Source organism: Bombina bombina, chromosome 4, assembly GCF_027579735.1.
Source record: "Bombina bombina isolate aBomBom1 chromosome 4, aBomBom1.pri, whole genome shotgun sequence".
NCBI lineage: Eukaryota > Metazoa > Chordata > Amphibia > Anura > Bombinatoridae > Bombina > Bombina bombina.
In genome coordinates this window covers 912,059,181-912,131,269 of record NC_069502.1, presented here as the reverse complement: position 1 = coordinate 912,131,269, position 72,089 = coordinate 912,059,181, and positions in this window count along the sequence as shown.

Below are 72,089 nucleotides of genomic sequence, written 5' to 3'. Positions count from 1 at the left end.
CATGTATCCAGTTCAATATAACAATGTTTAAATATACATTATGGATTCCGAAAGAGCATAAGAAAAAAGAAAAAAAGAAAAAAAGAAAAGGGAAGGGAGTTAACTTTACTCAACAAGGTAGCATGGGTGACCATTATTTTGCTTCTTAATATGGATTGATAGTTTCAAAGAAAACCAGTTGACAAAGAAAGGAAAAAAAAAAAAAGAGAGAGAGAGTTTCCATACATCTCCTCCCCCCCCCACCTACCCCCTCCTCTCCACCCCCCATCCACTCCGAGCTGGTGAAATCTCCCACTCAGGGCCCTTCACTATAACTGAATGTTAATAATTTGTTCTATATTTGCAATAAAGTCTTTACCCTGACTTAAGACAAGATCTTTCCATTCCTTTAAATATGAATTGTCTTTCTTCCTTTCTAGCCTATAATCATGGGCTGCTATTATTGCCGTATCAATAAGAAGCTTTTTTGCTTCCTTAATCGTAGGTGCCCGGGGTTTAGACCAATTGCTAAAAAGAAGCTTTCTGAGATTCAGTATCGCTAATAGAATAAATCTCTTCTTATTCCCCCATAAGGGACAGGGAGACAATAAAATTATAGAGTTTATTGAAAACGCTATTTTAATACTTGTCATTTGTGAAAGAAAATATGCTACTTTGTGCCAAAACTGATTAACCTTCGGGCAGTCCCACAATAAATGTCCCAAATCTGGATAATTTAAATGGCATTTAGTGCATAAGTTTTTAACCTTACTATTCCACTTGGCTACCCGCCGCGGGATAAGGTAATCTCTATTAAAGATCCTGAATTGCGTTTCTCTCAAATAAGTTGAGTTGTAAATGGAAAACGTTGTCCTCAGACTATTAATTAATTGCTCTGATAGGTCCTGTAGACTTATTATTCTCTCCCAGTGGGACCTTGCTCGTTCTATATATTTATCTGTTTTTGCAGACCTTAATATCTTATATATGGAGGACAAAGAACTTTTCTCCCTTTTTAAATAATCCATTAATGGATGATCTTGAAAGATCTGAGGAAATAAGTAAGATAGTTTACGAATATAATCTTTGGCTTGCAAAAAATAAAACATTTGTTTTTTCTGTACTGTAGGAAAAATATTTTGGAAGTTTTCTAAACTTGAAATCATAAAAATCTGCAACCACAAGGGTTTTAATAGGTGACCATAAACTGAAAATATTGGCTAAGTTACCTAATGGAAAGTAGCAGTTACCTTGAATAGGTAGCCATTTGGAGACTGCAGTAGAGTAACCACATAACTTCATGGTATTTCTTCATGCTCCTAAGATATCTTTGAGTAAAAGGGTGGTTGGCGATTGTCTTACCCAACATCTTATTTGATGCATGTAGTATAAAACCCATGGAGTGGGGGGCACAGATCTGTTCTTCTAGGTACTTATCTGATAATTTGAATGACTGGAAGAGCCAGTCTACTGGAAATTTTAATAAGGTTGATAAATTGTACCATTCTAAATTGGGCAGTGCTAACCCTCCTCCCAAATATGGTTGGTATAGTGAATCTAGTTTTATTCTTGGTTTCCTCCCACTCCACAGGAAATATCTCAATGCCTGATTAAAACGCCATAGATCTATTTTTTTTTATGAGGAGAGGAAGCATTCTACATGGATACAGAATTTTAGGAATTATAAACATTTTATAAAGATTAACTTTCCACCGATATTGAGACCGGCAGGGCTGCCCAACTTCTCAATTTTATCATAGTTTCGTGAAGAACCGTGGAAATATTATCTCGGTACCAGTCGTCAGGATTGACAGAAAGTTTCAAACCCAGGTATTCCAATACCTTGGATTCAATAAATTCATAAGTCTGATGTTTGTGACATTTATTCAACCAGATTACCTTTGATTTTGCCAGGTTGGTTTTATAACCAGATACTTTACCATAGCCCTTCAAAAGATCTAGGACTGAATTAATCGTATCTTTCGGATTGCTAACATACAAAAGTAAATCATCAGCAAATAAAGATACCTTTAGTACTTCTTTACCAATATTAATTCCTATAGGAAGTTCCCTCAACTTAATTGCCAATGGCTCCAAGACTAGGTTAAATAACAGGGGGGAAAGTGGGCACCCCTGTTGCGTGCCTCTTGAAAGTGTGAAGGGTTGGGTTAATTAATTGTTGATCATAATCGATGCCTTAGCATCCGAATAGATATTTCTAATAAAGGTACAGAACTTTTCCGCAAAACCATATCTGGCCATAACTTTAAACATAAATGGCCATTCCACTCTGTCGAGGGCCTTCTCTACATCCAGAGATAGCAGGAAGGCCTCCGGCAGAGCAGATCCGCTACTACTATACTGAGAGATAACATGAAGTATTTTCCTCACATTTTTCTCGGATGATCTTCCGTTCACAAATCCCACCTGATCCTCATGTATGATTTTAGGTGCGATAAGCTTCAGTCTTTCTGCCAAGATTTTCATTAAAATCTTGTAATCTAGGGGGGCGGAGCTAGCCAGTAAAGAGAACAGACGTGTTTTTATGGAGCTCCTCTGTTCTATCTAATGGAAGACGGGCAAATATGCTATTTCCTGACCGTTTATGCCTTAACACTGACCTGGAACTGAGAATAGTTACCACTGCTCACTCTGCAAAAATTATATCTTTAATTGATGGACTTCTGGAGCTTTTGCAGCATAATTACAGTTTGAGGCCTGATTTGCCTAACGAAGCGATCTAGGTATATATTCGCGCAACATTCTTGAAGAATCCAATCTTCAATATCTGCTGAAATGGAGCTGGATGCTGCGCTACACAGGTTTGAGGATCGTATCTCTGGGAGCCTGGAAGAATAGTTTTCGGAGATGAGTTTACTACTTACACAACTCTCTGACCAGTTACCCGCTACATATGACGGACAAGATGGCGGCGGTGATGCGGGAACTAATGTGACTACTATAACACTGCCCCTACACAAGCTGAAGCTAACGATCCCTTCGAGATCAGTTATGGCCCCAGAAAAAGCATGCAGGAATTTTTACAACTTGAAAGGGGAGCAATTACAACACTTCATGAAAGTGCCAGGCCCGGGAATCATTGAGTCAAATCTTCAGACAGTAGGCAATTTGAATCTGCGCACCGACCTGGAGGATCTCATGAAAGCGCTGTTGCATAAACTGGTCTGTGAGGCTGATGGGGGTTTTATGCCTCCCGGGTGGAAACCTTACTCTCCTACGGCGATGCATCCCAGACCTCAGCTTCTTCCAGATCGGATGTCTTCTGGCTCCTTAGCCGAAATTATCGGTAAGGGTGTTTTTGGTACTTTTGGCAGAGACTGCCGCATTTATGATAGAGCTCTAACTACACCTACCTCAATAGCTCTCTTGTCTCCTACGAAAACTGCTCCTGCACAGCCAATCATACCCAGGGCACAGAAGTACAGGGCTGTCATTAGCTTTGTGGTTTCTCCTTATGACATCGGCACACCCTGTAGACCGGTGGAGACCCTGCCCTCCAACGGAGCTGTAATTGAACTACCGCATAACTACCTACCCTGGCTGATAACCCTTTCACAACTTCAGGGACTTCAGAGATTTCGACAGTCAGTTGTTGTCTCCATTCCCTTTGTCCATCGGTCCCCACAAGTGGGGATTGGGTGAGGAAGAGACTAACTTTAAAACTGTTCCCGGTGCCATCTCAGAGCTCTCCGGTCTGGTAATTCTAACAGGCTGAACCTAAGCTGAGTAATTGGTCCCACTATAATGCTCTATTATTCTAAATGTTTAGCCAAATTGACACTATTTTATTTTCTATTTTTAGTTCTCTTATTTTATTCATACTCTGACCAGGGTGATTGACACTTTCCAGAAACCCCAGTGGGACTTTATATATCAATGTACACTCCAATATGGTGCCGGCCCTGTTTTCCCTGAGACTCCACCATTATCTCTAATTTAACTCTTTAATGTTTCACTAGCTGATGGGAGCCTTTTGAGCTGCGCGTGCACCAATATTGAGCAAACACCTGAGTGCACATGTATATTTTGGATTGAGTTTATTCTTCATAGTTTGATGTATCTGGACATCCTCCCTCTCTTTCCCCATATTTACAATAGTTTGCTATATCACTACAGTTCTCTCATAAGGACTAATGGTTCCTTGGCATCGTTCTGCATTTTTTAAAATCTTGACCAGTGTTTTGTTATACTATGCTACTCTGCTGTTTTTTGTTTATATCAGTTGACTCCTATAAGAGGCCGAGATTTTACTTATAAGCATGACAGGTATATTTAGTACGCTTCACTAACGCCACTAGAATATCTGCTCACTACACTATACTTACAAGGTAATATAGTAGGATAGAGATGTCTTTATTACATAATAAGTACACGTAGATTTAACTCTATTGTCACTCTGGTGACTAGATTTCATAAGCACAATCTTAGAGCCTCTCAGGGTCTGCTACCTAGACACTACCTATGTTATTTATTATAAGTCTGAAGTCTCTAGCAGCTGCACTGATAGTCTTTCAGGCCAGGCATTATTTATTACTAAATAGAACCAAGGCTCTTACACAACTACTCCTTATAGCCCTCTCAATTTGGATAGAGGGACTTCATACATCGTGTTAACAAATATTTATTCACCTTTAACTCGCATTCATGTCATGTGCTCATATATTTATCTGCTAGATACATCCTGTAAATATTATAAGAGGCAATACTATCTCACACATAACAAGGTTTTTAGCTATAGAATTTGCTTTGTCATTCACTCAAATACTGAGTCCTCTAGAAAGCAAACTTTCAGCTGAACTCATTTAACCCACTCATCCTAATCTTCCTAGATACAGGGCTTCTTACCCTGCACATTTTATTACTTAACTCTTTCTCACATGCAGGGTCACTGAGGAGTATGAATAATCTATAAAAATAAATAGCCCCGTGGTCCGCCCCTCCCTAACCTCCTAACCTATTACTCGACTATGGTAGTTAGTACAGATCCTACTCTATCTATGTTGAATATACTACACACAGATTTGTGCTGCAGGCTTGTCAATAGGAAATTATATTTTGCTTGTTTATATGTCCTACTATTAATGTAAGGTTTAACAATTCAGCTCCATGCAGGCACAATATGCAATGGAGTTCATTTCCAGGTTAACGTGTCTTATGGACGGCTCCTGTTATATTCTATTCCTACATTTAAATGATATACAGTCAGTTTGTTAATTGATCACTTCCTTAGTTACCAACTTTAACATTAAGTCTAGTTTCTTGCATAAGAGTAGTTTATATCATAGACAGTTACAGCTCTTTCTACGCATAGACTAAAAGATACCTCTAAGATTGTATTTGCATTACCTTAAGGGGTGTGTATACCTTATCATTGCTCCCTAATATATGAATATATGAATACTATATGTTGAATGCTGTAAGTCTGCAGACTTTCAGCTAGCTAATGAAGACTCTGCATGGCACCCCAGATACTATGTGACTCAGGGACATATGATAATTTCTCTTAGGTACCCGTTTAGTCCTAGCCGCCAAACATCATATGTTCTATGCTGATTCTTTGATCTACCCCTAACTTTTCAGTATCTATCTTAGAGGCCCCACTACGTCTCTCCTTCTGTCCTTTCCTAAGGCTCCGCCCCCCCCACATTCCCCCATATTTGAATAGCGGTGCTTACCCGCTGAATTTCCTTCCTCCCCTCATATTCTTGAAGCCAAAAACTCCAGTAGCCAGTTTACATTTGTTTTTCTTGGTCCTAAAGTGGCCGTTTGTGATATCTGAAGAAATGAGTGAAGAATATATTATAAAAATAGAGGTTATTAATATATACCTAGCACAATACTACTTTGTTATTTCATGATTAAGAATAACTATTGTAAATTTGACTTTGTTGTTGTTTTTGTTGTAAGGTATTCTATATTGTTTGTATTTATCTACATAACCTCAATAAAAAAAATATTTTGGGAAAAATCTTGTAATCAAGATTAAGTAGGGATATCGTTCTATAAGCTGTAAAATCCAAAGGATCTTTATTAGGTTTAGGGATTAATACAATATTTGCCCTTTTGAAGTCTTCTGAAATCTTGATATTTTCTTCAAAGTAACCTTTATATAGGTCTCTTAAAACTGGAGTAATCTTTTCTAACAGTATTATATAAAACTCTAAGGGTAAATTGTCTGGGCCTGGTGTCTTACCTCTAGCTAAAGATTTAATAACCCCTATTATCTCTTGATCAAGTATAGGCTTTTCCATAGCTTCCAGATCTGGTCCCGATACCTTTGGCACCTTTGAAGACTCTAGAAATCGATCAATCTCCTCAACTTGAGGTTGTTGTGATGCATAAAGGTCTGTAAAGAAATTATGAAATAGTAAAGCGATTTGCTCCTGATCAGAAGAGATACCATTATCCTTTTTAATCGCCACAATAGATTTTCTTTGAGTTTGTGTCTTGAAAATAGAGGCTAAAAGCTTTCCTGCTTTATTACCATATCTTTTAAATTTAGCTGCTTTGATATGTATTGTTTCCTGGGCTTGCTCTAATAAAAAATGATCTCTTTGCTTTTTATTAGATAAATAAATTTCTCTATTTACTAAGGTTGGATTCTTTATATAAATAGCATAGGCCTCTTTAAGTCTGTTTGATAAATCCTGTTGTTTAGTGATTTTTTTTTTTTTTTATCCGGCCATATATGATATTATTTCTGCTTTTAAATATACTTTAGCCATTTCCCAAAAGATAGGAGTGTTGTCTCTGCAATGAGCATTAAAAGAACAATAATCTTCCCAGGCATTTACCAAGAAAGACCTAAATTTATCTGAGTTGACTAAGTAAACTGGAAAGAAGAAAGAATTAAACGTATATGATTTCTTAATTTGAATTTGTAGTATTACAGGGGCATGATCAGAAAGAGTAATTTCCAGAATCTCACATTTGGAGACTCTAGGAGCCATAGCCTCTGATATTAAATATAAATCTAGTCTAGACATGGTACTATGGGACTTAGAATGGCATGTAAACTCCCGAAGATTGGGATTAATATTCCTCCAGATGTCTATAAGATTAAGTGATTGAGAAAGTAAGCTAAAGATTTTTTCTTCATACTTAAGTTGAGACTTTGTATAGTTCTTTGTTTTTTACTTAAGCCCAGTCTGATTCTATCAATATTTGAATTCATGGTTATGTTGAAATCCCCTGTTATAATTATCTTATCTTTTGCGAATTTCAAAATATTCTTGAGTAGCTGAGTCCAGAATACTACATCTGGGCTATTAGGACCATACAGGTTGACTATTAGATAACTCTGGTTTTGAATCTTTATTCTAACCATTATGTATCTTGCCTCTCTATCTTTCACTACCTTAATAATCTCATGACCAAGATTTTTGTGTATCAAAATTATAACCCCTCTAGCTGCTTTCCTATATGAGGAAAAGAAGGTTTGTGAGAACCCACGTACCTGAAATTTATTATGCTCAGCCTCGGAGAGGTGAGTCTCCTGTAGGCAGATTATGTCAAGAGCCTTTTTGCTTAAGAAATTTACCACCGCTTTCCTTTTAATGGGGGAGTGGATCCCTCCCACATTCCAAGAAATCAACTTTATCTTCTAACTATTTTTTGGAGCAAGATTCAAAATGGTCTTTACCCCTAAATATAGAAATAGTGAATAGCTTGGAAGGGTACATCGGAGGGGTGGGGAAGGGACGCGAGGAGGGAGAAAGAAGAAAAAAAAAAAAAGAGAATATATACTTTTTAATTATCCGAATATCAATAAGATTCAATAGGGACCAGATATATACAATTATTAAAGAAACATCTTTACCTATTAAAAATAAACACAAAAAATAGTGATATGAAACAAAAGAAAAATGGTGTTTGGACCTTAAGCCATTTCTATCATAAAACATAAATCTTTTAAATTCAGAGAAATGGAGCAATGTGCCTATACTTTCATCAATTAAACCTGTGATATATGTTTCAATTTCTAAATTGTAATTATCTTCGTGCGTATAAAAATCAATTATAGATATAAACATAAAATGAAAAAATAGTGTTTAAAACCCATTCCTATCAATTAAAAAAAATTTGAATCAACTTCACTGTAATGATTAATCCCCTAATTTGAGAAAAAAAAGAAGATAAAGGTAGATAAGGACCACAGCTGCAGGTTAAATTTTTATGTGTTGGATGGGTGATGGAGAGCACTTCCACATAGGTGAATAGGAATGTGGTAATTGTGGTGTCTCTACAATCCCCTTTCAGATAATATGCGGTAATGCTGTTTTACTTCTGAGATGGGAGAATATTACTTCTTTGCACAGGGTAAAAGCAGCGTAACCAATAATTGAGTGAATGTTGAGGATACCAAGCAATTAGATAAGGGTGAGTTCATTATTTATAGGAAGTGGTTGTGTCGATATAGGTGCAAGAGCAAAAGGAAACAAAGGATACTCAAAGAACAAGGCCATTCACAGAAATATGACAGGATCCCCCCCCAAATGATCAACTCCGGGGATCAGGAGCAGGACGGTCAGGATGACGGCTATGAAATTGGGCAAGGAGTCGAGGAGCTGAGAGGTTAGAGCTGGTTCCCAAGAATCCTCCGAGTCGGGGTAACCCTTCCAATGTATCAAATACTGTAGAGAGCCTCTGAGGAGGCGAGAGTCAAGGATACTGTGGACCTCATATTCGTCCGGAGGCAGAGGTAATGAAGGTAGATGAGGATCCTGCATAGAATGGTGACGGAGAGTACGATAGGGTTTGAGGAGAGAAACATGGAAGGTAGGATGAGTTTTCATCTGGGCTGGTAAGGTCAAGGTGACAGCGTTCTCATTCACTATTCTAGCAATGGGAAATGGACCTATATAAGTAGAAGAAAGCTTCCTGGAAGGGAAAGGTAGACGAAGGTTACGAGTAGAAAGCCAAACGTAATCACCGATCCGATATCCTGGGGATGGTGTATGTCTTTTATCATAGTGGCGTTTGTATGTTTCTTTGGCAAGCTTTATATTTTCAGTTGTTAATGAAAAAGCATCCGAAATCGTGTTTACCAGTTCATTCACCACTGGACAGGTGTTTTGGTTAGAATTCTGCCAATGAAAAGTGGGATGGAATCCATAGTTGATAAAAAATGGTGAAGCTTTGGTGGAACTGTGGTAGGTGTTGTTGAAAGCAAATTCAGCAGGAGGTAGGAGGTCTACCCAATTATCCTGTCGAGCTGAAATGAAACAGCGCAGGTATTGCTCAATCCATTGATTAGTCCTTTCTGTTTGACCATTGGTCTGTGGGTGAAATGAAGTACTGAGGCGGCTGGTGATACGGAGAGTGCGGCATAATTCTTTCCATAGTCTGCTGGTGAATTTAGTCCCTCTATCAGAAGTAATGGTCGTTGGAAGTCCATGTAGTTTGAAGACATGAGAGAGGAGCAGAGTGACGGTCTCAAGTGTAGTAGGTAGTTTATGGTAGGGTATAAAATGAGCCATTTTACTAAATAGATCCACAACTACTAGAATAGTGTTCTGTTTACTAGAAATTGGTAGATCGACGATGAAATCAATGGCAATATCTGACCAAGGACGTTCCGGAGTGGGTAGAGGTATCAATTTCCCTGTAGCTGAGGTCCTAGAGGATTTTGAGACAGCACAAACCTTACAAGTCTTTACATAATTTGCTGTATCTGATGAAAGTTTAGGCCACCAGAAAAAACGAGAGAGAAGTTCTTGAGTCTTGTTGATGCCTGGATGCCCACCAAGTAGTGAATCATGAAGCGTGTTCAAGACTTGTTCCCTAAGGACAGGGGGTACGTAAACCTTGTCATGATGATGATATAATCCATCGGGATATTGGTTCAGGACAGATTTAGGTAGGGTGGCATCTTTCATTTGTTCATCTCTGAAGAGCTTAGTATGGGTTACAGAGAGTCCTAAAAAATGTTCAGGAGGGATTAGAGGAGATTCTTCATGATGGATAGGAGGTTGAGGAAATTGGCGAGAAAGAGCATCGGCCTTTTTATTCTTAGAAGCAGGTCTATAGGTGATGAGATAATTAAAACGGGCAAGGAATAAATTCCAACGTACCTGTCGTGCAGAGAGAGTCCTATTGCTTTTGAGGTACTCCAAATTTTTGTGATCAGTATATATCAAGATTGGTATTTCAGTACCTTCGAGTAAGTGTCTCCAATGTTCCAATGAAGCCTTAATTGCCAGTAGTTCCTTATCTCCTATCGGATAGTTTAATTCAGGAGAGGTCATAACCCTGGAATAGAAGGCAACTGGATGTAAGGGTTCGGAACTAGTTTGTCTTTGGGACAATATAGCTCCAAGTGCATAATTTGAGGCGTCTACCTCAAGGATAAACTGGAGTTTGGGATTGGGAAATCGTAAAATTGGAGCTGAAGTAAATGCAGCTTTTAAGAAGTCAAAGATTTGTTGTAATTGTTCATTCCATATGAACCTTCCCTCCTTTTTGGTGAGGTTGGTTAGTGGTCTGGTTAGGGCAGCAAAATCTTTTATAAATTTGCGATAGAAATTAGCAAAGCCCATAAACCTCTGGACATCCCTCTTAGATGTCGGAGCTGGCCATTTGAGAATGGCTGATACCTTATTACCTTCCATTTGTATTCCATCTGGGGTGATTTCATAACCTAGGAAATTGATCCTTTTTGAGTGAAAAATACACTTTTCTAACTTCACATAGAGGGAATTTTCTCTAAGACGTGTTAAGACAATTTTGACGTGTTTTATATGCTCCTCGAGAGTGGGAGAATATATCAAAATGTCATCAAGGTAAATTACTACGAAAAGATCTAGTAAGTCTCTGAATATATCATTGATAAAATATTGAAATGTGGCAGGGGCATTACACAGACCAAAAGGCATTACTGTGTATTCATATAAACCGTAACGAGTACGGAAAGCTGTTAACCATTCATGTCCTGATTTGATTCTAACTAAATTATAGGCTCCTCTGAGGTCTAATTTCGTGTAGAAAGAAGCATCTTTCAATCTATCTATTAGTTGAGGAATTAACGGTAGAGGGTATCTGTTTTTTATGGTACGTTTATTTAATTCTCTGTAGTCGATGATAGGTCTGAGAGATTGGTCTTTGTTTCTAACAAAGAATATGCCCGCACCAGCAGGAGAGGTAGAGGGACGTATGAAACCCTTTTCTAAGTTTTCTTTTAAGTAAGTCTTGAGATGTTGTAGTTCAGAATCAGACAGAGGAAATATATGGCCATAGGGTATATCTACACCTGGTAGTAGGTCTATGGGACAGTCATATGTCCTATGGGGTGGTAGAACCTCTGAGTCCTTTTTACTAAAAACGTCAGTGAATTGGATATATTCTTGGGGTACAGTGACAGGTTCAGTGAGAAGCAACTGTTCATGGTATAGACAATTGTCTTTACAATAGGAGGAATCAAATGAGACGGTAGATTTAGACCAAACAATAGTGGGATCATGTTTTTTGAACCATTGAATCCCTAAAATCACAGGAAAAAGGGGTGAAGGTATTACATCAAAAGAGGCAAATTCTGTATGATGTGTATCAGTGGTTATGCGTAGTGGAATGGTATGATGTGTTATCGGACCAGTGGAAATTTCTTTACCATCTACAAAACGAAGGAGACTTGGATTTAACTTTTTAAGTAACGGTATTTTATTTAAGTGTACATAGTCAAAGTCAATGTAATTGTGGCTGGCACCAGAATCAAGTATTGCCTGGGTCTGCAGTCGCTGATGTTCCCACTGCAACAGAATAGGTAGAGAGCAATGGTTAGTTGGTGAGTGTTTTAGGGAAAAACATATTTGTACCATCCTATGCTTACCATTCTTGCGTTGCAATTGGGTACAATCTCTGATGGTATGGTCTAATCCGCCACAGTACATGCATAAGTCGTTAGCCTTACGCCTGAGTTTTTCCTGTGGGGTTAAAGGTCCTCTTATAAAACCAAGTTCCATTGGCACAGATGATGACTTGGTGATAGCTTTGGATGGCAGAATGGGAGTGTGGTAGACTTGTGGGGGTTTCTGTACTGTGTCTGGGTAACGTCTTTCAGATCGTCGTTCTCTAATACGTCTATCTAAGGTTATGGATAGGTCTATAAGTTTGTCAAGGGTGTCAGGTAATGGTTGTCTAGCAAGTTCGTCTTTAAGGCTGTCAGACAAGCCCAGGCGAAATTGATTTCTCAAGGACAAGTCATTCCAGAGAGTGTCAGCTGCGTATTTTTTAAAATCTGTTATATAATCCTCGACTTGTCTTTTGTTTTGGCGTAGAGAACGCATAGCAGTTTCAGCTGAGAGCTGTTTAAATGGGTCGTCATAGAGTTGTGCCATAGCTTTAAAGAATTGTTCAAGTGAAAAGAGAATTGGGTCATCAGTCTCAAAGAAAAAATTAGCCCATATGCGTGGTTCTCCCCGTAAATAAGAAATAGTGGTCAAGACTTTTAAGTGGTCATTGGGGTAAGTTTTCGGTTTTAACTGGAAGTATAGGTAACAGGAATTTTTAAATTCTCTAAATTCATTGCGGTTACCTGAAAAAGGTTGAGGAGGATTGGGCTGTGGTTCATGGGTACTTAATGTAACCTTTAATGTGTCAATTTTGTCATTAATGTACTGTTTAAGAGAGGTGTTCTCAGTTTGTAAGGCAGTCATTCCTTTTGTTAAATTTTCTACAGTCAGTGTGAGTGCCTCCAAATGGCTGATTAATCCTGCTGGGTCCATATTCAGGGCTTGGTATTAGTGTAATGATTAATCCCCTAATTTGAGAAAAAAAAGAAGATAAAGGTAGATAAGGACCACAGCTGCAGGTTAAATTTTTATGTGTTGGATGGGTGATGGAGAGCACTTCCACATAGGTGAATAGGAATGTGGTAATTGTGGTGTCTCTACAATCCCCTTTCAGATAATATGCGGTAATGCTGTTTTACTTCTGAGATGGGAGAATATTACTTCTTTGCACAGGGTAAAAGCAGCGTAACCAATAATTGAGTGAATGTTGAGGATAACATAAAGCCCTAGTTCTTGCAAGAAAAATAGTTAATATGCCAGCTTTGTAGAATTCCTTACTAAGCTAGGAGAGATTGCTTTGTGTATAAGTATTTAACTAATAAATAACAACAGTAGGTAATTTGTCTCATCTAGTATCCAGTAACAACAGATTGAAAAACATATGTTTGAATGATTCTCATAATTACAATTATTATTTCAGATGAGGTCCGGTATGACTCCTAAGTATCAGTTTGTATGGTCGCTTACCGGTAAGGATGAAGTTTGCTTAGTGGAGTAAAGTCCAGTTCAAAGTAGCAAAGTTGTCTGTAGCTAGATGCGGCTAACAGTTAAGCAGAGAGACGATGTCGAGTGCACTTCCGGTGGCGTGTGACGTCACACGATAGATGCTGGGAGCCGTAGTTCAGAAAGATTCCAAATCAGAGACTGTCTTGGAGCTTGAGTGCAGTTGCTCAGAGTAAGCGGCACAAATACCAAGCAATTAGATAAGGGTGAGTTCATTATTTATAGGAAGTGGTTGTGTCGATATAGGTGCAAGAGCAAAAGGAAACAAAGGATACTCAAAGAACAAGGCCATTCACAGAAATATGACATTCACAGAAGTGTAAAAATGCACCCATCTAACTAAAAAATACATACTCCTATCTATAATAGACACAACAATCAAGTGACATGTACATAAAAATATTGTAAAGGAAAAATAATATTCAATTTTTAACCTATTCCTGTCAGTGCGGAACCTAATTGAATCAGATTCATAAAACTGGAATAGTACATATATATTCTTCTCCATTAAAATTATACTACAATCTTCAATTTCTAACGTATGTAGATCTTGAGAAAAAAAAAAAAATAATAAAAAAAAAATCCTTCACATCCTTCTCCTCTCTTTCCTCTCCTCCCCCGCCCAGAAAAAAAAAGGGGGCGGGAGTGAGGGGGAAGAAAAGAAGAGGAGAGGAAAAAAAAAAAAAATATGATAAAAAAAAAAAAAATCCTTCACATTTTTCTCCTCTCTTTCCTCTCCTCCCCCGCCCAGAAAAAAAGAGGGGGTGGGGGGGGGGAGTGAGGGGGAAGACAAAAAGAGAAGAGAAAAAAAAATAATAATTTGTAAAACTTAAGAAAAAAAAATGGCAACAAATCAAGAACTCTCATTAATCTAAACTTATTATTTTGATTCATTATCTAAGAATCGTTGTGCATCTTCAGGGGTTTCAAACACAAAAAAATTTGGCCCAGACTTAATTCTAAGTTTAGCCGGGTAAAGTAAAGAAAAAAAATCTCTTTTCTTGCACTAATTGGGAGCAGATTGAAGAGAATTTTCTCCTTTTAAATGATGTCTCTGTTGAAAAGTCCTGGAATATTAGGATCCTAGCTCCATTAAACTGTAGGGGTTGTTGTTTCCTGAACGCTTGAATGAGTTCATTCTTTCCTCCAGCATTTTATTAATGAAATTTTTAAAGATCTAACAGACGTATGTGTCATAATTTATTTGGACGACATACTAATTTACTCTAAAACAACAGAGGAACACATAAAACATGTAAGATGGGTTCTGACACGATTATGTGATCACAGACTTTTTGCAAAGGCTGAAAAGTGTCAATTTCATGTACAAAAGATAAAATTTTTAGGGTATATCATAACACCCGATAAGGTACAGATGGACCCAGAAAAATTACTAGCTATCAAGAATTGGCTAGTACCCACTACCCTAAGATCTCTTCAACGATTCTTGGGTTTCGCCAATTTTTATCGTAGATTTATTCAAAATTTTTCTATGAAAGTTAAACCCCTTACATCTTTAACTAAGAAAAACTTTAAATTTCATTGGACGCCTGAAGCAAATAAATCCTTTAATTATTTGAAGACCTGTTTCACCACTGCCCCAATACTAAGTTTGCCTGACCATTCGTGTCAGTTCATTGTGGAGGTTGATGCTTCTGACACTGGTATAGGAGCGGTTCTATCTCAAAGAACTAATGACCATCATAACACCCATCCTATAGCTTATTTTTCTAGAACCCTTTTACCAGCTGAAGTACATTACTCTGTGGGTGACAAAGAACTGCTAGCCATAAAATGTGCTTTAGAGGTGTGGAGACATATACTAGAGGGACTTGACAAACCTTTCTTAATATTCACAGACCACAAAAATCTTCAATACTTGAAACAAAACAAAACTTTATCTTCTCGTCAAGTTCGATGGTCCTTGTTCCTTGACAGATTTAATTTCCATATAACTTACAGACCCGGTAAGCTCAATGGTAAGGCAGATGCCCTATCCCGACAAAATGATGACAAACCTAAAAGTGACTGGTCCACGCAAATTATACCTAGTCACAAGATTATAGCAGTTCTGAGTACTTTAGAGCTTGACATCCTAGCAGCTTTAGCAACTGATGTCATACCCACACACACACACACAGTTAACAAAAGAACCAACTGGCCTGTATACTTTTCATAACAAGCTATATGTTCCACAGACTCTTAGACAGAGAAAGTTTTCTCTGTGAAAAAAATCACAAAAAGACAAAGGCGCCTCCTAGTGTAATACAGTTGGTGAAAGAGATTTGTTAGGTAATCAAAAAGGTACTCACAAGTGGAGCAGCACCCAATTGTGCTAAATCAAACAGACTGGGATCTCACAGTGTCCCAGCTCACTGACACTGCAAGGAAACTGGTTTCTCCAATGTCTTACCGGACTGACAGAGCTCAGACTCTCACAAAGAGGTTTACATAAAACCAAATTTTATTAATAAAATAAAAATCTCAGTGTCTCATGACACTAGATATTAAAAGAACAAGCAACGCGTTTCTCAGACTGCTGTCTGTTTCATCAGGAAGCCTCAGTGCAGTGTCAGTGAGCTGGGACACTGTGAGATCCCGGTCTGTTTGATTTAGCACAATTGGGTGCTGCTCCACTTGTGAGTACCTTTTTGATTACCTAACAAATCTCTTTCACCAACTGTATTACATTAGGAGGCGCCTTTGTCTTTTTGTGATTTTTTTCACAGAGAAAACTTGCTCTTAGATCCTGATTTCCCTGACAAAGCAGCTGACTCCAGTCATCATCTGTGTTCCTGATGATTGATCATCCTGGTATTTGATCACATTCATCATTTGGGACTATACCCACCCCAATTGGGACATTTACCATCTATATAACATTGCAGAAGAAGACAGCATTTCCAGATAAGAACCTTTCAGGAATTTCTTATTACTGTATTTGCTATTATTTGTGTTGTATCCTATGTTTCTCATAGTCCCATATTTATAAGAATTGTTTCTTTTTTGTTTACATTATTCTGTATAGTATATTTTATTATAGTTATTATATGTAATATCTTGTTCTCTTCTCTCTTAGCCTATTTACATAATAATCATATAAGGTCCTGTGCGCCCCCTAGTAGTAACACACCCTTAGTGTTACTGATTGTTTCTTAGACAGAGAATCCTCACTCATTACCATGATAACCCCTTATCTGGACATCAAGGAATATCAAGGAATATTTAAAACTAAAGAACTCTTACAAAGAGACTTTTGGTGGCCACACATGGGCAAGACCATTCAGAATTATGTATCCACTTGTGATGTCTGTGCAAGATACAAAACAGAGAAAAAGAAACCGATAGGTTATCTTACCTCTTTTTCTATTCCAGAAACCCCATGGAGCGTTATTTCAATGGATTTTATTGTCGAGCTTCCCACTTCTCAGGATCATAATACCATCAGGGTTGTTGTTGATCACCTAAGTTAGCTCATTTCATAGCTATGAAATCTCTACCTACTGCCAGTGACACTGTTAAAGCCTTCCTTAAACATGTTGTACGATTACATGGGATACCACAGTCTATCATAACGGACCGTGGATCTCAGTTCACTTCCAATTTTTGGAAAGACCTCTGTAAGTCACTTTCCATCCATCCTAGATTATCTACGTCTTATCATCCCCAAACAAATGGACTCACTGAGAGAGTAAATGGTATACTTGAACAGTATCTCAGATGCTATGTTTCTCATTTACAGGATGACTGGTTGGAACATCTTCTGTTAGCCGAATTCTCCTACAACAATTCGGTTTCTAGTTCCACCAAGATGACACCGTTTTATGCCACCTACGGATACCATCCACAATCTATTCGACTTACACAAACTAACACCAACACTCCTTCCGCTACTTCCTATCTCACCACTTTGCAGGAAAGTTTAAAGCTTCTTAAAGAACATCTACAAAAAGCTAAGGCCGATCAGCAATATTATTATAATGCTAGACATAGACCTAGTCCTGACTATAAGTTGGGTGACCTAGTATGGCTTTCTACCAAGCACCTTAAACTCTCTATACCATCCAGAAAGTTAGGTAGTCAGTTTGTTGGACCTTTTAAGATTAAACAGATTCTCAACCCTTCAGCTGTTATTCTGGATCTTCCATCTAAATATGGATTACACCCCTCGTTTCATGTTTCCCTTTTGAAGCCTTATAGGACAAGTGATGATTTCACTCGTAGGAGGATACCTCCTCCTCTAGTGGTTTTGGACGATCATGAAGAATATGAAGTTGAAAGTGTACTCGACTCCCGGATTCTACGTGGAAGATTGCAGTACCTGATCCACTGGAAGGGTTACGGTCCGGAAGAGGATTCGTGGATTCCTCATTCCCAAGTACATGCCCCTATACGGGTAGCTGCGTTCCACAGGCGTTATCCACAAAAGCTTTCCTTGGCATCTTCGGAGCTGATGCCTTGAAAGGGGGGATCTGTAATGTTCCTTTAACTGGAGCTCTGCCCCTATAGCCTTTATAACCTCATTTTCACATCAACTCTTTGCTTGATTATTTTGTTGAATAGAGTAGCACTAATTCAACTCTCTTATTAGACAAGTCAAGTCTTTATATCCTGTGAGCTGTTGCTTTGCTCTAAAATTGCATTAAGCTATTCTGCTTTCAGTATTTACTCGCTTATACTTACCTGTTGCTGATTCCTGGAAATACTTTGGAGACTCCGTGTCAGCAAGACTCTTCCTGTTCTGGATCTAAATTCCTAGCAGATTCATCCGCCTGTTGCATCTCACGCTGAGGACTACACACGCTGCAGCTTGTTACACGCTGAAGATCTGCCTAAAGTTACCGGTTCCCTACCGAAGCTCCGTCTCACTCAGTGACCTCACCGGAATCTTACTGCTTGTTTCATCTAGTTCCACACTAGATCTACTGGTCACGCAAGTACTTTTTACAACCTTTACTGCCATTCTGCTCTCTTCAGTTACGCTTACTAAATGTGCTTTGTCTACGCTATCTGCAGTTACAAATTTGTCTAAGCTACTGGAATTACAACCTGCATTTGTTGTTAGCTTTTCTGAGTTACTTGCCTGTTTGTGTGCTGCCTGTACACAACTGCCTATACCTGTCTATGCATACTAATCTGTTTGCCTCATTCTGCTAAATACTGCATATACGCTCTCAACTTGTCACTACTGAATTACATGTGCCTGCTGTTTATCATCTACAGAATAATAAATTATTTCTAATCCTCCTAAGGATTCTACTTAGTTTAACTCTTTCCACTTATACTTGTATATATATATATATATTACCATCCATTTATATATATATATATATATATATATATATATATATATATCCTACTGCTGGTACTCAATTACTGTAGCAACTGCTGTATTTATATAAACCCTTTTGTTTCAGACTTATAACATTAGGTGTTCCACTTTACAGCTACACATAATCTGTTTTTTCTTATATGATATTTTTGAACAGATTATTACACATATGGATCAGTCAAGTGCAAATTGGAATAACAATCTAGAAGCTAGAAAGGTGAGAGACTTATTATTGAAACAAAAATCACTTGAACAAGATCTAAAGACTAATATATACTTCAAATGATTTCATGGCTGTTCTGCTAAACATCTGGCCAGACATGTAAAAAATAGGAAAAAAAGAAACTTTATACCAGCTATTAAAATAGGTAATAATACATATACAGAAACCAGTGAGATTAGTAAAGGCTTCATTGATTTTGAAGCTGCACCCAGGTGGTAAATCGTCATAGAACAGGCTAACAATAGTATTGAGCCAGTTGTTCGTTCCTGTGAGCGTGCTTCTCTCTGTGTGTTCTTTGATTTTTACCAACAGCTTTATGCTGATATAGATATTAATCATAGTATCAAAGGCATTTTCTGGTCAAGCATTAAGACCCCTCAGGTATCAGAAGAAGATTGTGTGTTGCCTAATGCTCCAATTACTGATGAGGAAATTAGTGAAGCGATAGATCATCTTAAATTAAATAAAGCTGCAGGCCCAGACGGCCTACCAGCAGAGTTTTATAAAATATTATCTGAAGAAATAAAGGTTGTTCTGGGGAAGCTATTTAATTTTTATTTTAATTAATAACTCTATGTCCACATACTTTTCAGCAGCGAATATCTCCTCAATTCTTAAAAAATGGAAGAATCCAGAAGACTGAGCCTCATATAGACCCATATTCGTATTAAATACGGACTATAAAATATCCTCTATAATTGCTAAGAGATTAGCTTTATGTCTTGATAAAATTATCCATGTGGACCAGGTGGGCTTCATGTTGTCCAGAAACTCAGCTAAACACATTCAGAAGGTGGTTACATTCATAGATTTTTGTTGGAATATGGAAAAAAAAAATATAAAAATAATAGACTTTTACATGATATAGCACTTCTTACTTTAGATGCCGAAAAGGTGTTTGATTCTATTTCTTGGGAACATCTTTTTAAAGCCTTAAGTAAATTTGGGTTTAAGAATAAATTTGTGCAATTTATTCAGAAACTATATAATTATCCTATGTCTTTTCTTCTGGTAATAATTCTTTATCTTCCAAACTTACTTTAAAAAGAGGAACTCGACAGGGTTGTCCACTGTTGCCTCTCCTTTTAAACATGGCATTAGAACCACTAGCTATCAAATTAAGAGATAGTATGAAAGGTATCTTGTTGGGGGCCCACCAACTTAAAGGGCCATAATACCCAAATGTTTAAATACTTGAAAGTGATGCAGTATAGCTGTAAAAAGCTGACTAGAAAATATCACCTGAACATCTCTATGTAAAAAAGAAAGATATTTTACCTCAAAAGTTTCTCAGTAGCCACATCCCTTTGTAAAGGACTTCTAAGCAGCAAATCAGTATGTCTGTACCGGGACAGCGGACGGAGTGAGCTTTCGTGCACACTCATCTTATTTTCCTATTCAGTGTAAGGAAGTTTACCATGAAATCTCATAAGAGTTAAGTGAAATCTCATGAGATCACAGTAAAAGAGTTCATGACCTCAGCACTGTTGATGCTGATTGGCTGCTGTTCATTTCTTCATTTTTTTCAACCTGCAGCTGGGCTGCAGCTGAGTATAACTTTTTACACAGAACTTACTCTGCTGAGCTGAGGAAATTGTGAGGTAAAATATCTTCCTTTTTTACATAGAGATGCTCAGGTGATATTTTCCTGTCAGCTTTTTACAGTTATGCTGCATCAGTTTCAAGTGATTTAGCATATGAGTATTATGTCCCTTTAAGATTCTACTTTATGCTGACAACCTATTGCTTTTTCTGGACAATACTAGGCAATCAATTCCCTTGATTTTAAAATGCCTTAATGAGTTTAGCCTTTTCTCAGGATATAGGATTCATTTTCAGAAAAGGGAGCTTCTCTGGATTAATAAATCAGGATCAAGTTTACAAGAGCATCCCTTCAGAACAGTCGATACTATTAAATATTTAGGTATCCTGATACATACAAATCCTAAAAAATTGTATACTTTGAATTTTTATCCGTTATTAGATCAAATAAAAAACGGATTTAGAAGTCTGGGCTTCTTTCCCGTTGTCTATAACAGCTCGTGTTAATCTAATAAAAACTATTATTTTTCCAGGTCTTCTTTATCCTCTGCAAAATCTTTCAGTATTCATATCTAATAAGGATTTATGTAAACTATGTTCTTGGATGTCTAGATTTATCTGGGGGGCAATAAACCGTCAATCTCTTTAAATAGACTGATGCAAAAAAGAGAAATGGCAGGCTTAGCTACCTAATATTAAGCTGTATAATTGGGCCGCTATGATAAAGATTGCTATAGACTGGATGGCAGAAACCAATATTTTTTCTTCCTCTAATTTTGAAAACTATTATACTGCCCCTTTTAACTTAAAGGCAATATTACATTGCCCTCCTAAGTTATTACCAGCCAATATTCACAGTTGTATATCAATTAAACATATAGTCCTAGCGTTGCATAAATTTTGTGCCTTTATGGAGTTAGATTCCAGTTTTTCTGACTTTTTGCCTATAACATGTAATCCGTAATTCATCCCAGGAATTTATAATAAGGCTTTCAAATTCTGGAATGAAAAGGGTCTTGTTGCTGAATCACAAACATTATCAGAGAATAGTCAGATTTTATTTTTTCAGGATATATTACAATATAATATCTCAAATAAGTCCTTCTTCGCATATTTACAACTGCAGCATTTAGTGTCTGCTGCCCTCTCTCTATAGTATGGTCTGATATTGAGATATGCATTAAAAAATGTATTATGTTTGATGCTTCAATCTCCTTATTATACAATATTATGTTGGCTAAACAAAGGGCTCTTTTTCTTGATAAGCTAATTAATAGATAGGTATGTTTTTTTCCTGACTTAGATTCAGACAAAATAAAAAAAAAATTCTCAGCTCTCAATCTCTGTCTAATTTCAATGCATTGGAAAAAGTCTCATTTGAAAATTAACAATTATTATCTCTCCACTTACAGATTGAATAGAATGTTTCCAGCAACACTCTCAGATTGTCCACTATTTAGAATCCCGCTAGCAGATTTATCTCATATTATCTGGTAGTGTCCAAAAATATCTCAACTCTGGCTAAAAGTAGGATATTGGTTCTCTACTTTATATGATTTTTCTATCAGCTTGACTCATGAAATATTTTTTTTTATATATTCAGAATTATAGCCCGAGTATATATAATGATATTCATAATACTATTATTTTGACAGTTAGACATTTAGTAATTAAAAATTGGAAATCTCGCTCTGTCCCAACTTTTTCATCTGTTCTTAAAGAGATTCAGTTGCAAATCATTATTGAATCCTTCCATCTACAAATAGTCTTGGAAAAAAAGAATAAAACTCTTTTTAAATGGTTGGCTCCCAATAATTAAGTCCTACCAGCTCGCCATTCAAAAGCGCTTCCTATCTCCATTTTTGAGTTCTGATTCTTTTGCAGAACTAGTTTTATTAGATCTTTTTTCTCCAGATTGGATACCCTTATACAGGGAGGTATAGGGGTCACCCAGCTGTTTATGACTTAAGAAAGCATAGTTTGTTTTTTTTTCTTTTTTCCTTGCTCTATGTTTATTGTATTGTTTTATTTAATGCAAAATACCCCAAAAGTGTTTTTTTTCAATGTATTGCTTTTCCACTCGCCTGTACCTAAATATGGATATGTTTGATTTCTTATGAATTTTTGTACATGTTATGATTTTGCCTACAGAAATTATTATTCTTGTTTTCCAAACTACTTTGTGGGGCGAGCTGAAAAATCAGAATGCTATTTTCTTTTTTCTGTTATTTGCACTCTTGGATTATAAATAAAGCTTTAAAAAAAAAAAAAAAGAATTAATGTCTAAATTGACTATCCGCATATTTGTCTGATACACTGGACTTTCACTACGTAGACTTCACTGGAGAAATATGTATAATGACAGGTGTTATTGAGTCTGAATAAATTCCAGTGATCAGCCAAATATGTAGGAGAATACAGTGTTTGTACCATAGAGTTTACGATGGTATATATATCTGTATGTGTACATATAGATTCAAATTATGTGAACTAAGTATATTACCCATTTTTAATTTTTAATTTAAGAGCGGCATACATGAGGAACATCTTTTCCACAATAAGTGAAAGAGTTTTATATTATGTCTTTATTCAGGCATCAATCTTAGATTGATTCTAATTATCTTGCTAATGTTGCTGTATTAAATATATATTGTATATGGAAAATTGGCTTGCATGAAGTTGCCTTGATATGTACTCGCTCAGACATAATAACAAATTTCCTCTGGTTTCAAAATGTATTGAATACTGATGTTTAAGTTCCACTCTGTGCCAAGCAGGATATTGGCACATTTTCCTGTATATGTCCAGTTCCACAAATAGTGAACTATTAACCAATTAACCAATCATTCAAAGCAACCAATGAAAATATTCTTTACTGTTTTTAAACTGATTAATCAGTAAGTTATGTAGGTCTATGAGTAAGGTCGTAAGGACCGAAACCGGTCAGACCATCTTTTTTTCTTTTTGGTTGTTTACTATGTTGAGTACAGTTAAGTCTTTGTGATGCCATGTATTTTAATGTATATACTTAATACATTTCCTATTGTTTAACTGTGCTGGAGCCTGCATTGTCCTGGATTACAGTATACTTTTTCTACAGTCCTTACAGAGCACTGGTGCTCCCTCATACACCAGGCGTAGCGCGCCTCCAAGCCAGGAGCCAATTGCAGGCCACGCATGTTTGACCCGTGATGTTACAACGTCAAACACAGACCGAAGACTGCTGCTGCAGTGGAGCCATCCGGAGAAAGGGGAGACAAGGATGTTAAGAGCAGAAGCGGGACTGGAGAAAAGTTCCCTTCAGCTAATTACTGGATGACATTTGCTACCCTAGGCAGACCCGGCGGATACAGCATTGGGTGAGTCCTATTGTCATCGCTCACAGGGTGGGACATTGCAACAATACGTTCATAGCTTTGCAGTGCAATTTTCATTTCATTTCACACCTAACATCATATAACAGAGGTGGGAGGGACACGGTCCCGGTCCTCTGTGTTTGTTTGAAATCAGCTCTAATACGAGGGTAGATGAAACCCCCTGATCTCTAAGTGGGACATGTAGGTGATTGATATTATTGCATGGAAGGGACTCTCTCAAAAGCGTCTGTGGTTTAAAAAGAGAATTCTTATTACACACTAAATGGGTACCCTCATTTTTGGATACATTTTCCTTTGTTTTCTGTTTACATATTAGAATGCTAAGCTCTGTTATCATTATGTATTTAGCCTACTCTGGATAAAAGCCTCTGCTTTATCCTCATTCTCTAAAAATGTAACTTCATTATCAGTCTGTACTCTGATCCTAGCAGGATAGATCATTAGGGCTTTAAAACCTAATTCAATCATTGTACTACATGAGGGGGGCATTCCTCTCCTCTTATTTGAAACCTCATTAGAAAAGTCTTGAAATATATAGATTATTTTATCATCCAGATACAACTCTCTTTGTTGTCCCTATAATGTTGTAGAAGAGTTACCTTTTCTTGAAAGTTAAGTACTTTGGCAATTATGGGTCTATGCTTTTCTATATGTCTACTTTCTATCAATGGGCCTATTTGATGTGCTCTTTTGATTACAAATGAGTGTTCTCTCTCTGGTATCTCCAACAACTTAGGTAATGTTATAGATGTAAACGTAATAAAATCTTTATACCCTGATGTCTCTGGGACTCCGACTATTTTAATGTTATGTCTGCGAGCCCGATTTGAAGTTTGTAACTTTCTCTTTCTCTCTCTTTACTTTCTCATTCTCTCTACTTTCTCTCTCTTGTCTCTCTTTTTTATTTCCTTTTTTACTTTCCACTCTATCATTCTTCCTTTACTACTTCCTTTCTCTCTTTCTGTCACTCCTTCTTTCTCTCTCTACTCTGTTAACTCTTAAATCTATTTTCTTTATCTTTCTGTCCATTCTCTCTCTCCCTTCTTTTTCTCTCTATACCCTTCAATACTCTTTTTCCTCTCTCTTTACTTTCCTTTTCCCAATCTCGAATCAACCTCTTCTCTTGCTTCCTCTTTTCTTTACCCTCTCTATTCACTCCATTTCCATTTTATTACTTTCTACATTTTCATGCTACTCTTTCTTTTCACTTTCAATGAACTCTCTTCTATTTGTTTTCTTCTCTCTTCAATTGGTCTATTTTCTCTCTCTCCAATATTTCCTTCTCTATAATTCTCTCTGTTCACTTTCTCCACTCTATCCCTCTATATTTTAATGTATTAATGTTGTGCTTGGTACAACTTTTTTTTGACTTCTCATCTTTTATGCAAGGTTCTCAGTCACGCTAACCTGACGAGCGTAAAATGCGACTGCACTGTCCCATTCATATTTACTTTCAAATTGTAATATGAACGCTAGTTAACGTGGGGGCAATATTTCAATATTAATGTATAATAATAATGTTAACCTGCCACTTGTAAACTAGCTCTAAATTGGCCAATCATAAACACATATATAAGTAGGATACATACACATTAATTTACAATTCTCTTTGAAAAATGTAACCTTATATATTATAACCTTATATATACTTAATTTCTTGGCTCTCGTGCAACCAGTAATGTGAGAGCAGGGCTTGTCAATCATCCAGACTCGATCTGATTGGGATGATTTAACTTGACAGCAGTGTTAAGAATTCGCATAAGTCTAAAATGCTTGGGCCCAAAAACTTCATCCGCAGCTTTATAAGCGGGGCTCATAATTAATACTTAAAAATATTTGGTTGCTGCGCAGGGAGCAACATGTTAAAAACCAAAACTATGGTCATTACGGTAACTATGAATAGTGGGCACTAGTCCCCCCAGCACAACGACTTCCCCCCATTTGCCTCCTGAACTGTAAACAACCCTAATTTGCCTATCACTTTGCCTAGGTTCCCCATAGCCCTATTTGACTAGGGTGACTATATTGACGCTTTAAAAAGGGGCAAATATGAAAAATACATATGTCAGGGTTCTCATACAAAACATTTCTTTAAACAGCCCTGAAACCAGCCCTGGCATATGTAGTTTTTTTATGTGTCCCTTTTTAAAGTAGTAATATGGTCACCCTATATTTGACCCCTTTCACAGACCACATGCATGCCCAAGGACCTTCCAATCCTAAACTCACCCTCAAAATAAAGATGGGCCCCCAGAAAGTGCCCACCCCATAAGAAAAAATCTTGGAGACTCTACTGACTATGATGACTCACTGGGCCATCAACGAAAGATGATATTTTTAAGGATTATGGGTTTATATATTACATGCTATGGATTAGTATTCTGTAGCCTGATAAGAATAATGTTGTATGATGGAAGGTGTTTTACTGCCCTTCTACTCCTTTATCCTTCCATCCAAATAGTTTTTTTTACTATATTTGTCAAGTTCATAGTTCCAACCTCACAACAGTTAGTACACTTTGTGAATGCTGCGCTTATTTGAGATTGTCCCATGAGATGGTGAGGCTAGCAGCACAGAGATAAATATTATGTCTTAAACTACACACAGGAAGCTAGGATTGAAGATATGTGACAGGTGACACCAGTACCCATTTTTTCAATGATATCTATATCTATTAGAATCATTGTTATTCTTCTATTAAAAAGCATCTACAGATCGCTAAGCGGTTCATTATAATGGTAGATACCATTGGATTCTAGCATTTGTCTGCTTTCTTACTATAAATCTTAGTGGTAATACCAAACCTTAAACCATAAGTGCTAATTAAAAGGACATAAAACCGATTATTATTATATTTTTTTTCTGATTCAGATAGCACATATATTTATAAACAACTTTCCAATTTACTTCAATTAATAATTTTGTTTTATTCTCTTGATAACCTTTATTGAAGGAGCACCAATGTTGGGAGCTAGATGAACATAATAGTTAAGCCAATGACAAGAGGCATGTATGTGCAGCCACCAATCAGCAACTAGCTCCCAGCTCCTGAGCCTAGCTAGGTATGTTTTTATCAAAGGATACCAAGAGAACTAGGCTAATTAGATCATTGAAGTAAGTTGGAAAGTTGTTTAAAATGGTGTGCTTTTCTCAGGGTTTCAAATCCCTTTAAATCAATTTTCCTTGGGTAGTAAAACCCCTCCTAAAGCAATTAGACCAGAATACATTAACTATTTGAGCTAAATAGCTTACCAATATTATATTGTGCACCATCAAGGACATTAATTTGTTAGCTAATAAAAGCTATACAGTATGGGGCGTGTCCAGGCGACGTCCATGATAGGTTGCAATATCTGTGGCTCCTAACATCATCTCCTTAATCCACCGATTACCGAGATAACTCTGCAGCATCAGCTGAAACACAACTAAGCTTTTAACAGATTGAATAATGCTGAATTTAAAGATATTGATTTTGCAGAATTTATGACCATTGGGTCCAGATCTAGACCGTTGAGACTTTAGGCGGCAGTCTAGAGACAAGGATTCAATCCCCCCCCCCACTCCCCACCATGCACTGGGTAATACAGTCGTAACAAGACTGCTATCTGCAAATTCAATTTTGCACCTAATATAGAGGAATATAGAGGAATATAGAGTTTTTGCCATCGCATTGGCTTGTAAAACCCTGTCTGGGGACATCTTCTACACGTGGGATAGCCGACAGTACGGAATATGATATTAGCACAGTGTCTACCTATGTTGGTGCCTCAACCCTCAGTTCATAACAAAGAGTGGGATCATAACTATGCAGGGTCCGACATGAGAAGCTCTAAAGAGCCACCTCAAATCTCACAAAATGTATCGCCTCAGCACCTAATTAACTCCAATCCTTACCTTGACAGAGACACAAAACCTTATTACCCATTTCCGACTTCACACCCGGGGATTTAATCATACCATATAACTTAAGCATTTAAAACTCTATGGTTGGAGCTGATCTTTTAACCAGCATTTTCATAAACTGGACTGTAAGTGATGCTTAAAAAAGACCTTTGTATTGAGCCTTTTATTCATGCTGTTATGGGGCTGAAGTAATACATAATAATATATGAGTATATCATTCTTAGCATACTACACTATAATCAGATAATATGCCTTTATAAGTGTGACCAGACACCCATCGCTGCCTTCCTCTACAGCCTTCTATTCCACTTCACTATAATAATTTGTGCAGACAAGGTGACCTAACCTAGTCCCTAAAAGATAAAGCTCTAAGATTTATTTACTTAGTCTCCCACCTTTATATTTTTATTATTATGAATCCTATAGACTAAAATATATTTTGCAAAGAGGCCAGATAACTATTGCAGCATTATCTATGGGGCTAGTACTTGGGCAATCCATGTCCTTGCAGGTGCTCACAATATCATACTGCTTGCTCCTCTATATATACAAATAAACAGTTATTAAGAGTTACTACAAGTTTAAGGCATAAGAATATCACACTAAACACTATATTGATATTAGCTATTTTATCAGATACTAATTTTACTTTACAGTACTGAGGTCAAAAATTACCACTACATATGCTAGCTAAACTTGTCTACAAATAATTCTTATACGTGATAGGTTTTCTTTATCGGATATTAAGTTTACCTAATAGTGCTACGGTCCAAAAGTGATAATTACATACTGTATGCTAGTTTTCCTCTGTTTGGTGATATAGGTTTAGCTAGGTCCAAGAATCACCCTCTGTGTATTAAGAGGAATCTGTAATAGGAAAAATTAAGGTTTCATTTATATACGTTCAGTTTTTATTTCTGACAAATTTGTCATTTTTTGTTTATGTTGATTTTTCACTGTATGTATTTTTCTGGCAGGTAGACATTTATTTCTTGCAGTATCAACTATTTACAACTCCTCATTTTTGTTTGCTGAGACATAGTTCCTACTAATTGTACACAGTTTTATAACAGCATACTGAGTTGCAACTTTTACTGTCTGCTATATTACCTTGTTAGTTATTATTTGGTCTCACGACTAACACTTGCCTATTTATAGGTCTAAGCTTCAGGGGGCTCCAGCAGAGTTGGAGTTCATGAAGCTCCAGGCATCTGACACATATGGAACTGGAGCGCGATCGATGCTCCGGTTCCATATGAGGGCAGATGTGTGATCGTTACAGACAATGACACTGTGTGTGTCACCATCTGTAACGATCATTGCTGGTGCCGGCGGGAGGTGTGGGCGAGAGGCAGGTGGGGTGGGCTGCTCAGCAGTGCAGGGGGAGGGAGTGGGAGGGCCCTACACTACAGAAAACAAAAAATAAAAGCCTTATATTTTTATGCTGGCAGACTGCCAGTACCTAAGATGGGGGTGACCAGTGGGGATTGTGGGAGGGAGGAGAGCTGTTTGGGTGATCAGGTAGGGATAAGGGGTTGGGAAGTGTCAGGTGGGGGGGTAATCTCTACACTAAAGCTAAAATTAACCTTTTAAGCTACCTAATTAACCCCTTCACTGCCGGGAATGATAGAAGTGTGCTGCAATTAACGGTCTTCTAATTACCAAAAAATAAAATTGACAAAGCCCTATATATCTGCTATTTCTGAACAATGGCGATCCCAGAGAAACTTTTACAACCATTTGTGCCATGATTTCACATGCAGTATGTAAATAATTATAGTGAGAAAACCAGTTTTGAAAAGTTTTTGAAAAAATTTACATAATTTTTTATTTGATCAAATTTGGCGGTCAAATTGTGGCATGTTATATACCAAAATGGGCCTAGATCAATACCTTGGGTTGTCTACTTAAAATATATAGTTTTGACAGGTAAATAAAAAACAAGGCTCTATTTCTGTTTAAATTGAGTAATAGCAAAAATGCTAAAAATTCTCTGGTATTTTGGGCAAGTGTTTCTCTGAAAAGTCCCAGTAGTGAAGGGGTTTAAATGTGTTTTGTATTTTAATATGCATTTTGACCTATGCATATATTATATTGATGAATACAAAATGTAGGTTGAGAATAAGCAGATGCAGTTACACCAAGTCAGGCAACACACTCTTGACATCATAATGAACACACCATTGTGATGGTATCATTATGATAACATAATGACATCAAAAGTTATAAATTACTGAGCAGCCAGCAGGATACCTCAATTGTTTTTGAGTGACTTTACTGAATAATTCAGTGCTAGCTTGTTTTTTTTACCAAAATGTTGGTAAAATTATTTCATACTATTGTTTCTTTCTTTTATCATCTGGGTTATATGGGTAGGAAGAGGGTTAGGGAACCAGATTCAGGGGAAAGAGGATCTAGGTTATCAGTGGAGAACCTTGTACCAAAGAAGAAGATGCGCAGGGGCTCAGGTAAGAGACACAGTATATCAAGTGACTAAATTATATTTAAAACTTCAAACTGTACAGATGGATTTAAAAAGAAAGGTCAAAATTAAAATGTGTATAGGTGTATTTCAATGTGCAAAAATGCTTCAAGTAAATGTTATTACTGTTTTTATGCAGCATATGTACATATTCCCTGTAGGCCTGTGCATGAGTATTCATACACTTCACCTTCGCAGAGAGTCAGTGGTGGCTTCTTTGACACATTTTACATCTTTGCAGAAGCAATACACTCCACCGCCAGCTCTCTGTGCTTGAATACTGGTGCACAGGCCTACATAGGATATGTGCATATGCTACAGAAAAAAGTAATACATTTTATTAGAAGCATTCTTAATTTATATTTCAGGCAGACCTGAAACTTTGGGGGTAGATTGCAGCATCCGCTGCTTGATAAATCTACCCCTAAGGCTTAGACCAATCAACTCATGTTCCTTCTTCCTCTTCAACATATTTAATCTTACAAGGATTATTCATAAGATCCTTTTTATCTTATCCGCAGGCTTCAAATATGTTATATTTGCAACAACATCACATCCTCGTTATTAAAATAAACAAATGATTTATGGGTAATTATGCATAAAATGTAAAAGGATGATGATCTGTGTTTGTGTTGATTAAGTCTTTGATTATCTCAACAGGAGGAAGCTCTGTTCAGCCGTCAACTTCCCAAGTCAAGGTCTCTATGGCCTTTGAAAGTCTCACCTTTCATAAGGTGATTGGAAAAGGCAGCTATGGAAAGGTAACTATTTAGTTTTTTCTTATGTGAGCTTGAAATGTCAATAGAAATTAAACTCAGCCCCCAAACCCTATGGCATTTAAAGTAATTCTTGATAGTTCAGCAAAAGGAGTTTGCGGTAAGTGCAGCAAAACTTAAAAGGGTCACCAAACCCAAATTTTTTCTTTTTTCACGATTCAGATAGAACATGCAATTTTAAGCAACTTTCTAATTTACTTCTATTATTCATTTTTCTTAGTTCTCTTGCTATCTTTATTTGAAAAGCACAAATGTACCACTTAGGAGCCAAACCATTTTAGTTTCAGTACCCTGGATAGTGCTTGCTTATTGGTGGCTACATTTAGCCACCAATCTACAAGCGCTACCCAGGTGCTGAATCAATAATTGGCCGGCTCTTAAGCTTTACATTCCTGCTTTTCAAATAAAGATAGCAAGACAACAAATTTTAGGAGTAAATTAGAAACTTGCTTAAAATTGCATGTTTTATCTGAATCATGATTAAAGAAAATATGTTGGTTTAGTGGCCCTTTAAATCTTTCAAGCCATTTCTTGCTACTATTTTGTTTTGTTTTAACTTTACTCATATACAGGATTGATCCTTTTAATAAAAAAGTAACTGTTCCTTTCCTTTCAATCACTTCTAATCTCTCACCTTGAATTGCTTAAACCCTTCCAGGTCATGTTGGCATCATCGTCTTGCTGTAAAGAATTACTTGCAGTTAAAGCCATGAGAGTGAATTCTCTGCTAGAAAGGGCTAGAAAGCGCACACTGGTGGAGCGCAGAATACTTGACATCGCTAAGAACTGCCCCTTTCTGACACATGCGTATGCTGCATTCCAGAATATGGTAATTATATATTCTCTTTGCTAAACATGCTTCAGTTTTAGTAGTCACTGTTCTATCATATCCTATATTTACTATATTCTCTAAATGAGAAGTATACTTAAAGGGATAGTCTAGTCAAAAGTAAACTTTCATGATTCAGATAGAGCACGCAATTTTAAGCAACGTTCTAATTTACTCTTATTATCAATTTTTCTTTGTTCTCTTGGTATCTTTATTTTAAAAAGCAAGAATATAAGTTTAGAAACCGGACCATTTTTGGTTCAGCACCTGGATAGCACTAGCTGATTGGTGGCTACATTTAGAAACCAATCAGCAAGCGCTACCCAGGTTCTGAACCAAAAATGGGCTGGCTCCTAAGCTTACATTCTTGCTTTTTAAAATAAACATTCCAAGCGAACAAAGAAAAATTTATAATAGTAGTAATTAGAAAGTTGTTTAAAATTGCATGCTCTACCTGATTCATGAAAGTTTAATTTTGACTAGACTGTCCCTTTAAGACTAGTACTCTCTACCTGAAACTTTGTTTAAAAATCTTTCTATAGCATCTTAAAGTAGACTCTTTTGGGTAGATTTATCAAGCAGTGGATGCTGCAATCTACCCCCGAAGTTTCAGGTCCGCCAGAAATATAAATTAAGAAGCAGCGGTCATAAGAATGTTCAGGGGGCGACATTCCACAAGCATTTCACCAGAAATGCTTGTGCAATGATAAATGCCGACAGCGTCCGCCTGACAGTTGATTAATCTACCCCTTTAAATGAAAAACAAACAAACATTTCTTCAGTGTATGATTAGGCTATTTCATTTCCCCAGTATGTGTAAATGCAGAATATAAGCATGTTTCTAAATTTGTGGATTAGTGGCTATATACTGTGCAAAATTAAATTCTACACCATGGTTCTCTGTACATTGCAATATATACTACAGAGCTACTTATCTGTAGTTATTAAATGAATGTAACAAAGTACTTGTGAAATTAGTGTTAATTCTGAAGCTTTATCATCATTTCTGCGTTTCTTTGTGATACAGGATTATGTCTTCTTTGTGATGGAGTGGATGAGAGGTGGGGATTTGCTGCATCACATACTAAAGAATGGGCAGCTTTGCATTCAGAGAACAAGGTAAGTTACAGTGAAGGCAAACAGAATAAAAAAAATCATTTCATTGAGAACTTAAGGTTGTCCAGATGTTTGTGTTTGTAATTTAAATTTGCAATCGTTGTTTTGTTAAAATTTGTTTCCTTTGCTTTAAGATTCTACGCAGCAGAGATTGTTTGCGGAGTCCAATTTTTGCATTCCAGTAAAATCATCCATCGGTAATTAGAAATTATTTATCAGTTTATAAACTTTACACATTTTTATGACTTTTAGATTTATTTAATAATAGGAAACTTTAGCAAAATTGAAATTTTATTACAAATTTTATTTTCAATTTATTTCAACAGTCTTTTTAGAAAACAATTTACCATCATTTGTTTTAAATTGAAATACAACTTTTTTTCTTTGTATTTTCATTTCTAAGGAATAAATTACATGAATTTAATAGGTCTAATTTCTTTAAAAAAAATCATGTTAAGCATATACTGCAGTTTCCTTGTTAGTAAATAATTTGTTTATTAAATAAATGTCTTAATAAAATACAAACAATGTTCACAATTGTAGATACTGAACTGAGTTATAGAAGCTGATACTTTACACTTTTTACCATTGAACAGGGACCTAAAACCAGAAAATATTCTTCTGGATGGACAAGGTCATGTAAAAATAGCGGACTTTGGCCTCGCAGCTGACAATGTAGATTGTTGGATAAAAGGACCTATCATGGGAACACGTGGATTCATTGCTCCAGAGGTAAAAAAATAAACATTGTAATAGTGCAATAGCCAAAAACTAGAGATATATTTTGCCAAGAAGCAAAAAAAATGATTTGATATAGATTCCCCCAAAAAACTCTTAATCATCTGGACCTAGTTAAATGTGATAATTGTGGTGATGCTCTCTGTGTTCCTTAACGAGATATGAAACGCAAACATTTTCTTTTGCGATTTAGTCTTAGAAATTAGCATATGAGCCTACCCAGGTTTAGCTTTCAACTAAGAATGCCAAAAAAACAAAGCAAATTTGATAATAAAAGTAAATTGGAAAGTTGTTTAAAATTACATGCCCTATCTGAATCGTTCATGAAAGTTTAATTTGGACTTTCCTGTCCATTTAATTATCCATTCCTAACTTGTTAGCTTGCTTAAAAGCTGTGCGAATGAGGACGCTCACACTACACATTTCAGAGGATCTCCATTGGTTACCTCATATGGTTCAATCTTTATAATACACAATTGTAAATATACATATAGCAATCAGATGTTAAAAAAAAACATATAGAAGAAAAGTTCACAAATAGCCTCTCAACATTTTTTGAGCAGATGTACTTACGGAAGAGATACAATGCCGCTATTGACTGGTGGGCCGTTGGTGTCATCATTTGCGAAATGGCAACTGGGGAACAACCATTTGACCAGAAACTGACCGAAGATAGTTTCAAGGCATCAGTTGTCTGGGATGAGCCATTTTATCCTGAGTGTCTTGGACTCTTAGAAAAAGACCTTGTTACCAAGGTGAGTATTGGTAATTGTATTAGCAGTTAAATGAGTCATACAGAATGATTAAGTGGGCAATAGGAAAAGTTACATGGAGATATATGTAGCAGCAGCAGTTGTTTTATATAGATATTTCAAGAGGTAATGTAGTAGGAGGAGCTATAATTAATCAGCCATTACAAGTGACTGGTTATTGCAATTAACACTTTTAAAATTAACCAGATATCAGATCTCTGGTTAATTTTACAAATGTGCCCCAAATGGCCCCAAAACACAGTCTAGCGTATTTTATTTTAAAATAAAGATAGCAGCATCGTTATTTTTTTAAATAAAATTACTGCACTAGACAGTATTTTGGTTCCAAAATTGCTGCCATCGCTGCGCTACTTACCCTATTTGTTGCGTTGAAGTTCTGATGCCGTCTCTGAAGCCTATGGAAGCATTCTCTTGTTCTCCTGTACCTTTTTATCTAATGACACTAACATAAATACTTATTCAAATGTCAGCGATATATATATTATAATTATATCAAGCTATTCATTATACATAGATCTAAACTGCCATATTCCTATCCTTTTGCTTTTTAGCTCCTTTGTAAAAATCCACTGAAAAGACTGGGTACAAATGATGACATTCGCCTCCACCCTTTTTTTAGTCCTATTGATTGGGTGAAACTGGAGCAGCAGAAACTTGAGCCCCCATTTGTACCACAGGCAGTAAGTACATAATCACAATTACATTCTGGATTTAGAGAATCTCTAATTTCAGGGGGGTTGGTTGGTCTATATTACATTAAGTACTAGATCAGGGTGGGTAAATATCGTCCCTCTAGATGTTATGGACTACAATTCCCATAATGCTCTTTCAGCCATAATGAAGGCAAAGCATCATGGGAGATGTAGTCATCTGGAGGGCCGGTAATTGCCCACCCTTGTACTAGATAGTAAAGGGATTTTTTCAGACACAATTAAATTAAAGTTAAATGTCACATAACTAGAGCTGGGTTTATAGATACCATAACAGATGTTCTTTTGTCTATATAAACTTAGTAGATTTTCTCTAATTTTTATATTATCTGTTGTATGTTTTCATTGTATTTATTTTAAGACATAAGTTTAATATATTTTTTCTCTTTATAGCCAACATTTGAACATCTTCCTCATCTAACAGTATCATCTTCAAAAGCTTGGAGCATGCCAGTTTCACCAGTCTCTTAAAAGGACGTTTAATGCTGTTCAGCTTTTGTCTAAGGCATGCGAGAGCTTACCACCAACTCTCTAACAGTGCCATTAAAGAATATCCACCTCTGCATAATCAATATGCACTAAGTCACAGGTATGTTACAATATTCTAATTGAAAAAAATATTATTGTATGGGGTGGAGCTTGCTGGTAGCCATTATAGCAGCACTTTGAGGTTGTTCCTTTGTCTACCACTCCTGGTTCTGGGTTTGAAAGGGTTTAGTTATTACTTGAACTGTGACATTAATTGATTTGAACCCTTTTAATGTTTTAGGTCTCCTTCAGTGACATTTTTGAAAAGATAGCTGCAGTGAGTTTCAGATTTCCAACTCAATATGATCTCTGCAAGCAATGAATAGACAGACTACACCATCTAGATCTGTATTCAAACTCTGACTGTCAACATGGCATTTTATTTATCTCAAAATAAATATTTTAAATTCCATCGCTATGTTTTTTTATTTACCCTTCTGCTTACCACTCCTATTCTTTTTCCCCCTATAATTTTATGTATGAATTATATACATGAAGCTTATGATGTGCTGATTATATATGAAATTCATTGAGAATCACTTCACCTATCCTGCTTCCAGAATGGTTTATGTAAATGTTAGTAGTTGTAATATATTTTCATTTGGATGAAAGAAACAAAAACAAAAACAATACGTGTCTGCAGGGTTTGGCCATGGGTATTATGGGGTATTCTAAAGGAGTAGTATACATGTATATATATATATATATATATTTCTTTTATGCATATTTTAAAGTGTATTTGTTTTATGTAGAGAACATAGGAGATCCGCCGCCTATTCATCAACATTGAGTAATACTTTGACCCTGTACCTCACAGTCAGCAGGCACATTCCAGCCAATCAGCAGCAGACCCTCCCTCCCAGACCCTACTACCTCCTGGACAGCATCCATTTTAGATTAATTCGGAAGCTGCATTCTTAGGGAGAGGAGGGACAGTGTAGCTGCTGCTGATTAATAGGGAAATCGATAGCTAGGCTAGTGTATTCAGTGTCCAATACAGTCCTGAAGGACTCATCTGATCTCTGCTGTAAGGACAGCACCCCAAAAAGCCCTTTTTAGTGTTGTTTTTTGTTTTTTTTCCTGTGTAATCTAATTGCAGTTGCCTGCCTGCCAGTGTGTGTGTCAGGCTCACAGCGTATACTGTGCCCACTTGCCCAGTGCCACCACTCATATCTGGTGTAACAGTAGTGTAGATTTAAAAAAAAAACAACACTTTTTTGACTGTGTTAAATAATAGCAGTTTCCTTCACACGTGTGCGTTTCAGTGCCTGCCTGCCAGGGCACAGTGTCACCCCAGTGCAACTCATATCTGGTGTAACAGTAGTGTAGATTTAAAGGGACACTCAGGTTAAATCAAATGTTCATGATTCAGATACAGCATGTAATTTTAAACAACTTTCCAATTTACTTCGATTAAAAAAAATGTGCACAGTCTTTTATATTTACAATTTTTGAGTCACCAGATCCTACTGAGCATGTGCAAGAATTCACAGACTATACGTATATGCATTTGTGATTGGCTGATTGCTATCACATGGTACAAGGGGAGTGGAAATATACATAACTTTGAAATTTGTTATAAAAAAATCTACTACTCATTTGAAATTCAGACTAAGTGCTATTGCATTGTCTTGTTATCTTGCATTTGTTGATTATGCAAATCTAATGTGTTGACTGGTCCTTTAAAAAACAACAACACTTTTTTGACTGTGAAATAATAGCAGTCAGTTTCCTTCACACGTGTGCGTTTCAGGGCCTGCCTGCCAGGGCACAGTGTCACCCCAGTGCAACTCATATCTGGTGTAACAGTAGTGTAGATTTAAAAAAACAAACACTTTTTTGACTGTGTTAAATAATAGCAGTCAGTTTCCTTCACACGTGTGCGTTTCAGGGCCTGCCTGCCAGGGCACAGTGTCACCCCAGTGCAACTCATATCTGGTGTAACAGTAGTGTAGATTTAAAAAAACAACACTTTTTTGACTGTGTTAAATAATAGCAGTCAGTTTCCTTCACACGTGTGCGTTTCAGTGCCTGCCTGCCAGGGCACAGTGTCACCCCAGTGCAACTCATATCTGGTGTAACAGTAGTGTAGATTTAAAAAAAAAAAAATTTTTGACTGTGAAATAATAGCAGTCAGTTTCCCTCACACGTGTGCGTTTCAGTGCCTGCCAGGGCACAGTGTCACACCAGTGCAACTCATATCTGGTGTAACAGTAGTGTACATTTTAAAAAAAATACAATTTTGACTGTAATAGACTGAATAGCAGTTAGTTGTCTGCAAGCGTGTGTGTCAGGCCTACATCGTCTACTCTGCCAACTTCTGCAAGTGCACAGTGCCACTCATATCTGTTCTCACAGTAGCTTGCGTGCATAGTACCACTAATCGAAAAAAAATGACAGGCAGAGGCAGGCCACCCCGCAGGTGCCGTCGTGTTCGTGGTGCTGTGATTCCCTTTGGCCCTAGAATAATGCCCAGTGTTCAGAGGCCACGTACCCCGAACTTGAACATTTCTGAGGACATAGTTGACTGGCTTACACAGGACACCCAATCTTCTACAGCTTCCGCTCGGAACCTTGATGAACCATCCTCCTCCAGCTTAGCTTCGGGCACCTCTCAAGTTACCACTCGCCCGCCTGCCGCCACCACCAACACTAGCACCACAGCCGCTTCACTTGATCTGTCAGAGGAGTTATTTACACATCAGTTGGAAGAAATGAGTGATAGTGATGCGCAACCATTATTGCCAGAGGATGTAGATAACAGGGATATGTCTCAGTCAGGCAGCATTACACACATGGACGTAACAGGGATTAAACTGATAAGAATAGAACTACTTAACATACCGCTCCTATCTGGTGGCACATTAGATTGCACGTGCAGTGCCCCAAATTTGAAGTAGGAGGACCGACCAAGCATCTTTTTCCATCTCCCGGTTCCTAAAATCGATGCCATATACACGTCCCCTGATAGGGGACGTAACAGGGATTAAACTGATAAGAATAGAACTACTTAACACACCACTCCTATCTGGTGGCACATTAGATTTCACGCGCAGTGCCCCAAATTTGAAGTAGGAGGACCGACCAAGCATCTTTTTCCATCTCCCGGTTCCTAAAATCGATGCCATATACACGTCCCCTAATAGGGGACGTAACAGGGATTAAACTGATAAGAATACTACTACTTAACACACCACTCCTATCTGGTGGCACATTAGAATGCACGCGCAGTGCCCCAAATTTGAAGTAGGAGGACCGACCAAGAATCTTTTTCCATCTCCCGGTTCCTAAAATCGATGCCATATACACGTCCCCTGATAGGGGACATAACAGGGATTAAACTGATAAGAATAGAACTACTTAACACACCACTCCTATCTGATGGCACATTAGATTGCACGCGCAGTGCCCCAAATTTGAAGAAGGAGGACCGACCAAGCATCTTTTTCCATCTCCCGGTTCCTAAAATCGATGCCATATACACGTCCCCTGATAGGGGACGTAACAGGGATTAAACTGATAGGAAAAGTACTACTTAACACACCTTATAATAACGCAGAGAGAGGCAACGCAGAGAGAGGAGTCTGAAGAAGAAGAGTCAGAGGAGGAAGGTGGCTTTGAGGAGGTGGAAGACCAAACACAGCAGGCGTCCCAGGGGGCTTGTTGTCACCTTTCGGGGACCCTTGGTGTTGTACGTGGCTGGGTGGAGGAAGAGACCTTCAATGACTTCAGTGAGGACAAGGAACGGGACATGGCTAGCTTGGTATCCAACCTTGTGCAAATGGGGAGTTTGCGGTTGTGCAAATGGACTGTTTGCGGTGCGTTAAAGGGACAGTCTAGGCCAAAATAAACTTTCATGATTCAGATAGAGCATGTAATTTTAAACAATTTTCCACTTTACTTTTATCACCAATTTTGCTTTGTTCTCTTGGTATTCTTATTTGAAAGCTTAACCTAGGAGGTTCATATGCTAATTTCTTAGACCCTGAAGCCCACCTCTTTCAGATTGCATTTTAACAGTTTTTCACAACTAGAGGGTGTTAGTTCACGTATTTCATATAGATAACACTGTGCTCGTGCACGAGAAGTTATCTGGGAGCAGGCACTGATTGGCTAGACTGCAAGTCTGTCAAAAGAACTGAAAAAAGGGGCAGTTTGCAGAGGCTTAGATACAAGATAATCACAGAGGTTAAAAGTGTATTATTATAAATATGTTAGTTATGCAAAACTGGGAAATGGGTAATAAAGGGATTATCTATCTTTTAAAACAATACAAATTCTGGTGTAGACTGTCCCTTTAAACGGGGAGTTTGGTCTGTCACTGTGAAGCGGGCGTAACCCTTACACTACCTGATCGATACAAAATCATACCTGATGTTTTAAAGCACGTTATTCCAAACAATTTAGGAATGTTAGGTGATGTATGCCCTTTATGGCTTAAAAACAGACTCTGCATCAACTATGTAATTTTCCATGGGAGTTTTGCCATGGATCCCCCTCCGGCATGCCACAGTCCAGGTGTTAGTCCCCTTGAAACAACTTTTCCATCACTATTGTGGCCAGAAAGAGTTCCTGTGGGTTTTAAAGTTCGCCTGCCTATTGAAGTCTATGGCGGTTCGCCCGGTTCGCCCGTTCGCGAACAGTTGTGGAAGTTCGCTTTCGCAGTTCGCCAACCCAAATTTTTATGTTCGCGACATCGCTATTTAGGACAAGTTTATTTTAAATTAGCCGTATATAAATATGATGTAGTGCTCACCTTTGCTTCATCACCTACACCTATGAGAAATGGTTTACTATTTAATTAAATATATTAAGATATGTTTTGTGATAGTATATATTTAATTTAGTTATGTGCCAGAAGGTAATTAAACAATTGGTACCTCCTACTTCAGAAATGTAAATAGTCTGTTAGAATAATACTCTCAGGGCATACCGTCAGCTGTGATATAGCAAAGTGCCAGGAACTATCTGTCTCTCTACCACAAACCATACACCCTGGGTTGGTTGAAAGAGGGACTGCCTATATTAGGTTTGTATAGACTGCTAAGAGTGGAACTTTTGGAAGGCAGCATTCCTGAACGGTGCAGCAGATCTTGGCAGTAGATCATATAGGATTCACTCACTACTCGGAATTCTGGGACCATTGGCCCATCAGAAAGAGAGACCCCAGAAGATATTGGTTCTATATTGGTATTTATATAGGAAATATCATCTTTACCAAAAGCATTAACATTTTAGGAGAGTGCTTAACATATACAATCCTATAAAAAACAGCTTTGCATAAATGAATATAAATGTACTGGTCCCTAATATCTCTATGACCCATTCTAAAAAAATAAATAAAAAAAAAGGTTTACCAGCAGCTAAAGTAAAATGTAGTTTTTTTGTTCTAGATATGCTGAGATGGGCACGTTAGTATGTAAAGCTTATGTGTTTTGGCTGTAATCATGGCTTCACTGCCTAAAACAATCCATTCTCATTTAAAACAATCACCTAGATTTATAGTTTTGCGGCCAAAGGGGTGCGTTAGCTACTTCACCTACGTGTCTTTTTTTTCTAGCGCTGCTTCTAAACAACCCTGGTATTGAAAGTTCTCTGAAGGGCTGCGTTAGGCTCCAAAAAGAGAGCGTAAAGGCATATTTACCGCTACTTCAACTCTCAATACCAGCGTTGCTTACGGTAGCGGCTAGCTGGAAAAACGTGCTCGTACACGATTCCCCCATAGGAAACAATGGGGCAGTTAGGGGTGAAAAAAAACCTAACACCTGCAAAAAAGCAGCGTTAAGCTCCTAACGCAGCCCCATTGTTTCCTATGGGGAAACAGTTTCTAAGTCTGCACCTAACACCCTAACATGAACCCCGAGTCTAAACACCCCTAACCTTACACTTATTAACCCCTAATCTGCCGCCCCCGCTATCGCTGACACCTGCATTACACAATTAACCCCTAATCTGCCGCTCCGGACACCGCCGCAACCTACATTATACCTATATACCCCTAATCTGCTGCCCATAACATCACCGACCTAACATCACCGACCCCTATATTTATTAACCCTTACTCTGCCCCCCCCAACCTCGCTGCTACCTTACCTACACTTATTAACCCCAAATCTGCCGACCGTACCTCGCCGCTACTCTAATAAATGTATTAACCCCTAAAGCTAAGTCTAACCCTAACACCCCCCTAAGTTAAATATAATTTTAATCTAACGAAATAAATTAAATATTATTAACTAATGTATTCCTATGTAAAGCTAAATACTTACCTTTCAAATAAACCCTAATATAGCTACAATATAAATAATAATTACATTGTAGCTATTTTAGGATTTATTTTTATTTTACAGGCAAATTTGTATTTCTTTTAACCAGGTACAATAGCTATTAAATAGTTATTTACTATTTAATAGCTACCTAGTTAAAATAATTACAAAATTACCTGTAAAATAAATCCTAACCTAAGTTACAATTATACCTAACACTACACTATCAATAAATTAATTAAATAAATTACCTACAATTAAATAAACTAAAGTAAATTACAAAAACCCCCACTAACTTACAAAAAATAAAAAAAAGATTACAAGAATTTTAAGCTAATTACACCTATTCTAAGCTCCCTAATAAAATAACAAAGCCCCCAAAATTAAAAAATTTCCCTACCCTATTCTAAATTACAAAAGTTAACAGCTCTATTACCAGCCCTTAAAAGGGCTTTTTGCAGGGCATACCCCAAAGTAATCAGCTCTTTTGCCTAAAAAACCCCCACAATACCAGCCCCCAACATTAAAACCCACCACCCACATACCCCTACTCTAACCCAAACCCCCCTTAAATAAACCTAACCCTACCCCCCTGAAGATCTCCCTACCTTGAGTCGTGTTCACCCAGCCGGGCACCGATGGACCAAAAGAGGACATCCGGAGCGGCAGAAGTCTTCATCCTATCCGGGCAGAAGAGGACATCCGGACCGGCAGACATCTTCATCCAAGCGGCATCTTCTATCTTCATCCATCCGGAGCAGAGCGGAGCCATCTTCTTCCAGCCGATGCGGATCTATCCTTCTTCACCAAAGCCTACTCGCCGAATGAAGGTTCCTTTAAATGACGTCATCCAAGATGACGTCCCTCGAATTCCGATTGGCTGATAGGATTCTATCAGCCAATCGGAATTAAGGTAGGAAATATCTGATTGGCTGATCCAATCAGCCAATCAGATTGAGCTTGCATTCTATTGGCTGATTGGAACAGCCAATAGAATGCGAGCTCAATCTGATTGGCTGATTGGATCAGCCAATCGGATTGAACTTGAATCTGATTGGCTGATTCAATCAGCCAATCAGATTTTTCCTACCTTAATTCTAATTGGCTGATAGAATCCTATGAGCCAATCGGAATTTGAGGGACGCCATCTTGGATGACGTCATTTAAAGGAACCTTCATTCGGCAAGTAGGCGTCGGTGAAGAGGGATGGATCCGCGTCGGCTGGAAGAAGATGGCTCTGCTACGGATGGATGAAGATAGAAGATGCCGCTTGGATGAAGATGTCTGCCGGTCCGGATGTCCTCTTCTGCCCGGATAGGATGAAGACTTCTGCCGCTCCGGATGTCTTCTTTTGGTCCATCGGTGCCCGGCTGGGTGAACACGACTCAAGTTAGGGAGATCTTCAGGGGGGTAGTGTTAGGTTTGGGTTAGAGTAGGGGTATGTGGGTGGTGGGTTTTAATGTTGGGGGTTGGTATTGTGTTTTTTTTTTTAGGCAAAAGAGCTGATTACTTTGGGGCATGCCCCGCAAAAAGCCCTTTTAAGGGCTGGTAATAGAGCTGTTAACTTTTGTAATTTAGAATAGGGTAGGTAATTTTTTTAATTTTGGGGGGCTTTGTTATTTTATTAGGGGCTTAGAGTAGGTGTAATTAGCTTAAAATTCTTGTAATCTTTTTTTATTTTTTTGTAATTTAGTGTTTGTTTGTTTTTTTGTAATTTAGTTTAGTTATTTAATTGTAGGTAATTGTAGGTAATTTATTTAATTAATTTATTGATAGTGTAGTGTTAGGTTTAATTGTAACTTAGGTTAGGATTTATTTTACAGGTAATTTTGTAATTATTTTAACTAGGTAGCTATTAAATAGTAAATAACTATTTAATAGCTATTGTACCTGGTTAAAATAAATACAAAGTTGCCTGTAAAATAAAAATAAATCCTAAAATAGCTACAATGTAATTATTATTTATATTGTAGCTATATTAGGGTTTATTTGATAGGTAAGTATTTAGCTTTAAATAGGAATGCATTAGTTAATAATATTTAATTTATTTCGTTAGATTAAAATTATATTTAACTTAGGGGGGTGTTAGGGTTAGGGTTAGACTTAGCTTTAGGGGTTAATACATTTATTAGAGTAGCGGCGAGGTCCGGTCAGCAGATTAGGGGTTAATTAGTGTAGGTAGGTAGCGGCGACGTTGGGGGAAGGCAGATTAGGGGTTATTAAATATTATGTAGGTGTCGGCGATGTTAGCGGCAGCAGATTAGGGGTTCATAGGGATAATGTAGGTGGCGGCGGTGGGCAGTTGGCAGATTAGGGGTTAAAAAATGTATTATAGTGGCGGTGATGTGGGGGGGACCTCAGTTTAGGGGTACATAGGTAGTTTATGGGTGTTAGTGTGCTTTATAGCACAGTAGTTAAGAGCTTTATAAACCGGCGTTAGCCCAGAAAGCTCTTAACTACTGACTTTTTTCTGCGACTGGAGTCTTGTCGGTAGAGGGTCTACAGCTCACTTCAGCCAAGACTCTAAATACCAGCGTTAGGAAGATCCCATTGAAAAGATAGGATACGCAATTGGCGTAAGGGGATCTGCGGTATGGAAAAGTCACGGCTTGAAAGTGAGCGTTAGACCCTTTCCTGGCTGACTCTAAATACCAGCGGGCGGCCAAAAGCAGCGTTAGGACCCCTTAACGCTGCTTTTGACGGCTACCGCAGAACTCTAAATCTAGGCGAATGTTTGCAAGCGTATTGGATAAAACAACAACTAGGCTTTTCTCCCATGCCTAAAATGCATATTTTTACCAAAATATCTATGTAATTCTATTGCATAAGCATAATATAGTTTCTTTCCAATGGCATGGAGAGACCACAAATCCATTCTAATTACTAGTGGGAATTCAACTCCTGCCACCAGGAGGAGGCAAAGAACACCCCAGCAAAGCCTTAAATATCCTCCTACTTCCCACAATCTCCCTGTAATTATTTGCCTTGTACATCAGGAGAATATGCAAAGATGGTGTCTGAAGATATTTAATCCTTTAATGGTTGTCTATAGTTTCCCTAAAAGCAAGGATTGGGGCAATGCTGTGTCCACGTAATCCTCTTCAGTAAGAGTTATGGTGGCTTTTAGCAGTTGGAAGTGAGTGAGGTAGTCCTTGCTTCTCTTCCAACATTTATGCTAACCCCTATATAGAGATTCAGGGTTGGTTACTCTGATATTCTTTTTTCTTCAGGTCCCTGTCAGAGGTCGGCTGAGTCTGTCATACCTGAGAAGCTGTTAATGCCCTGCAGCTATATTCCACAGGTAAATGCTTTTTACCTTCTAGGTTAGAAGGATATGGCACTTATGGGGGTTAATCCTTTTAGTGGAAGTCTGGGAATAATATCCCTTTAAATTGGGGATTATATTTGGGCAGCAGGTCCAGGGCACTATTCTGCTTGGGAGACTTAAAGGGTGTAAACATTCCCTTTTCATTTTGTGAGGCTGGCTCTTGAGGGATTGATTAAGCTCATGTAATCCCCTTTATATCTAGGGGCTCTACCTGATAATCGGACTGTGGCTCAGAGGACAAAAATTGTTTATTTATGTGCTTCACTGTGTAAAAAGGCTAATAAGCTGCGCAACTGATTCAACTTGAAAATGTTAATCACAGAAATTCAGCGCTGCAGAAGCGAGATTTATTTCTTTGTTGCATTTTCTTTTCTTTGTGGACACTTGACCGCCTGGCTACACTGCCGTTGAGCGGATCTCTTTGATATTCAGTCCGCTGTTGGCTTTCTGAATGGAGGATCATTGGAGCCTTTCTCTCCTACTAATCTGGAGGGGTGATGATAAAAGCAGCCTAACCTTTTTATTAATTACTGCGCATGAACTGCATTTTTGAGTGGTCATACTTAGCCCTAAATACAGCGCTCCTGTCCTCCTTGTGTCACCAGAGGGTGCAGAGCTGGATATATAAAAGTGCCAGTCTTCTTTCCTTTCATATTTACTAAAAGCATTTATTAAAATATTTTTGATTTGTGGGATTTTTCTCAACTTTTTTGTTTGGCATCTGTAGATTGATTTTCTATCTGTGAATCAATACCTTTGTAGGAGTCATGGTTTCTGATATATCTTTGTCCTTTTCTAAATGTTTATGTTGCCTTGAGGCTCAGGTTATTCATCCTTTGCAGTTTTGTTCCACATGTGTGAATAAAATGTTACTTTCCAAAAATAAAGATACCCTCTAAGAGTCATCTGTCTCTCAGGATAATGTTGACGATGACATGCCTCAACTTTCTCCTCAGACATCCCAGTCTCTGGCAGTTACACAAGCAGTGCCCTGCAGTTCCTCTCAGTCAGCTCCTGGGAGTGTATATTTACCATGTGATTTTGCTGTGCAACTGACTTCTGCAGTTTCTGCAGCTCTGAGAGCCTTACCTATTTTAGGTAAACAAAAGAGAAAATCTAAGAACATTTCTTCAAAATCAGGTATTTCTGACTGCGCCAAGACTGCATTAGCCAGTTTATCTGAGGAGGATCACGTCATCGGTTGCTTCTGAGGGCAATATTTCTGACTCTGAGTCTGCTGTAGTTAGTATAGCATACTCATAGGAGTTTAATTTTAGATTTAAGCTTGAGCACCTCAGATTACTTTTGAAAGAGGTTCTAGCTACTTTGGAGGATTCTGAAACTACAGGCTGACTCTGTGCGAGACCTTTGGCACACTGTTCCTAAAGTAGAAGGCGCTATATCCACATTAGCCAAGAGAAAAACTATTCCTCTTGAGGATAGTACCTCCTTTAACGATCCTATGGATAGGAAACTGGAAGGTTACTTAAGAAAGATGTTTCTTCACAAGGTTCTGCAATGACAACCATTTGCTAGTATTGCGGCGGTCACTGGTGCGGCCTCGTACTGGTGCCACTCCTTGTTGGATCTGATTTCAGAGGAGACCACAATAGAGGAGCCCCAAAACAGGATTAAGGCTTTAAAGCTGGCTTATACCTTTATCTGTGATGCCAGCATGCAAGTAGTCCATTTAGGTGCAAAGATTTCTAACTTTGCCGTTCTATCTCACAGAGCTCTGTGGCTAACTTCTTGCTGATGTGGTTTCCAAGTCTAAACTTCTGTATCTTCCCTTTAAGGGTAAGATTTTATTTTGTCCTGATCTGGTTGAAATAATTTCCATGGTCACAGGTGGCAATGGAGCTTTTCTGCCTCTGGATAAGAAGGTTAGACCTAAAGGTCACTAAACTTCTCATTTTTGTTCCTTCCGCAACTTCAAGGGACAAAAATCATCCTCTTCTTCCAAACCTGAGCAAGCCAAGACATCATGGAGGACCAACCAGACTTGGAATAAGGGAAAGCAGTCCAAGAAGTCTTCCTCAGAGAACAAGTCAGCATGAAGGGTCTGCCCCCGATCCAATCTCATGGATTCACAATGTCCCCGATCCTTGTGCAGTGGATGTAGTCTCAGAGGGATACAGGATAGGATTCAAATCTTGTCCTCCCAGAGGCAGATTTCTCCTCTCCATATTATCTGCAAACCAGATAAAGAGAGAAGCTTTCTTAAACTGTGTCAAGGATCTCGCTTCTCTAGGAGTGATTGTTTTAGTTCCTCTGGCAGATCAGGGTCAAGGATTCTATTCCAACTTATTCATGGTCCCTAAGAAAGAAAGAACTTTTCGACCCATTTTAGACCTCAAGTGTCTCAACAAATTTCTCAGGGTTCCATCCTTCAAAATGGAGACTATCCATTCTGTTCTCCCTTTAGTTCAGGAGGGTCAGTTCATGACTACCATCGATCTGAAGGATGCGTATCTTAATGTTCCTATTCACAAGGAACATTTACAATTCCTGAGGTTCTAGGGGCCCTTCTGGCAGTGGCCAGATCTCAAGGAATTACGATGGCACCTTACTGTCAGGGTGCAAGGAATCAGACGAGACATGCAAAAATAATCACACCTTTATTAATAGCAAAAAATAATAAAAAGTCCACAAGTCAAATAACAAGCCAGGAATCAAAGCCAGAGCTGGTAGTCAGACGAGCCGAGTCAGGAGCCAAAGCGAATAGTCAGACGAGCCGGAATCAGGAACAAGGAAAACAGCAGAGTCAGGGACAAGCCAGGGATCTGGAACCAGGAAGGACGTCAGGCAGCCAGGTAATACACAGGAACTCTCACAAACAGGTATGCGACAACACAAAGGCAAAGCATACTGAACAGAGGCCCTTTAAATAATAAGTGATGACATTACAATTCTGAGACTGCATCCTGTCTCACATGGATGATGCACACCAGACTGGCCATAAAAGGAAGTGCAGGAATTGAGCAGCATCCCCCACAATGCACCATAGTCAGGAAGAGAGGTGAGTAAAATGTCTGCCAGCAGCACATGGCAAACACAACAGGGAATAAACCCTGACACTTACCTGGATGATATCTTGGTTCATGCTCCATCTTTTCATTTAGCAAGATCCCATACAGATTCTCTGTTGTTGATTCTCCACTCTGAAGGGTGGAAGGTGAATACGGAAAAGAGTTCCTTGGTGCAAAATACCAGGGTATGTTTTTTAGGGATGATCATAGACTCGATCTCCATGAAGATTTTCTTGTGGCCTGTCTGTCTCTTCATTCCTCTGTCAGTCCATCAGTGGCACTATGTATGGAAGTAATTGGTCTAATTCTGGCTTCCATGGACATTATTCCTTTTGCTTGTTTCCATATGAGACCTCTTTTGTTATGCATGCTCAGACAATGGAATGGAGACCACTCAGATCTCTCTCAGATGATAGTCTTAGACATCCGGATGAGAGATTCTTTGTCTTGGTGGCACTCTCAGGACCATCTGTCCCAGGACACGTTTCCTGAAACCATCTTCTGAGATTGTGATTACGGATGCCAGCCTTTCGGGCTGGGGAGCAGTTTGGGGTTCCTTAAGAGCTCAGGTAATTTGGACTCAGAAGGAGTCTACCCTCCCTATAAATATCCTAAAGTTGAGAGCAATCTTCAATGCACTGATAGCTTGGCCTCAACTGAGTTTGGTCTGGTTTATCAGATTTAATTCGGACAACATTACTTTGGTGGCATATATCAACCACCAGGGAGGAACACGGAGTTCCTTAGCTATGAGGGAGGTGACTTGCATTCTTCAGTGGGCGGAGTCTCACAATTGTCACATTTCTGTCATCCACATCCCAGGGGTGGACAACTGGGAAGCCGATTATCTGAGCAGGCAGACTTTTCATCCAGGGGAGTGGGTCCTTCATCCAGAAGTATTCTCAATGATAACCCTCAAGTGGGAAGTTCTGGAGTTGGATCTGATGGCGTCTCATCTAAACGCCAAACTTCTAAGATACAGATCAAGGTCAAGGGATCCGCAAGCAGCTCTGGTCGTCGCTTTGGTGGGTCCATGGGACTTCGGTCTGATCTACCTGTTTCCTTCATTCGCACTCCTTCCTCGGGTGATAGCCCATATCAAACAGGAGCAGGATTCAGTGATTCTAATTGCTCTAGCTTGGCCTCACAGAATTTGGTTAAATTGGTAAAGATGTCGGACCTGGTAAAGATGTCGTCCTTTCCCCCGTGGAAATTGCCTCTGAGGAAGGACCTTATACTTTAGGCTCCTTTTCTACATCCAAACCTAGATTTTCTGAAGCTGACTGCTTGGATATTGAACGTCTAGTCTTGTCTAGACTAGGTTTTTCCGAGATACCATGATTCAGGCTCGTAAGCCGGTACGTCACAAAATTTACCATAAGGTGTGGTGTACATACCTGTACTGGTATGAATCTAAGGGTTTCCCTTTAAAACAAGTGAGGGTTCATCGCATTCTGTCTTTTCTTTAGTAGGGCCTGGAGAAAGGCTTGTCAGTCAGATGTTCAATCTTTTGTTCAGGCCTGGGTCCATATCAGGCCTATGTTTAAGTCTGTTGCTCCTCCGTGGAGCCTTAATCTTGTTCTTAGGGTTCTGCAGCAGGCTCCATTTGAGCCTATGCGTAATAACATTAAGTTATTGTCTTGGAAGGTTTTGTTTCTCCTCACTATTTCTTCTGCTCATAGAGTCTCAGAGCTTTCGGCTCAACAGTGTGACCCCCCCTTATCTTATTTTTCATGCGGATAAGGCAGTCCTAACCAAATTGGTAGGTAGATGGTTTTGGATCACAATATCAATCAGGAAATTGTTGTTCCTTTGTTCTGTCCTACACCTTCTCATAAGGAAAGTCTGTTACATAACCTGGATGTCATGCGTGCTTTGAAATTCTATCTGCAAGCTACTAAGGATTTGCAATATTCTGCCCTTTTTGTTGTTTTTCTGGTAAACAGAAGAGTCAGAAAGCCATTTCAACTACTCTTTCCTTTTTGGTTGAGGAGTGTCATTTGGTTCGCCTATGAGACAGCTGGACAACAGCCTCCTGAGAGGATTACAGCCCATTCCACTAGGACTGTCTCTTCTTCCTGGGCCTTTAAAACTGAGGCTCCTGTGGAACAAATCTGCAAGGCGGTCACTTGGTCTTCGTTGCACACTTTTTTCAAATTCTACAAATTCTATGTTTTTTCCTCAGCTGAGGCTTCTTTTGGGAGGAAAGTTCTTCAAGCGGTGGTGCCTTCTGTTTAGGTCCACCTGTCTTGTTCTCCCTCCCTTCCATTCTGTGTCCTCTAGCTTGGGTATTGAATCCCACTAGTAATTAGAATGGATTTGTGGACTATCAATGCCATTGGAAAGAAAACAAAATTTATGCTTACCTGATAAATTATTTTCTTTCCTGGTATGGGGAATCCACAATCTGCCCTTATTTAAATTTTGAGACGGCTTTTGTCTTTGTCTAAACTTCAAGCACCTCTATATTCTTTGTTACCTTTTCTCATTTCGTATTCCTTCAGCTGAATGCAGTGATTTTAAAGTTGATCAGGCATGAATCTATAATCTATGAGCCTCCAGGGTTGACAATATGACTACCTCTATAGATGGACACTGACTATATATATATATATATATATATATATATATATATATATATATATATATATATATATATACAGTATATATACAATATATATATATATATATATATATATATATATATATATATATAAACCTCAAAGTGAGTGCACTCCCACTTGCATATCAATCCTTTACCAGGATGCAGAAAATGTGTCATATAATCCAAAAGCAAATCTCACTCTCTCTTTCTGCACACTGCAAACTGATTTATTCAGTGAAGTTTCACGGTCTTCACCCTTTGCTCAGACAGTGAATTTAAAGTAAATACAATCCACACTCCCTGTTGCACAACCAATAACAAGTCATCCCTTTAATTAACATAATCTGTGAACTTAACTACCTTGCATCATATCAAATTACCAAACATAATAAAACACATTCCATTCAGAGGCAATTGTATGTTTAATACCTACAAATCAAACCAGTAAATTAATTGTGAATATGTGAAACAATAAAACATTGTGTTTTAATGTGAGGATCAAGAAATCACCTTAATCAAATCTTATTATCTTCATTCCATCAGTAGTTGGATTAAATACCCCCAAAAAAACAATCCGTATTCATAGCTCTGTTTGCAAAAAACATTCTATTGCTACAAACACAGTGTTTGTGATGCCTGTTTGTAAATCGTTCCCTGTCTCACAGAGCCACCAATCAGCAAGCACTACCCAGGGTTCTGAACCAAAAATGGTCTGGCTCCTAAGCTTACATTTCTGCTTTTTCAAATAAAGATACCAAGAGAACAAAGAAATATTGATAATAGGAGTAAATTAGAAATTTGTTAAAAATTGCATGTTCTATCTGAATCTAAACTTCCAATCTGTGATCCTTATTTTTCCCTACCTATGTAATGTTACTAAAATGATTTTGATAATTCAGCACTGTAGGGCGTTTATGTTGACTGCTCTTGTTACAATGATTCGTATCTGTTATAAACATACACACGGTATAACCAGGAAAGTGCCTGTTTAAATCCCAGTAAGTATAGTAGTGAAAAAAGCCTTACCACCAAACCGCTAGCTACCGTCTGTTTCTTCTGATTCCCACAGGCTTCCAGCCATAAGTAATGGTATCTTTAACTTCCACTTATTTCAAAGCATATAGTAGCTTCTAACTAAGATCCAGTCGGTAGGTGGAAAAAATTAATTATGTGGTTTCCCTTTTTCACCTTTATGTCGCCATGTCAGCGACAATCACGCTAGTTTACCCACAGGTGGATAGGGCTTCTCCAACACGCCCTTAAATCGAAAAAATACAGCTTTTGAAGGTCTCCACCGGGTATCAACAAACTTCAACAGGAGAGCAAAGAAATAAAGTTAAAAGTCGACTTTATTGGTTACATGTAAAATATCAAGATTACAGCATACAGGACTGCAAACAGCTACCGTGTTTTCTGCCTTAACGGCACTTCATCAGAGCTGCTGTACAGGTGTGTAATGTCAATATTTAACGGCAAAGGGTTTGTTGACAACAACCAATCAAATCCCTTGTCACTAATTCCATATATATTTACAAAATTATAAATCCAACTTCAACATAATTCATACACACATCGTACAAGGTATAAAATATTACATAGTAAAGAGGAAAAAGGTAACAATTAAAATACAATTGTAGGGAGGACTTGCGCTAACTTAGAATAGATATAACTCTATAGTAGTAGCTATAGAGTTATATCGGCCATAGTAACAACTGAAGACTCATTATGTTACAACAGAATAAAAAAATGGTATATCATATTTATATCAGAAGAATTATCCTTGTATTCTTGTATTCATCAGACATTAACAACCTTAATAATGCAGCTGAAAAAATAACCTCTTACCTATACTGAGTGCAAATATTCTAAACGGATAAATACTATTGTTATCAAATACAGAGTTATAGTTGCACATTGATCCTTCAGATGCTCGCCTCCACATATATATATAGATATTACAATGTTAGTCCATAATGGTAACATCAGCTCCAATAATATTGTTACATGTTAATGTTATATATTACATACAGTACAAGTATCATGACAAAGCAGAGGCACAATCAAGATATATGTTTGTTTATAAAAGACAAATACTATCAACAAAATAGAAATACATTTGACTGTACATCTTTCTTTCTGCTTTCATATTTTCCATTTTTTTATCCAATTCTTTTATCTCCAATAGGACTGCTTCCTGCTGTTCTTTCTTAAAATGTATTAATTTCTTCATTAAGCGAGCATCTGAAGGATCAATGTGCAACCATAACTCTGTATTTGATAACAATAGTATTTATCACTTACATTAAGGTCATTATTTAGTTGCACACTGCTCCGTTTAGAATATTCACACTCAGTATAGGTAAGAGGTTATTTTTTCAGCTGCATTATTAAGGTTGTTAATGTCTGATGTATACATGAATACAAGGATAATTCTTCTAATGACATATAATTTTTTTATTCTGTCGTAACATAATGAGTCTTCAGTTACTTACTATGGCCGATATAACTCTATAAAGTTAGTGCAAGTCCTCACTACAATTGTATTTTACCTTTTTCCTTTTTCCTCTTTACTATGTAATATTTTTTACCTTGTACGATGTGTGTATGAATTATGTTGAAGTTGCATTTATAATTTTGTAAATATATATGGAATTAGTAACAGGGGATTAGATTGGTCAACAAACCCTTTGCCTTTAAATATTGACGTTACACACCTGTACAACAGCTCTGATGAAGTGCCGTTAAGGCAGGAAACGCGTCAGCTGTTTTGAGTCCTGTATGCTGTGATCTTGACGATTTTACATGTAAACCAATAAAGTGGACTTTTAACTTTATTTCTTTGCTCTCCTGTTGAAGTTTGTTGATACCCGGTGGAGACCTTCAAAAGCTGTAATGTTACTAAAATACAGATCTATATTTGATTCATTATACTGCATCCCACACTGTGAGATCCATGCCTACACTAACACTAACCCCCATTAAATGTATCTATAACTTCAAGTAATCTAAGTCCAAAATTAGGGGTAACTCCTAAATGTGTCATAAGACTATCCTCTATTCTTTATAGTATAGCATTCTGCCTTCCCACTTATCATGGGCAGCTGTTAAATTATATTAGGATCATATATAGCTATATAGATACCAATTTCAGACCATCAACATTAAAGATAAAGATGAAACAACAGCACTCCTGTGATTTGCCATTTGTTTATTTATGTTGTCATCCGTCTTCCCTACATAGAGGCACCCGCAAATACAGCAAAGTAAATAAACAACATATTTTGTAGAGCAGGTTAAATGTTGTAGAATTTTATATTTTTTAATCGAGGATGGATGTCGAAAGGTGGCCCCTTGTATCATCGAGTTCCAGGAGGCGCAGCTGGGGCATCTATAGTACCCCAATTTATTCTGTTGTGGTTGCTTTACAGTAGCAGTGACTACGGTCAGTGATCATTAAAAAGTCCTTTAGACTGCGTCTCCTCATATATATATATATCCCCTCCTATATAAATATAATTTTAACTCTCTCTCTCTATCTCTCTCTCTATCTGCCACAGAGTATATATATATATATATATATATATATATATATACATACAGTGTATATATATATATATATATATATATATATATATATATATATATATATATATATATATATATATACCTGCATATATATTTGACTATTTTACAGTCAGAACTTCTGCCTAAGTTCTTGATGACAGATTAGAAAAACTGTCCAATTACACTAGAGAGAGTGCACAGGGCTTTTAGGCCTTGGCATATAAATCAAGCAACAACTAGAGATATCATCACCTGCTTTTGAGAGACAAAGGGGCATATTTATCAAAGTGCGAGCGGACATGATAGAATGTAGTATACGCTGTCTGCATTTATCATTGCTCAAGCAGTTCACTAGAACTAGTACAAATGTCATTTCTTGAGGATGTTAAACCTTGCTCTTAGATTTATATAACCCAATAGTTCATACTAGCTACATACTGAGGGACAGATTACACGTGGAGCATTACTGATAGCCAATACCAATATTGCTGGACCAAGCTTGATTTAGAGTGCAAATTGATATTCCATAGTTCATGGTAAGCTGGATAACCAAAGTAGGTTTAGCGTGGCCGTCATCCCTTTAGTGTACCCTATACTTTCAATGGAGATCGCAATTACGCTTAACATCGTTTATATTACAAGTTCAAAGGCCCTTGAGCACAACCCAAAATAGTATTAGAAGAATTAGCCGGACTTGAGACCTGAAGTAAAGTGCTAGGGCTACAAAATAAAATTCACAAACCACATGTAAAACATATTAAAATAAAGTATTGCACTCATTTACAGTATATACATATTTGAAAATATAAGTTTATTATTGAAATAAATGTAAGGGTTAAAACGGGCAATGGTATATGTCAAGCTGTTTGCCTGGGTATGGCTAAAAATATATATATATAAATATGTGTGAGTATATGTATTCATGTCTATATATGTGTATACACGTGCATTTATGTGTAAATATTTATGTGCACACATACATAAATATATACACATACACACAAATATACATACACTTTTGAGCCATTCCCAGTCAAATACCTTGAATTATGCATTATTATTTTTATACAAATGTAACATGTATTCTTGTTTTTTTATAGAAGTATTTGAAATCCCTATGTTCTTTCCTTAGAATAAAATTATATTTTTATTTTTAAATATTCATTTTTAAAATGTTATCTCTCCACTTGCAATATGGCCCTAAAATGGGAATACCTCCTAACCTATATTATTCACTTTGTCAATTGTTCTTATTTGGTTTTATGTTTTGCATTTATAATTGTGGAATTATTTATGTTGTTTCTGGTTTCCGAACACACAAATTCTACAATCACTAGGTACTATCACTCAAGCAGACCCCTAAAAGTAAATGAACACACTCTTGCTATGCATACTAATGATAACAAACCTGCAGCAAGAGTAAGACACAAGCTGTGACCACCACACTGAAAATTATCTCTCAGTTAATTAGAGTTTAACAGACTGCATAAACATAAAATGGCATTAATGGCTTTAATGACTTCAAGAGAAGAAATAGGGATATACGGCTAGATTACGAGTTTTGCGGTATGAGTGAAAAAGCAGCGTTATGGCTCTTTTTCACTACCGCTGGTATTACAAGTCTTGCAGGTATATCTGTACCGCACACTTTTTTGGCCGTAATGCAACGTAACTACCGCAGCTTTTAAAAAGTCCTTTTTCAATGGGACTTCCACATCGCCTGTAATACGAGTTTGCCTGTTTGGCCAAAAAGTGAGCGGTACAACCTATACCGTCAAGATCCATACCGTAAACTGAAAGTCAGTAGTTATGGCTTTTATGTTACAACGCCGTAACATAAAACTCATAACTAAAGTGCTAAAAAAGTACACTAACACCCATAAACTACCTATTAACCCCTAAACTGAGGCCAACCCGCATAGCAAACACTTACATAAAATAATTAACCCTTAATCTGCCGCTGCAGACATCGCCGCCACTAGAATAAACATATTAACCCTTAAACAGTCACACTCCCGCATTGTAAACACTAGTTAAATATTATTAACCCCTAATCTGCTGTCCCTAACATCGCTGCAACCTACATTACTGTTATTACCCCTAATCTGACGCCCCCAAAATCTCCGCCACTATACTAAAGTTATTAACCCCTAAACCTAACCCTAAGTCTAGCCCTAACACCCCTAACTTTAATATAATTAAAATAAATCTAAATCAATATTACTATCATTAACTAATTAATTCCTATTTAAAACTAAATACCTATAAAATAAACCCTAAACTAGCTACAATATAACTAATAGTTACATTGTATCTATCTTAGGTTTTATTTTTATTTCACAGGCAAGTTTGTATTTATTTTAACTATGTAGACTAGTTAGTAAATAGTTATTAACTATTTAATAACTACCTAGCTAAAATAAATACAAATTTACCTGTAAAATAAAACCTAACCTGTCTTACACTAACACCTAACCTTACACTACAATTAAATAAATTACATTAATTAAATTTAAAACCCCCCCACTAAATTACACAAAATAAAAAAGAAATGATCAAATATTTAAACTAATTACACCTAATCTAATATCCCTATCAAAATAAAAAAACATAATTTATGCTTACCTGATAAATTTATTTCTCCTGTGGTGTATCCAGTCCACGGATCATCCATTACTTGTGGGATATTCTCCTTCCCAACAGGAAGTTGCAAGAGGATCACCCACATCAGAGCTGCTATATAGCTCCTCCCCTAACTGCCATATCCAGTCATTCGACCGAAACTAGCCGAGAAAGGAGAAACCATAGGGTGCAGTGGTGACTGTAGTTTAAAATTTAGACCTGCCTTAAAAGGACAGGGCGGGCCGTGGACTGGATACACCACAAGAGAAATAAATTTATCAGGTAAGCATAAATTATGTTTTCTCTTGTTAGGTGTATCCAGTCCACGGATCATCCATTACTTGTGGGATACCAATACCAAAGCTAAAGTACACGGATGAAGGGAGGGACAAGGCAGGTACTTAAACGGAAGGGACCACTGCCTGTAGAACCTTTCTCCCAAAAATAGCCTCCGAAGAAGCAAAAGTATCAAATTTGTAAAATTTTGAAAAGGTATGAAGCGAAGACCAAGTTGCCGCTTTGCAAATCTGTTCAACAGAAGCCTCATTTTTAAAGGCCCAGGTGAAAGCCACAGCTCTAGTAGAATGAGCTGTAATCCTTTCAGGGGGCTGCTGTCCAGCAGTCTCATAGGCTAAGCGTATTACGCTCCGAAGCCAAAAAGAAAGAGAGGTTGCCGAAGCCTTTTGACCTCTCCTTTGTCCAGAGTAAACAACAAACAGGGAAGATGTTTGACGAAAATCTTTAGTCGCTTGTAAGTAAAACTTTAAAGCATGGACTACGTCCAAATTATGTAAAAGACGTTCCTTCTTTGAAGAAGGATTAGGACACAATGATGGAACAACAATCTCTTGATTGATATTCTTGTTGGAAACTACCTTAGGTAAAAACCCAGGTTTTGTACGCAGAATTACTTTATCTGTATGGAAAAGCAGATAAGGAGAATCACATTGTAAAGCTGATAACTCAGAGACTCTACTAACCGAGGAAATATCCATCAAAAACAGAACTTTCCAAGATAAAAGTTTGATATCAATGGAATGAAGGGGTTCAAACGGAACTCCTTGAAGAACCTTAAGAACCAAGTTTAAGCTCCATGGAGGAGCAACAGGTTTAAACACAGGCTTAATTCTAACCAAAGCCTGACAAAATGCCTGGACGTCTGGAACCTCTGCCAGACACTTGTGCAAAAGGATAGACAGAGCAGAAATCTGTCCCTTTAAAGAACTAGCTGATAATCCTTTATCCAAACCCTCTTGGAGAAAGGACAATATCCTAGGAATCCTAACCTTACTCCATGAGTAATTCTTGGGTTCACACCAATGAAGATATTTGCGCCATATCTTATGGTAGATTTTCCTGGTTACAGGCTTTCGTGCCTGCATTAAGGTATCAATGACTGACTCGGAGAAGCCACACCTTGAGTCAGTCTCAGAGAAATTAGATTTGGATGATTGAAAAGACCTTGTAGTAGAAGGTCTTGTCTCAGAGGCAGAGGCCAAGGTGGAAAGGATGACATGTCCACCAGGTCTGCATACCAGGTCCTGCGTGGCCACGCAGGCGCGATCAAGATCACAGATGCTCTCTCCTGTTTGATTTTGGCAGTCAGTCGAGGGAGCAGAGGAAATGGTGGAAACACATAAGCCAGGTTGAAGAACCACGGTGCTGCTAGAGCATCTATCAGCGTCGCTTCTGGGTCCCTGGACCTGGATCCGTAACAAGGAAGCTTGGTGTTCTGGCGAGACGCCATGAGATCCAATTCTGGTGTGCCCAAATGATGAACCAATTGAGCAAACACCTCTGGATGGAGTTCCCACTCCCCCGGATGAAAAGTCTGACGACTTAGAAAATCCGCCTCCCAGTTCTCTACACCTGGGATATGGATCGCTGATAGATGGCAAGAGTGAGTCTCTGCCCAGCGAATTATCTTGGAGACTTCTAACATCGATAGGGAGCTCCTGGTCCCCCCTTGATGGTTGATGTAAGCCACAGTTGTGATGTTGTCCGACTGAAATCTGATGAATCTCAGGGTTGCTAACTGAGGCCAAGCTAGAAGAGCATTGAATATTGCTCATAACTCCAGAATATTATTGGGAGGAGTTTCTCCTCCTGAGTCCACGATCCCTGAGCTTTCAGGGAATTCCAGACTGCACCCCAACCTAGAAGGCTGGCATCTGTTGTTACAATTGTCCAATCTGGCCTGCGAAAGGTCATACCTTTGGACAGATGGACCCAAGATAGCCACCAGAGAAGAGAATCTCTGGTCTCTTGATCCAAATTTAGCAGAGGGGACAAATCTGTGTAATCCCCATTCCACTGACTGATCATGCATAATTGCAGCGGTCTGAGATGTAGGCGCGCAAATGGCACTATGTCCATCGCCGCTACCATTAAGCCGATCACTTCCATGCACTGAGCCACCGAAGGGCGCGGAATGTAGTGAAGAACACGGCAGGAATTTAGAAGCTTTGATAACCTGGACTCCATCAGGTAAATTTTCATTTCTACAGAATCTATCAGAGTTCCTAGGAAGGAAACCCTTGTGAGGGGTGATAGAGAACTCTTTCCCTCCTTCACTTTCCACCCATGCGACCTCAGAAATGCCAACACTATGTCTGTATGAGATTTGGCAATTTGGAAGTTTGACGCCTGTATCAGGATGTCGTCTAGATAAGTGGCCACTGCTATGCCACGTGGTCTTAGGACCGCCAGAAGAGACCCCAGAACCTTTGTAAAAATTCTTGGGGCTGTAGCTAACCCGAAGGGAAGAGCCACAAACTTGTAATGCCTGTCTAGAAAGGCAAACCTTAGGAAACAATGATGATCTTTGTGAATCGGTATGTGAAGGTAAGCATACTTCAAATCCACTGTGGTCATGTACTGACCCTCCTGGATCATAGGTAGGATTGTCCGAATAGTTTCCATTTTGAACGATGGAACTCTGAGGAATTTGTTTAAGATCTTTAGATCCAAAATTGGTCTGAAGGTTCCCTCTTTTTTGGGAACCACAAACAGATTTGAATAAAATCCCTGTCCTTGTTCCATCTGTGGAACTGGATGGATCATTCCCATTATTAGAAGGTCTTGCACACAGCGTAAGAATGCCTTTTTCTTTATCTGGTTTGCAGATAATCTTGAAAGGTGAAATCTCCCTTGTGGGGGGGAAGCTTTGAAGTCCAGAAGATATCCCTGAGATATGATCTCCAACGCCCAGGGATCCTGAACATCTCTTGCCCACGCCTGGGCGAAGAGAGAAAGTCTGCCCCCTACTAGATCCGTTGCCGGATAGGGGGCCGTTCCTTCATGCTGTCTTAGAGGCAGCAGCAGGCTTTCTGGCCTGCTTGCCTTTGCTCCAGGCCTGGTTAGATTTCCAGGCCGGCTTGGATTGCGCGAAAGTTCCCTCTTGTTTTGTAGCAGAGGAAGTTGATGCTGCACCTGCCTTGAAGTTTCGAAAGGCACGAAAATTAGACTGTTTGGCCCTTGATTTGGCCCTGTCCTGAAGAAGGGTATGACCCTTACCTCCAGTAATGTCAGCAATAATTTCCCTCAAACCAGGCCCGAATAGGGTCTGCCCCTTGAAGGGAATGTTAAGTAATTTAGACTTTGAAGTCACGTCAGCTGACCAAGATTTAAGCCATAGCGCCCTACGCGCCTGGATGGCGAATCCAGAATTCTTAGCCGTTAGTTTAGTCAAATGAACAATGGCATCAGAAACAAAAGAATTAGCTAGCTTACGTGTTCTAAGCTTGTCAAGTATTTCAGTCAATGGAGTAGCTTTCTGAAAGGCCTCTTCCAGAGACTCAAAGCAGAACGCCGCAGCAGCAGTGACAGGAGCAATGCATGCAAGGGGCTGCAGGATAAAACCTTGTTGAATAAACATTTTCTTAAGGTAACCTTCTAATTTTTTATCCATTGGATCTGAAAAAGCACAACTGTCCTCGACAGGGATAGTGGTACGCTTTGCTAAAGTAGAAACTGCTCCCTCCACCTTAGGGACCGTCTGCCATAAGTCCTGTGTGGTGGCGTCTATTGGAAACATTTTTCTAAAAATAGGAGGAGGGGAAAACGGCACACCGGGTCTGTCCCACTCCTTAGTAATAATTTCTGTAAACCTTTTAGGTATTGGAAAAAACGTCAGTACACTCCGGCACCGCTTAGTATTTATCCAGTCTACACAATTTCTCTGGCACTGCAATTGTGTCACAGTCATTCAGAGCAGCTAAAACCTCTCCAAGCAACACCCGGAGGTTCTCAAGCTTAAATTTAAAAGTAGACATATCTGAATCAGGTTTCCCCGAGTCAGAGACGTCACCCACAGACTGAAGCTCTTCCTCAGCTTCTGCATATTGTGACGCAGTATCAGACATGGGCTTAAAACATCTGCGCGCTCTGTATTACGTCTAACCCCAGAGCTATCGTGCTTTCCTCTGAATTCAGGCAGTCTGGCTAATACCGCTGACAGGGTATTATCCATGATTGCCGCCATGTCCTGCAAATTAATCGCTATGGGCGTCTTTGATGTACTTGGCGCCATTTTAGCGTGAGTCCCTTGAGCGGGAGTCAAAGGGTCCGACACGTGGGGAGAGTTAGTCGGCATAACTTCCCCCTCGTCAGAATCCTCTGGTGATAATTCTTTTAAAGATAACAGCTGATCTTTATTGTTTAAAGTGAAATCAATACATTTAGTACACATTCTCCTATGGGGTTCCACCATGGCTTTTAAACATAATGAACAAGGAGTTTCCTCTATGTCAGACATGTTTATACAGACTAGTAATGAGACTAGCAAGCTTGGAAAACACTTTAAATCAAGTTAACAAGCAATAAAAAAAACGTTACTGTGCCTTTAAGAGAAACAAATTTTGCCAAAATTTGAAATAACAGTGAAAAAAGGCAGTTAAACTAACAAAATTTTTACAGTGTATGTAACAAGTTAGCAGAGCATTGCACCCACTTGCAAATGGATGATTAACCCCTTAATACAAAAAACAGATTAACAAAACGAAAAATATGTTTTTTAAACAGTCATAACAACTGCCACAGCTCCTACTTTTGAAGCCTTTTGAGCCCTTCAGAGATGTCCCATAGCATGCAGGGGACTGCTGAGGGAAGCTGAATGTCACAGTTTGTAATTTTAACTGCACCAACTGTAACTTTTATACTATAACAGTGGAAAGCCTCAGGAAACTGTTTCTAGGCAAAAATAAAGCCAGTCATGTGGAAAAAACTAGGCCCCAATAAGTTTTATCACCAAAGCATACTGCAATAACCCTAAGTCTTGAATACTGAAATAATATATGTTTGTAGGTATTCCTATTTATGCAGTTCCCAATGAGGAGTGGGAACTGATACCTCTTAGGAATAACAGTGGTGATTAGTGAAATAAAGAATAAAGTTTAAATGTCTCAAGAGTAAAAGTAATATACACTTGGACAAATATAACTCTGTTCAGAGATTAAAGATCAAATTTAACAGACTTGAGCTTTTTGTAGTAAACGCAAAGTGAGAAAGTTCAGACTTGAGCTTTGTGTAGTAACACTAAATGAAAAATATTGTAAAGTTTTGGCCTAAGAGGATTATTTATAATAGAGTCACAGCATCCGTTATGTAACAGGCAGAGGTGAACTGTATTCTTTGTTAATTAGTATAACCAGAGAAAATACCTTGTTATTGGCAGTTCATATATAATTATTCTTGGCAGTTCATATATAATGATTCATATAGGTGATAAGTTCACAGTGGTTAATAACGTTATTTAGTGCATAAATCAATAAACCAAATACTTGCGTTTACGCCCCTGGTTTAGTTGGTAGATGAAATCCTTATTGCGCTGATATTATTCCTCAGGTAAGAGTGTTTGGGGAGCGGTCACAAGCAGAGAGTGTAGCTGATGCAGAGACGCTGTTCCGGAATCCTGATTCACACGCTGAGCGGCTGGTGACGTCAGCGTGCTGTGAAAACGCAACTGTTTGATTTAGTGAAGCGGTTCTGATGTGATGAAAAATGTACAGAGTAACTTTAAATTTGGATTCTTAGATCTTAGATGGTAAGTTCTGTTTTGATAAGTAAGTTTAGATTGTTAGATCCTTGTAAAGAATTTGGATTATATTCAGTAATACTTAGGAGCTGGATTAGAATTCTGTTGAATATCTTTCACCATACACTTGCAATTATCAAGCAATTGGCAAAGTGCTTGAGTCCCTCCTTAAATAGGAGTTCCAGTCTGAGACTGAGTAATTCTTAAAGGGACATTATTTACCACATGTGAACACTTAAAGGGAGTAGTATTATGACAGATCCCCCCTTTCAGGATGCCCTCCATCTTCCCCCAGCACATGGTTTCGTGGGATATTTTTTATGGAATTCAGAGAGCAAGTGAGGTGCATGAAGATTTGCATGATGTACCCAGGAATCCTCCTCATGTCCATAACCTTTCCAGTGAACCAAGTATTCCACTCGTCTCCAACGAATGCGGGAATCAAGGATCTTTTCTATTTCATATTCCGATTGATCAGGTTCCGCTATGATGGAAGTATCGGTCATAGTTGGTTGAGTGGTGTTATTCCCACGGAAAGGTTTTAACAGGGAAACATGAAAAGAGGGATGTATCTTTAAGTTACTTGGAAGTTTTAGAGTAACTGCATTAGGATTAATGATCTTTGTGATAGTATAAGGACCAATAAATTGATTTGCAAGTTTTTTACAGGGTACTGTGAGTTTAAGATTCTTAGTAGATAGAAGAACACGATCACCAACTTTATAGGTTGGAGGGTTACATCTTTTAGTGTCGTAATATTTCTTTTGTGTGGATTTGGCTTCTTCGAGATGTCTTTTCAATAAAGTAAGGGAGGTGTTTAGATTTTGGGTGTAATTAGAAACGGCAGGGTTAACGGATACTAGGTCCCTACCAGGTAGAGACTTAGGATGGTATCCGTAGGTGACATGGAATGGAGAGGTTTTGGTAGAGGTGTTCATGGAGTTATTATACGCGAATTCTGCCAATGGTAGCCAATCTGCCCAATCATCCTGAAGATGGGAAACATAGCAGCGAAGATATTGTTCCAGGGTCTGATTTGTACGTTCAGTCAATCCATTGGATTGTGGATGGAATGATGTAGAGAGTCTTGATGAGATTTGAAGAATTCGACATAATTCCCTCCAGAATCGAGAGGTAAATTGTGTTCCACGGTCTGAGACAATGGAAGTAGGTAATCCATGCAGTTTCACAATGTGAGACATAAAGATTTTTGCTGTATTAAGGGCAGTTGGTAATGATTTTAAAGGGATGAAGTGGGCCAGTTTAGTCAAGTGATCAACTACAACCAGAATGGTGGTGAATTGGTTGGAAGGTGGTAACTCCACTATGAAGTCCATCGCTATCATAGACCATGGAACCTCTGGAATGGGTAAGGAGCACATAAGACCAAATGGTCTATGACGGTCTTTCTTATTTCTAGCGCATGTTTCACAACTTGTTACGAATTTTACTACATCTTGATTTAATTGTGGCCACCAGAAGGTTCTTTTAATGAGTTCCTGTGTCTTTGTTATTCCAGGGTGTCCAGAAAGCGGAGAATTATGATAGTGTTGTATCAATTCAAGTCGTAGGGATGAGGGTATATAAGTCTTATTGTTGTAAGTTTTTAATCCTGTCTTTTCATCTGTTACACAGAATGGAGGAATCTCTGTGTCTGATTGTAGAGAGTCTACTATTTCTGTGAGTAGAGAAGTGGCAGATGCGATAATCTTGTGAGGGGCTATGATGTCTTTGTCCTCTGGTTCTTCACAGATTGGTTCCAAGGATCTAGAGAGGGCGTCTGCTTTCATATTTTTTGACCCAGGACGATAAGTGATTAAAAAGTCGAACCTGTCCAGAAACAAAGCCCATCGTACCTGTCTGGAAGAAAGTGTTTTATTATTCCTTAAATATTGAAGATTCTTGTGATCAGTGAAGATATAAAATGGTTTGGAGGAGCCCTCAAGTAAATGCCTCCAATGTTCCAGAGCACATTTGATCGCTAATAATTCCTTGTCTCCCACTGAGTAGTTTCTTTCAGCATTCGAGAGTGATCTAGAGTAGTATGCAATCGGATGTAAAGTAGGGTTAGTCAAACTTTGTTGTGAGAGAACTGCCCCAATTCCGGTGTTAGATGCATCAACCTCTACTGTATACTGGTAATCAGGATGGGGAAGCTGTAATATGGGAGCCGATGAGAATTTGGTTTTTAAGAGTTGAAAGGAATCATGAGCATCTTTGTCCCATTTGAACTTTTGTTTGCCGGTCAGTCTGGTTAATGGTTTGACAATTGTAGAAAAATCTTTTATGAATCGTCTATAAAAATTGGCGAATCCCAGAAATCTTTGTAATGATTTTAAAGAAGTGGGTTTAGCCCAATTGAGTATAGCGGATACCTTTTCAGGATCCATAGTTATACCAGTAGGGGAAATTATGTATCCCAAAAATTTTATAGTCTTTACGTGGAAACAACACTTCTCCATCTTGGCATAGAGTTGATGTTCACGCAGTCTAGCTAATACCCATCTTACATGTTTAATATGTTCTGTCATATTACGAGAGTATATTAAAATATCGTCTAAATAAACCACCACGCACACATCCATAAGGTCTTTAAAGATATCATTTATAAAATATTGGAATGTGGCGGGGGCATTCGTGAGACCGAACGGCATGACATTATACTGGAATAAACCGTAACGCGTCCTAAAAGCCGTTTTCCATTCATCCCCACTCTTCATCCTGATAAGGTTGTATGCACCTTTAAGATCTAATTTGGTGAAAATTGTTGCTTCATTCAACCTTTCTAGAAGCTCAGGGATGAGAGGAAGGGGGTATCTGTTTTTAATGGTTATGGAATTAAGTGCTCTGTAATCGATAATCGGTCGCCTTGTACCGTCTTTGTTAGTAACAAAAAAAATACCTGCTGCAGCAGGAGATGTACTAGGAGAGATAAAGCCTTTACGCAGGTTATCATCTAGATATTCCCTCAGGAATTGCAATTCTTTTTGAGATAATGGGTAAATTCTTCCAAATGGTATGACTGCACCTGGTTTTGTATCTATTGGGCAGTCATATGGTCGGTGTGGAGGAAGATTTTCTGCTTCTTTGAGATTGAATACGTCTGCGAATTCAGCGTATTCTTGAGGTAAAGCAGAAACAGCATTATTAATTTGTATATAAGGAAAACAAGTTGATGAACAATATGGAGAATCAAACTTTACCTTATTATCTGACCAATCAATAGTGGGGTTGTGTTTGGATAACCATGGGTAACCCAGAATGATGGGATGAATGGAACCAGGGATAATGTCATATGTGATATATTCTTTGTGACCATCATTTGTTGTAGTGAGTAGAGGAATGGTGTGGTGTGTAATGGGACCCTTTAAATAATTGGACCCATCAATGACCTTAACATAGACTGGTATTTCTTTTAACACACAGGGTATTTTATTTGCATTAACTATTTTCTGATCTATGAACATTCCGAAAGCTCCGGAGTCAATCATAGCCTCGCTCTGGTAGAGGTGTTGATCCCACTGCAAAGACATAGATATGGTCAAATGATTATTAATTTCGGTAGAGATATTATTTATACTGTAAAAAGTCTTACCCCTCTTTTGACGAAGAAGGAGAGGGCATGTTGACACACTATGTTCCTTGTTAGCACAGTACATGCATAGATTAGATAAGCGACGTCTTGTCTTTTCTTCTGGAGTTAATGGTCCTTTTATGGTTCCAATTTCCATGGGTACTGCTGATGTGTTGGGTTTGTCATAATGTACAGGATAGTGTTTCTTTGTATATGGTTCAGGATGTTGTTTTTCTAACTTTCTTTCCCTGTAGCGACGATCCATTGATATACTAACTTTCATTAGTGCATCCAAGGTTTCGGGCAATTCAATTCGAGAGAGTTCATCTTTGAGGTGTTCTGATAAACCCAGTCTAAATTGATTTTTTAGACTGACAAGATTCCATTGTGAATCAGTAGCCCAGAGTTGGAATTCGGCTATATAATCTTCAACCGCCCTTTTCCCCTGTCTTAGAGCTCTCAGATTCAGTTCAGCAGTGTTTTGTTTGTTGGTATCCTCGTATAGGGTAGACATTGCTGTGAAGAAGTTTTCTAAAGATTCAAGTATAGGATCCCCAGACTCAAAGAATCTATCGGCCCATGCTCTGGGTTCCCCACTCAGGTATGAGATTGTGGTACAGACTTTAATGCGTTCAGTGCTGTACGTTTTGGGTTTCATAGCAAATAATAGCATACATGAATTCTTAAATTCACGATATTTTGAGCGAACCCCTGAGAAGGGATGTGGAGGGTTAATTTGGGGTTCAGGAGAATCAGTGGTTTTCTGTGTGAAGTAATCATCTATTAGGCGTTTAAGAGTGTTATTTTCAGTTTTAAGTTCATTTAAACCTTGTGCAAGTAGTTCAACCTTTTGGTTAAGGGTGCCAATTTCATTGGCCATTTGTGCAGGATCCATCTTATGTGTTCCTTTTTATTGGCTTGATAATTCTGCAATAACCCTAAGTCTTGAATACTGAAATAATATATGTTTGTAGGTATTCCTATTTATGCAGTTCCCAATGAGGAGTGGGAACTGATACCTCTTAGGAATAACAGTGGTGATTAGTGAAATAAAGAATAAAGTTTAAATGTCTCAAGAGTAAAAGTAATATACACTTGGACAAATATAACTCTGTTCAGAGATTAAAGATCAAATTTAACAGACTTGAGGCTTTTTGTAGTAAACGCAAAGTGAGAAAGTTCAGACTTGAGCTTTGTGTAGTAACACTAAATGAAAAATATTGTAAAGTTTTGGCCTAAGAGGATTATTTATAATAGAGTCACAGCATCCGTTATGTAACAGGCAGAGGTTAACTGTATTCTTTGTTAATTAGTATAACCAGAGAAAATACCTTGTTATTGGCAGTTCATATATAATTATTCTTGGCAGTTCATATATAATGATTCATATAGGTGATAAGTTCACAGTGGTTAATAACGTTATTTAGTGCATAAATCAATAAACCAAATACTTGCGTTTACGCCCCTGGTTTAGTTGGTAGATGAAATCCTTATTGCGCTGATATTATTCCTCAGGTAAGAGTGTTTGGGGAGCGGTCACAAGCAGAGAGTGTAGCTGATGCAGAGACGCTGTTCCGGAATCCTGATTCACACGCTGAGCGGCTGGTGACGTCAGCGTGCTGTGAAAACGCAACTGTTTGATTTAGTGAAGCGGTTCTGATGTGATGAAAAATGTACAGAGTAACTTTAAATTTGGATTCTTAGATCTTAGATGGTAAGTTCTGTTTTGATAAGTAAGTTTAGATTGTTAGATCCTTGTAAAGAATTTGGATTATATTCAGTAATACTTAGGAGCTGGATTAGAATTCTGTTGAATATCTTTCACCATACACTTGCAATTATCAAGCAATTGGCCAAGTGCTTGAGTCCCTCCTTAAATAGGAGTTCCAGTCTGAGACTGAGTAATTCTTAAAGGGACATTATTTACCACATGTGAACACTTAAAGGGAGTAGTATTATGACACATACATAAAAAATGATTAAACATGCCAGCAAACATTTTATATTGCACATTAATCAGAGTATATACCTCTGATAGCAAGCCTGATACTAGTCGCTATTAAATCACTGTATTTAGGCTTTAACTTACATTAATCCGGTATCAGCAGCATTTTCTAGCAAATTCCATCCCTAGAAAAAACTTAAACTGCACATACCTTATTGCAGGATACCCTGCACACCATTCTCCCTCTGAAGTTACCTCACTCCTCAGACATATGTGAGAATAGCAGTGGATCTTAGTTACTTCTGCTAAAATCATAGAAAAACGCAGGCAGATTCTTCTTCTAAATGCTGCCTGAGATAAAATAGCACAACTCCGGTACCATTTAAAAACAATAAACTTTTGATTGAAGAAAAAACTAACTATATTTTACCACTTTCCTTTTACTACCTCCAGCTATGTTGAGAGCTTGCAAGAGAATGACTGGATATGGCAGTTAGGGGAGGGGCTATATAGCAGCTCTGCTGTGGGTGATCCTCTTGCAACTTCCTGTTGGGAAGGAGAATATCCCACAAGTAATGGATGATCCGTGGACTGGATACACCTAACAAGAGAAAGCCCCCCCAAAATAAAAAAAAACCCTAGCGTAAACTAAACTACCAATAGCCCTTAAAAGGGCCCTTTGCTGGGCATTGCCCCAAAGAAATCAGCTCTTTTACCTTTAAAAAAAAATACAAACAACCTCCAACAGTAAAACCCACCACCCACACAACCAACCCCCCAAATAAAAACTTATCTAAAAAACCTAAGTTCCCCATTGCCCTGAAAAGGGCATTTGGATGGACATTGCCCTAAAAAGGGCATTTAGCTCTTTTTCCGCCCAAAGTCCCTAAGCTAAAAATAAAACCCACCCAATAAACCCTTAAAAAAACCTGACACTAACCCCTGAAGATCCACTTACAGCTTTTGAAGACATCCATCCTCAACAAAGCGGCAGAAGTCCTCAGCGAAGCCGGCAGAAGTCTTCATCCATGCGCCCCGAAGTCTTCATCCAAGCGGGGAGAAGTCTTCATCCAAGCCGGCAGAAGTCTTCATCCAGACGGCATCTTCTATCTTCATCCATCCGGAGCGGCTCCATCTTCAAGCATCCGGCGCGGAGCATCCTCTTCTGACGACGGCTAACGAAGAATGAAGGTTCCTTTAAGGGACGTCATCCAAGATGGCGTCCCTTGAATTCTGATTGGTTGATAGAATTCTATCAGCTAATCGGAATTAAAGGTGAATTCCGGAATTAAAGGTGAATTCCGGAATTAAAGGTGAATTCCGGAATTAAAGGTGAATTCCGGAATTAAAGGTGAATGAATATAGAAGATGCCGTCTGGATGAAGACTTCTGCCGGCTTGGATGAAGACTTCAGCCCGCTTGGATGAAGACTTGGGCCCGCTTGGATGAAAACTTCTGCCGGCTTCGCTGAGGACTTCTGCCGCTTCATTGAGGATGGATGTCCGGTCTTCAAAAACTGTAAGTGGATCTTCGGGGGTTAGTGTTAGTTTTTTTTAAGGGTTTATGGGGTGGGTTTTATTTTTAGATTAGGGACTTTGGGCGGAAAAAGAGCTAAATGCCCTTTTAAGGGCAATGCCCATCCAAATGCCCTTTTCAGGGCAATGGGGAACTTAGGTTTTTTAGATAGTTTTTTATTTGGGGGGTTGGTTGTGTGGGTGGTGGGGTTTACTGTTGGGGGGTTGTTTGTATTTTTTTTTACAGTTAAAAGAGCTGATTTCTTTGGGGCAATCCCCCGCAAAAGACCCTTTTAAACAATCTACCTATTTCAAATTGTAGAGCATAAATCTAGTGATTTGGCGAAAGGGATCCTTATTCTGGGTGGGGGGACTTTAAACTACTTTTAACCCCTACTATGAATAGTTCAAATGGGCACATATTTTTTTTAAAGCAGTGTGGTCTTCACTTAAGTATCTCAAATTCCATGGGTCATGCAGGCTTGTAAACCCCGACAACCAGACTGTCACTGTGTTAAGTAGGTATGAAAAAAACATAATTTATGCTTACCTGATAAATTTATTTCTCTTGTAGTGTATCCAGTCCACGGATCATCCATTACTTGTGGGATATTCTCCTTCCCAACAGGAAGTTGCAAGAGGATCACCCACAGCAGAGCTGCTATATAGCTCCTCCCCTAACTGCCATATCCAGTCATTCGACCGAAACAAGCCAAGAAAGGAGAAACCATAGGGTGCAGTGGTGACTGAAGTTTAATTAAAATTTAGACCTGCCTTAAAAGGACAAGGCGGGCCGTGGACTGGATACACTACAAGAGAAATAAATTTATCAGGTAAGCATAAATTATGTTTTCTCTTGTTAAGTGTATCCAGTCCACGGATCATCCATTACTTGTGGGATACCAATACCAAAGCTTAAGTACACGGATGATGGGAGGGACAAGGCAGGAACTTAAACGGAAGGAACCACTGCCAGTAGAACCTTTCTCCCAAAAACAGCCTCCGAAGAAGCAAAAGTATCAAATTTGTAAAATTTTAAAAAGGTATGAAGCGAAGACCAAGTCGCAGCCTTGCAAATCTGTTCAACAGAGGCCTCATTTTTAAAGGCCCAGGTGGAAGCCACAGCTCTAGTAGAATGAGCTGTAATTCTTTCAGGGGGCTGCTGTCCAGCAGTCTCATATGCTAAACGGATTATACTCCGAAGCCAAAAAGAAAGAGAGGTTGCCGAGGCCTTTTGACCTCTCCTCTGTCCCGAGTAAATAACAAACAGGTGAGATGTTTGGCGAAAATCTTTAGTAGCCTGCAAGTAAAACTTCAATGCACGGACTACGTCTAGATTATGCAAAAGACGTTCCTTCCTTGAAGAAGGATTAGGGCATAATGATGGAACAACAATCTCTTGATTGATATTCTTGTTAGAAACCACCTTAGGTAAAAACCCAGGTTTTGTACGCAGAACTACTTTATCTGAATGAAAGATCAGATAAGGAGAATCACAATGTAAGGCAGATAACTCCGAGACTCTTCGAGCCGAGGAAATAGCCATCAGAAAAAGAACTCTCCATGATAGAAGTTTGATATCAATAGAATGAAGGGGTTCAAACGGAACCCCTTGAAGAACTTTAAGAACCAAGTTTAAGCTCCATGGGGGAGCAACAGGTTTAAACACAGGCTTAATTCTAACTAAAGCCTGACAAAATGCCTGAACGTCTGGAACTTCTGCCAGACGCTTGTGTAAAAGAATAGACAGAGCAGAAATCTGTCCCTTTAAAGAACTAGCTGATAGTCCTTTGTCCAAACCCTCTTGGAGGAAGGACAATATCCTAGGAATCCTAACCCTACTCCATGAGTAATTCTTGGATTCACACCAATGAAGATATTTACGCCAAATCTTGTGGTAAATTTTCCTGGTGACAGGCTTTCGTGCCTGTATTAAGGTATCAATTACTGACTCGGAGAAGCCACGCTTTCATAGGATCAAGCGTTCAAT